The sequence below is a fragment of the Salvelinus namaycush genome, chromosome 1 (assembly GCF_016432855.1).
Source record: "Salvelinus namaycush isolate Seneca chromosome 1, SaNama_1.0, whole genome shotgun sequence".
Taxonomy (NCBI): domain Eukaryota; kingdom Metazoa; phylum Chordata; class Actinopteri; order Salmoniformes; family Salmonidae; genus Salvelinus; species Salvelinus namaycush.
Window position 1 is genome coordinate 35,950,970 of NC_052307.1, and position 72,089 is coordinate 36,023,058.

The 72,089-nt window shown below is 41.9% G+C and overlaps 4 protein-coding genes across 4 annotated transcripts in view; 2 read left to right on the forward strand and 2 right to left on the reverse strand.

Annotated features, from left to right (window-relative positions):
- The window catches only part of htra4 (HtrA serine peptidase 4), a 13,632-nt gene extending 6,358 nt beyond the window's left edge, over window positions 1-7,274 (forward strand). Inside the window, exons 2-10 of the mRNA XM_038998400.1 lie at window positions 198-297; window positions 537-741; window positions 2,077-2,166; window positions 2,325-2,429; window positions 2,733-2,765; window positions 4,601-4,715; window positions 4,921-4,978; window positions 5,264-5,359; window positions 7,109-7,274. Coding sequence (XP_038854328.1) covers window positions 198-297; window positions 537-741; window positions 2,077-2,166; window positions 2,325-2,429; window positions 2,733-2,765; window positions 4,601-4,715; window positions 4,921-4,978; window positions 5,264-5,359; window positions 7,109-7,274 — 968 coding nt within the window. The remainder of the gene's footprint in view (window positions 1-197; window positions 298-536; window positions 742-2,076; window positions 2,167-2,324; window positions 2,430-2,732; window positions 2,766-4,600; window positions 4,716-4,920; window positions 4,979-5,263; window positions 5,360-7,108) is intronic.
- Window positions 7,275-10,514: 3,240 nt separating this feature from the next.
- Window positions 10,515-36,275, reverse strand: tm2d2 (TM2 domain containing 2). Its single transcript, XM_038998414.1, is given in 9 exon segments — window positions 10,515-10,629; window positions 10,631-10,717; window positions 16,704-16,713; window positions 24,066-24,113; window positions 24,116-24,161; window positions 24,373-24,460; window positions 25,375-25,555; window positions 25,558-25,699; window positions 36,135-36,275. Coding segments are annotated over 9 exon segments (858 nt in total).
- Window positions 36,276-37,059: 784 nt separating this feature from the next.
- Window positions 37,060-38,778, reverse strand: tbx3b (T-box transcription factor 3b). The gene is made up of 4 exons (XM_039002937.1): window positions 38,405-38,778; window positions 38,023-38,290; window positions 37,690-37,836; window positions 37,060-37,140 (listed from the first exon to the last, which is right to left on the reverse strand). Exons 1-4 carry the CDS (start codon window positions 38,776-38,778, stop codon window positions 37,060-37,062), a joined length of 870 nt encoding a protein of 289 aa, XP_038858865.1.
- A 23,848-nt stretch (window positions 38,779-62,626) lies between these two features.
- lman2lb (lectin, mannose-binding 2-like b) lies at window positions 62,627-68,329 on the forward strand. The gene is made up of 9 exons (XM_038986421.1): window positions 62,627-62,840; window positions 63,543-63,661; window positions 63,985-64,102; window positions 64,300-64,382; window positions 64,566-64,589; window positions 66,154-66,315; window positions 66,403-66,517; window positions 66,999-67,115; window positions 67,264-68,329. The coding sequence occupies exons 1-9, from the start codon at window positions 62,648-62,650 to the stop codon at window positions 67,404-67,406; spliced, it is 1,074 nt and encodes a 357-aa protein (XP_038842349.1). The 5' UTR covers window positions 62,627-62,647; the 3' UTR covers window positions 67,407-68,329.
- The last annotated feature ends 3,760 nt before the right edge of the window (window positions 68,330-72,089 follow it).

Here is a 72,089-nt window from a genome sequence, read left to right on the forward strand (position 1 = left end):
CTGGAAAAAGTCTGACAGATGTTATGCTTTTTCTATTTAAAAAAAATCCATATACTAGTATCCTAATAAATATGAAAATGTTTACAGCTCATGAACAACATATGAAATGTATGCAAATTCTACCTCCAATATATGCATGAACTTTGTTTCACATGAATAAACCTTCCTTTCTGTCTTTCTGTATTTTGTCCCCTCAGGTTCCCTGGACCCAGGAAGTATCCGCTACAAATTCAACTTCATTGCCGATGTGGTGGATAAGATAGCCCCTGCTGTGGTGCACCTAGAGCTTTTCAAGAGGTAGAAGCAGCAAGTACAGTATTGGAGCCCTTTAATCTTTCTGTTAGTAATGTACTATACAATGCGTTCTGCAGCAACATATTGAAGTAGGCGTCTAACACAGTTGTGATCAATACTTCATTTTCAAGCTCTGCATTTTGTTGACTGGGTGTTTTTCGCAAACCCTTCATTGGAACTGATTCCCTTATATTTTGGTATGATGAAAGCAACCTGATTGGTTGTTGTGTCTTTTCACTCAGGTTGGCATTTTCAAACCAGGAAGTCCCCGTCTCTAGTGGTTCGGGGTTCATCGTGTCAGAGGACGGCTGGATTGTCACCAACGCCCACGTTCTCTCCAACAAGCAGAAAATCAAAGTGGAGATGAAGAACGGTGTCAAATTCGATGCCTCCGTCAAGGACGTGGACACGAAGCTAGACATTGCACTCATCAAAATTGAGTCGGATGTGAGTGCTCTTCCTTTTCCTCCTCCCTAAAATGAGGCTGTTCCAAGGGCCTTCTCTCATTTCACAGGTCCTTAAACAAAATGTTGCTTGGTGTTTTCCACTGGCCTACTGGGTTGTCATCAGTGACTAACATAAAAAAGGCGACAGAGGACCTTTCGCCTGACCAAAATTGGATTCCACTCCTTGACATGGTCAATTTGTCGCCAAATTTTCCTCTAGGGGCTATTGTTTTGGTCTTACAAATTCACAGCTTCAGCCCTTTTTTTTAAGTATTCGCAAGTGGTGCTGTTACTAAAACATTTGTCACCGCAACGACAGGAGCTTGGGTAAACAGCTCCTTTATGTGGCATTATGGGATCCCTGGCCAGAACACAGTCCACTAAAACCCAATCTAGGCCAGGGACAAACCATACAGGCAATACAACTGATCATTTTGACTCAGCTCATCACTACACAATATACTTCAGAAAACTAGAAACTTCCGTGGAGACTACAAACGCAGTAGAAAGGGATTAGATTGAATGAGTTGTGATGGTAGACAGTAAGCGGTCATAGGCTGCAGCAGACCCCAAAAGTTGCCTGCAAGTGAGGCTGTGATGGAACAAGGCTTTACGCCCTAGAGGGGCTGGCAATGGAAACAAACTGTAATCGTCAGATTCCAGCAATATAAATACTTCAACCCACGACAAGAAAAGGCATGCGGATACACGCTTAGGCTGGGTGTGAAGGTTAGAGTGAGAGTGCCTTGTTGGCTTTACTGATGATTCAGTGCTATAGGGTATTCTGTTGATAGGGCCAATGTATTAACAGAGCAGTTGAAAAGCCTCTTTCCCTTTTTTGGGGGGTGATTTGTCTTCCCTTACTGCATATACAGTATCAGGAAGTAGCTTTGATGACTCAATGAACCGGACCAGCAATGTGTCAGTCAGTAAGCCCACAGTTGCCTTTACAACACAGTCCATCTCTACCATGGCAGACCTGGGATTCAAACCCACGCCTTATTGACACAACATACTCCAGAAGCACCTTCAATACTACTGTCCCAGGAAAGCTAACTAGCGTCCTGCTCAGGGGGTGTACTTTACATCAAACTGCCTCAAGCTTCAGAAACAGGTTCCTGCTCTATGGGCCATTCTGGCTCAGACACGGCTTAAAGAAAAGCCCAAACATTTCTGGGTTCCGGGACAGTACTACAGGTCTCAGGAAGGCAGTAGCGATGCTAACCCACTATCTTCACATAATTAAACAGAACACTAGAATGAACATTGATATCCTAGCAACATGAAACAGTGGACTTGTGATTTATATGATCTCTATGTTTGTCTTGTTCTGTAGAGTCCACTGCCGGTGCTTCTGCTGGGCCACTCGTCTGACCTTCGGCCTGGGGAGTTTGTGGTGGCAGTGGGTAGTCCCTTCTCCCTGCAGGTAAAGGGAGGGAACATGCTCAACTGTTATCCTCTTGCGTAAACACATGAAAGGATGATTGGAACCACAAATAGATCACAACAAACATGAAAAAGGCCAGCACTCACTTGGATATTAGTTGGAATTGAAGCTTTGTTTGAATTTTCTTCCCCCTGCAGAACACGGTCACCACAGGCATCATCAGCACGGCCCATAGGAATGGCCTGGAGCTGGGACTCAAAGACTCTGACATGGAGTACATCCAGACGGACGCCATCATCAACGTGAGTCATAGTCTGTGACTCAACTGGCACCCTATTCCCTGTTTAGTGCACTACTTTTGACCAGAGCCCTATAGGCCATGCATGGTCAAAAGTAGTTCACCATATAGGGAATAGGGTGCCATTTAGGATGCAAGCGTGAAACATGGCTGTCAAGCAGCAGTATTTTTTACTGCATGTGCATCTCTTTACATATCATTACATACTGTATGTCTCCATCTTCTCTTCTTGTCTCTGTTTTGGATTAAACATTGCACTGCAATACAATTGTCATTACCTTTTGTTTATTGCTCTGTTCTTTTATAGTATGGCAACTCAGGGGGACCACTTGTGAACTTGGTAAGGGGATTTACTACTTGATATTGTATTTGAGAGGATTGTAATATGTAAATCAGCACATTTGAAATGCAGGCAGGCTATGTATCTTTCCTTTTTTATTTCGGAAAGATTTGCAAGGACATAATTCTGTTTTCTATATATGGCTTACTGCTCAAGGTCCCCATTCTATGTTTTACTATGACATCTGTTGTTTTAAAATCCGCCACAGGAAACATTCTTTATCTGCAGACTCCTGTAATAGTGATGACTTATGTCTGCCTATTGATCTCAAAGCAGGAAAATTCTCCTAGAGTCGCCCTTGACGAAGCTTAAGGCATTTTTTCACCCGCTATATAATTTTTTCCATCTAAGTCCTTGTGGTCTATAAAAGAAGGCTTTTGCACAACATTGCATTGGCGCAGTGCAATTACATAAAACATAATTGTGCACGCGTACACAATTACATAGGATATATCAAAGCAGTGGCCTCGAGCTTAATGTTGTAAAAAGACTGCTTTACTTTCAAATACACCAAAAGGATACACATTTCATTCTGTTCCCTCACTCAGTGAGAATTACCATGCTAAGCATCACACATGGAAACAACAGAACAGCAGAACATTCTTGGAACCACAGGAAAGAACAGAACATTACACAATGTTGACTGACATGTTCAAAGGAACTTTCTTGAATGAAAGTACATATTCCATGAATGTACAGTACCAGTCGAAAGTTTGGACACGACTACTCATTCAAGGGTTTTTCTTTATTTTTACTATTTTCTACATGGTAGAATAGTGAAGACGTCAAAACTATGGAATAACACATATGGAATCTGAAATAAGTTTTAAACAAATCAAAATATATTTTAGATTTTAGATTCTTCAAAGTAGCCAGCCTTTGCCTTGATGACAGCTTTGCACACTCTTGGCATTCTCTCAACCAGCTTCATGAGGAATGCTTTTCCAACAGTCTTGAAGGAGTTCCCACATATGCTGAGCACTTATTGCCTGCTTTTCCTTCACTCTGTGGCTCAACTCATCCCAAACCATCTCAATTGAGGTCGGTAGTGATTGTGGAGGCCAGGTCATCTGATGCAGCACTCCATCACTCTCCTTGGTCAAATAGCCCTTACACAGCCTGGAGGTGTGTTGGGTCATTATCCTGTTGAAAAACAAACGATAGCCCACTAAGTGCAAACCAGATGGGATGGCGTATTGTTGCAGAATGCTGTGGTAGCCATGCTGGTTAAGGATAAGTGTGCCTTAAATTCTAAATAAACCATTGACAGTGTCACAAGCAAAGCACCCCCACACCATCACACCTCCTCCTCCATGCTTCACGGTGGGAACGACACATGGAGATGTAATATGGACTTGGTATTTTACCAAATAGGGCAATCTTCTGTATACCACCCCTACCTTGTCACAACACAACTGATTAGCTCAAACGCATTAAGGAAAAAATTCCACAAATTAACTTTTAACAAGGCACACTTGTTAATTGAAATGCATTCCAGGTGACTACCTCATGAAGCTGGTTGAGATAATGCTAAGAGTGTGCAAAGCTGTCATCAAGGCAAAGGGTGGCTACTTGGAAGAATCTCAAATATAACATATATTTTGATTTGTTTCAAACTTTTGGTTACTACATGATTCCATGTGTTATTTCATAGTTTAGATTTCTTTACTATTATTCTAATGTAGAAAATAGTAAAAATAAAGAAAAACCCTTGAATGAGTAGGTGTGTCCAGACTTTTGACTGGTACTGTATATCAGATGCATATTTTCATATTTTAATGCTACAATTCTGTTTATATTCATAATTTGTTATGTTCAATTTGACTTGTTTCCAGGATGGGGATGTCATTGGCATAAATACTCTGAAGGTCACAGCAGGAATATCCTTTGCAATTCCTGCTGACAGAATACGGCAATTCCTTGCGGATTCCTACGACAGACAAATCAAGGGTTTGTTTGACTAATTCTTCACTACCTATTTCACTAATATACCCCATGATTTACATGATAGCTTTTCTGGTTCAGATTGCTGATGATTTTTATTTGTATTTTATTTAACTAGTCAAGTCAGTTAAGATCAAATTCTTATTTGGCACAATTCTATACAATCATTTGGTATTCTATAACCGTTCTTATTTTACTGCATTGTTATCAGGAAAGACACTGCCAAAAAAGAAATACATGGGTGTCCGGATGCTTCAACTCTCAACTCAGTGAGTAAAGATCTGCTTTTGGTCAGAAGGTATCATTTTTCCATGGCCAGGTCAAAAGTAGTGTACTATATAGGGAATAGGGTGCCATTGTGGACGCAGACCTTGCCATTATTACTGGCAGGTTTACTATGCACCATAAATGCTGATCCCGATTAAACCACAATCTATATTAAGTTTACGGTCAAATTGTTGCCTTTCTCAAAATGTTGCTGGCTAAAATCTTGTGTGTGACCATTTCCAAGTCTTGCCATACTGTGTGTAATATCCTCCGTTTCCTCCTCCCAGTTTGATCCGAGATCTGAGGGAGCGGGAGAGCGGCTTCCCAGATGTGAGCTCAGGAGTGTACGTTTATGAAGTGATCCCAGGAACAGCTGCCTCCAGGTAAGACTGAGTGTGCATCCCAAATTGCACCCTATCCTTATAAAGTGCACTACTTTTTATCAGAGTCCTATGGGCCCTGGTCAAAAGTAGTGCACTACCGTAAAACTTAAATTAATATCCCAGACATTTGCTTCTAATCACTTAACACAACTGCCGCTTATTAGAGACGGGGATCTATTTCCTTAACACACACAGCTTTTGCTCAATAAAATTTTGAAAAGACTACCGCACTGCTTGTTGTGACCAGTATAGACATTATAATAACAAATCCATCGCAGATCAGACTTGCAAAGACTAGGCTGCCGATCATATACCGATTTAACGCTTTAGCACCATTCTCTCACGCACACCTCGTTGCGCCTTGTATCCCCCGTAGTTAAGCCGACCATGTCCAACCCGACTGCTGTCTCATCCATGGCAATGATATTGCTCTCCTTTATCTTATTTTGCACAATCTTTACGGTACTCGCTGAAGTTCACTCGTAAACAATTCATTTGGACGCTGCGTTTATTTGCTGAAATGTGTGCCGATGCCAGACGGGACAGGCGGCTATTTCAGGACACATGCCGAGTCAAGTTTAGACTTCTTCTCATTATTGGCATATGGTGGGAACACCCACAGAAGACCCGATAATGGGACAATACCACCATTACTATGTTATTCACAGATGATAGTTTGGTGTATTTGAGTGGTGTACAGACCTAAATCTGACAATTACCTGTTACATTGCGCTTTTTGAATAGGAACGTTATTAAATTCATATTACCAAAGCAGTTTTAATGGGATATAAGAAGGATACAGTAGCACTACTCACTATTAAAAAGGTTTTGGACACAACCTGAAACAAGTCTGTATGATTTGTGCTGCGCAGTAGGATGCTTGTCTGTTTATCCATTAGGTCTTGGTCAAATGGATTAGCAGACAGTGCTGTGCACAAAGGGGTTTGGAGGCATCAGGATATTTTCAAAGGAACGGAATGACAGGCCTGTGGTTATCAAGGCTATTAGACTAGACTGGTCCAGATCTCTACTACACTCCAGCCAGCAGTCACCCACAGGCAGGTTTCTGATTACGTCTTCTTCCTGGCCATGCCCCAAATGGTACCCTATACCCTTCATAGTGCACTACTTTTGAACAGAGCCCTATTACTTTCAACCACATCCCCTCTTACCCCATGCAAAAAAAAGCTAGAACAGTCAGGAGCTCAAATCCGTCTCAATAGCTCTGTGTGATATGTTGTCGTTGTGGGTAATAGCAGGAAGTAGCCCCCACAGCTATGGAAAACAAACATGCATGCAGCAGCCCTCTCAAACAAAAGCTTCTGAATCTGAATGCCAATCAAAATGGCTAATAGATGTTAGGTCCAATAATAAGCCAGCCTGGCTAACACTACAAAACTATAGGTGAATGGTACTGATTGGCCTATTATCTGTTGGATTTGAAGCCACCGGCATCTCTCTCTCTCTCTTGGATCAAGACACAGCATCTGCAACTTAGTCTAAAGGTCAACGCTTGTTCCTTTAGGGTATAAGATGGGAAGTCAGAGAAAGGTTGAGTTTTGTATAACAGCGAGGGTGTGTGAGCCTGAGTGCCAGTCTTTGTGCTGTCATGCCAACTCCTTGTCGTCACGCCAAACATTGGCTTGACAACGACGGCAATCAACGGAGTTGTCCAGAGCACAAACAGATCTGGGAGCAGGCTAGGTGTGTGTAGTGTTAATTGTTTTCTAATGCATGTTCCCCATGCAGTGCTGGCATGATTAACCATGATGTTATAATCAGCATCAACGGGCAACCCATCCAGACCACAGACGAGGTGAGTGATGCTGTCCAGTCAGGCAGTCCGCTGTCCGTGGTAGTGCGGCGAGCTAACGAAGACGTCATGATAAAGGTTGTCCCTGAGGAAATCGACTGAGTGGCTGCCTGTCTCTCTCCACTCATTGTGTCCCCCGTACACACGGAGGTTTTGACACAACGGTTGTGATACAATGGTGGCGATACAACTGATTTGTGATCCAACAGTTTGTCTGCACCAAAATGTTTACACAACCATTGTGCCATGTTTCCACGACAATTGTCTTATTTTTGTATATAAAAAAACTGTTCTATCACAACAGTTGTGCCAAATGCATTGTACATCAGTTGTTTATGGTGCCTGTATGCTGCAAGTGAATGTGGTTCATGCCATACATGCACGTGTTAGCTCTGACGTACTCCCATAGCGATATACGTAGTTACAATATGCAACATTGTGGTGATGGGAGTCCCTTATGAACTGTGCCGCACCCATTTCTCTGCCAGAACTATAGAATCCAATGTACTTTCGAGACATTCAGCTCTAGTCTGTATAGGCAGTTCTAGAGGTATGGTTTGTGTTTTAAGTCATGATATGTAGAATGTGTTACCTCTGGAAGTGGTAAATGTGACATTTGTGGACACTTAATAAAGTCTTCATAGTGCTTGGCTCTAAAACCTGGTTTTCCTTTCCTCTAAGTACTGGAGTACATGTAACTGCCAAAATAATGGAAACACTTGAGTAAATGAGGGATACAAAGTATATTGAAAGCAGGTGCTTCCACACAGGTGTGGTTCCGTAGTTAATTAAGCAATTAACATCTCATCGTGCTTAGGGTCATGTATAAAAATGATGGGCAGGCCATTATTTTGGCTACCATGACTTTGCCACCAAATGATGGCAATTGCCCCCATCTACAGGGCACGAGTGGTCACTGAAATGGCTTGATGAGCATAAACGATATAAACCATACGCCATGGCCGTCTCAGTCGCCAGATCAACACAATTGAATACTTATGGGAGATTCTGGAGCAGCGCCTGAGACAGCATTTTCCATCAACAAAACACCAAATTATGGAATTTCTCATGGAAGAAGAGTTCTGAACCTTCGATAGAGTTCCAGACACTTGTAAAAATCTAGGCCAAGGTGCATTGAAGCTGTTCTGGCTCAATGCCCTATTAAGACACTATATGTTGGTGTTTCCTTTATTTTGGCAGTTACCTGTATGTCACAGTAGAAATATCTCTGTGCTATGAACAAGCCTAAGTCATCAGGTGTACAGAAACACAATTAATCGAAAAGTGCATGGATGGATGCATGCACAGAACAAAAAGGACCCATCTCATACGTTGTTCATTTTGAACAAATCATAGATTCAAAACAGGATTCAAAGAGAAATATTGAACCACAAACACTTGATGTGCAGGGATGGCAAACACAGTGAGACAGTCTGCATTCTCTCACATTACACCTAGGAAGATACATTTTTGCCAACCTTTTTCCCAAAATGTCACATTTTGGAAGACACCTAGTGCTGGGGACAATAAAAGGCCACTAAAATGTGCAGTTGTCACACAACATAATGCCACAGATGTCTCAAGTTGAGGGAGCATGCAATTAGCATGCTGACTGCAGGAATGTCCACCAGAGCTGTTGCCAGAGAATTATGTTAATTTCTCTACCATAAGCTGCCTCCAACGTCGTTTTAGAGAATTTGGCAGTACGTCCAACCGGCCTCGCAACCGCAGACCACATGTAACCACGCCAGCCCAGGACCTCAACATCCAGCTTCTTCACCTGGGGGATCGTCTGAGTGGGGGTGGGGGTGCTGAGGAGTATTTCTGTCTGTAATAAAGGCCTTTTGTGGCTGGGCCTGGCTCCCCAGTGGGTGGGCCTGGCTGCCAAGTGGGTGGGCCTATGTCCTCCAAGGTTCACCAAAGGCTGCACCCCTGCCCAGTCATATGTAATCCATAGATTAGGACCTAATGAATTTATTTCAATCGACTGATTTCCTCATATGAACTGTAACTCCGTAAGAATCTTTGAAATTGTTGCACGTTGTTATATTTCTGTTAAAGTATAAATAAGGACAAACATTTCAATGCATAACAAAGGAATATAAAACAATCATTGAATTATTGTGGGTAGATATGAACAGCATTACACATAGGGTCCTAATGTGTCTTTAACCTCTGGTTCATGAAGTTGTTTTCAAATGAACACAACAGAACTACATTTGGAATTACATGTATGCAATGTGAACAGTATCTGTAGGTGTGACCCCTGTAGGCTAATGCAACCAGCACTATGGAAGGGTCCAAATGCCAACAGCCAATATTATGTACTTTTAATATACATCAGATGTAAAAAAATATATATATAATAAATAAAAAATGTAAAAGGACTGCGCAGAGAAATGCTCAACACGTAGTAGTAGTATGATGAAAGGGGAACAGCTAAAATGTATTCTTTATAACATCATTGCAAAGCTTCAGTGATCGGCTAGAACATACATATATAAAAAAACATTTTTTTACATTTTCATCACATCAGATGCAAAGTTTGTTAACAGGATGACAGTGTGTGCTGTTTGTGCAGTCATCCTGTTAACAAACTTTGCATCTGCACTGTTCTTCAAGTAAATGTGTTGTGAAATTGTCAGTGGAAGTTGTTAAAAGTAGTCCTTGTGCATATAGATTTATGGTTTGTTTAATTTCGCAATCATTGGTTTTTGTTTTGACATTTTAAAGTGAAGAATCGAAGTCCCCCAAATCATTCTGTTGCCATGGAATTGCCCATGACCATATGATGAAAATTGTTTAAAAAATGTAAATATATATCTCAGATGTGTAGTTTGTGCACGCATACAATCGCATAATGAAACATATAGATTTAAGCTTTCATATAGACAACATAGCAAACCATTTCCTTTGCTTAAACAGTTCAGTGGTCTAACCTTTAGACCCAAGTCTTTCAAAACAAAGCAGAGAAATCTATAGCAGCCTACTGAAGGCAAAAGATATCGAACATGCCAGCCACACAACCATGCCCCTGGTCCACACATCATTTGCTCATACTTCTCGTTTTCACATGGTGAGAGAAAAGACTGAGGAAATTGCGTTAGCGGCCGACACATTGTTAATTATGGTGCGATTAATGGTGATCTGTGGCATGCGCAAACATGAATGTGATAGCATGTCAGGTGACAAGATTCTCTAGGAGAATCGGATAGAAAGGCATCCGACACGTGGTCAAACTGCTCTTAACTGTAACTCACAAATAAGCAATGGTAAATATTCGGCCCGCATCTCTGCAATGTAAACCCACCTTAAAAGGTCTTCAACCCATGCTCGCTGGTCTCAGTAGAAGGTGCACCAGTAGCTGTTGTCACTAGGCATCAGGCCTCCGGTGATGAGGTCCATGAACCACCAGATGCCCAGGCCTCCTAGGGTCAGCAGCTTGCCCACAGCTGTGACTGTGCCCCAGGCAGAACCGGTACACTCAAAAGCACCCCAGGAAGAAGGAATACAGCAGAGTGGTGATGAAATAGTAGCCAGTGTATCTGAAATCACAAGGCAGAGGTGTCAACAACAGGAAGGAATGGCCAGGTGAGCCCATTAAAAGTGATGTAAAAGGTCTCCTATTGGGCGCATTATTATGAACTTCCAATGCCATTCATATATTGGTTTGTAAATAATTATCTCTAGTGGTGAAGCTACACCACATGACCAAAAGTATGTGGGCACCTGCTCGTCAAACATCTCATTCCAAAATCATGTGAATTAATATGGAGTTGGTCCCCCCTTTGCTGCTGTAACAGCCTTCACTGATCTGGGAACGCTTTCCACTAGATGTTGGAACATTGCAGCGGGAACTTGCTTCCATTCAGCCACAAGAGCTTTAGTGATGTTGGGCAATTATGCCTGGCTCGCAGTCGACGTTCCAATTCATCCCGAAGGTGGTCAATGGAGTTGAGGTCAGGGCTCTGTGCAGGCCAGTCAAGTTCTTCCACACCGATCGACAAACCATTTCTGTATGGACCTCGCTTTGTGCACAGGGCTCATGCTGAAACAGCATGACCCCCAAACTGTTGCCACAAAGTTGGAAGCACAGAATCGTCCAGAATGTCATTGTATGCTGTAGCGTTAAGATTTCCCAGATTTACATTACGATTTCCCAGATTTGTCCGTCAGACTGACAGATGGTGTAGCGTGATTCATCACTCCAGAGAACGCGTTTCAACTGGTCCAGAGTCCAATGGCTGCGAGCTTTACACCACTCCAGCTGACGTTTGACATTGTGCATGGCGTTCTTAGGCTTGCTGCTCGGCCATGGAAACCCATTCCATGAAGCTCCCGACGAACAGTTCTTGTGCTGACGTTGCTTCCAGAGGCAGTTTGGAACTCGTTAGTGAGCGTTGCAACCGAAGACAGATGATTTTTACGCGATGCACAATTCAGCGGTTCCGTTCTGTGAGATTGTGTGGCCTACCACTTTGCGGCTGAGACGTTGTTCCTCCTAGATGTTTCCACTTCACAATTACAGTTGACCGGGGCAGCTATAGCAGGGCAGAAATGTGGCAAACTGACTTGTTGGAAAGGTGGCATCCTATGACGGTGCCACATTGAAAGTCACTGAGCTCTTCAGTAAGTCCATTCTACTGCCAATGTTTGTCTATGGAGATTGCATAGCTGTATGCTCGATTTTAAACACCCGTCAGCAACGGGTGTGGTCGGAAATAGCCGAATCCACTAATTTGAAGGGGTGTCCACATACACTATATATACAAAAGTATGTTAGCTTCTGAAACAACTTCCATTTCCAGGCCAATTAATGTACAGATAACTGCCAAAATAAAGGAAACACCAGCATAAAGTATCTTAGTGTGTTGAGCCACCACGAGGGCCAGAACAGTGTCAATGCGCCAAGTGTCTTGAACTCAGAGGGATGTGACACATTTCTTCCACGAGAAATTCTATCATTTGGTATTTTGTTGATGGAAAACGCTTTTCAGACGCCGGTCCAGAATCTCCCATAAGGGGTTAAATTGGGTTGAGATCTGGTGATTGAGAACACCTTGGCATATGGTTTAGATCAGTGGTCACAAACCATTAGATCGACTGGTCGATCTCCAAGGCATTCCTAGTCGATCACCAAACATTTCTGTAAAAAAAAACAAAGCATTGCGTTCCTAGCACCGGGAAGGCAGTGTTCCCATTTTGAACCATTTCATGTGTCTGAAAGTAGAATTTTGCCTACCCGGCAGGCCCAGAGAGCAAATCAAGTGCGCCTATAGGCATACCGCTGGCCAATCAGACAGCTCAGATCACCGTGTCTGCACAGATTTCTCGAGCCATAGACTGCAAAAAGAAACCTCAAAACGCACAGCAAAGTTGATACTGAGATTTCAAAACCATGACTAGAGAGACTCAACGGAATATACAGCAAAGGGCTACTGTTTTTATGAGTACGTTCATGTTTAAAGTTGTTATTCCGCACTGTCAAAACGTACAAAAAACACTTTTATAAGCCATAAAATGTACGTTCTCCGACTTCCACTCACGCTACAACCAGCGCTGCAGCTGCAACGAATAAGCATAGTAAAGTGTTCTGATAAGCTTTCTCTGTTATTATTCGCAGCTTGTGTCTTTTTGAATATGGAGGAATATGTCACTTTCTCTGGTCATAGGATTAACAACATGAATTGGTGCATGAGGTAGAAATAATGCAGTGCGACTTGAGTTTCGCCATCAGCCAGAAGACTGTCTCCCCTTTTCTCAGCAGAGGGAGAGTGGAGGGACGGTGAGTCAGGTGAGAGGCAACCTCACCGCTGCTCTAGGGCTAGGAGATATGGAATTAATTCAAATGTATGGTTTTGCGCGATATTCCAAATGCCTGTATCGCAAGGTTATTGTTTTTCGTTTTTATGAGTGTTTGTTCTCATGTTGTATTTTTTGGTCTCGTCTCCTTCACTCCTCTGTGCTGTGTGGAACTCTCATTTACCACAGTGATGTATAGAATGAAGAGATGCACATCTCGGCCCTAACAATGGGAGTCGTTGTCCCAAAGGCGGGAAGGCAGGCGACAAGCTCAGGTCCAAAATAAGCCCATAGAAACGCATTGGGTTTATTTTGGACAGATTTTAGCGAGAGTGAAACCTCTCGCTTCGCCTTTTCTTCTATGGTTTACACACACCAACCCATCGACCTGTCTCTCACGCCAACCAAGTTGAGAGATCACGTCTTCCTCTCTGACAAGCGGTTTCAACTCATTATTTGCATTTGAGGTTTGGTCCAACAGAATCGGTCATATGGACACCGAAACACATTGAGACATTATTTTACTGTGATAGATAAAAAGGGTATTGTTAGAAAAGTTATGTCTCAACTCCTCAAATTGCATGCAGAGCAGACACTACTAAAACAAGAGTGTCAATGAACATTGATTCTGGGAAATGAATGCTCAGTTTGTCCTTGGGGTACCACATACCGCTAGCAGCATTTTAGCCAAAGACTGTTATACTAGCTGTCTAGTCTTTTACTAATGTGCAATAAGCATAAAACAATTATTTTAGGAATTGGCAACTCATTCTCATTCTGAGAAATAAGGTAGGCCACTGGATTTCAACATCTGAATGAAGTGGACAGGCTAACATGCTTTTCAAACAGAAGGGATGTGTGTTCATAACATTTCAACTGTTCAACCTTGTTAGCTAGCAATTATACAACAGGTGGTTCTAATCCTGAATGCTGATTGGTTAAAACCGCATTCCAGCCAGTATCTATTCCACAAGTTACCACTGGCTAAATCTATGACGTTAAAATGCCTATTTACTCTGTACCATCTGACTGCGCAATCCACTGTCTCATCAGCCCAGCCAGGCAATTTATGAACTTGAGCTCCACTATAAAAAGCATCTAGACATTATCTCACATTTCTTTTAGACTAACATTTAGTTTTCAATAGCAGAGATTTGTATAAACCCTACCGTCTGTCTCTCCAACATTTGCAACATTGTTTCAATATTCAAATTCAATCTCCAGCTGTCCCATAGTAATCAACGTGTCGGGATTCAGGACGAGACAGACAGGAAGCGTTTCTCAGCCAGTCTAAATCATGAATCACCTGGCATTTTTATGGATATATACAAAGAAATGTCAAACAAAACACAGTGCAGCTAGTTTGCAGTCTTTCCAGCTTCCGTTTGAAGTGATATTTTTAGCTGTGTTGTTGTCTAGCTCCTCTGAACAAGTGTCCTGATGAGTCAGCACATTTTCTATGCCAGGGCGAAATCGTGCCTCATTAGCTTATGCATGTATCCAATAAAAATTTCACTAGAAAACAGCTTAAACAAATGCAGCTACTGTTGTTATTCTGGCTGCACTGTTTGACGTGACTAAGTTAGCCATAATTGGCTAGCTAGTAAGCAAGGGATAAGAACGTTTCCAGGCTGTATGGCAATGGAACATTTACAACGAACGACTGGGTTGTGTCTCTGGCAACCGAACCTTCCATTATATCTTGTGGAAGGATGAAATAGTATCAATAAATTCATAAAAACAACATCAATGAAAATAGGTCAATCATTATTTGGGGCGGCAGGTAGCCTAGTGGTTAAAACATTGGGCCAGGAACCGAAAGGTTGCTAGATCGACTCCCCGAGCTGACAATGTAAAAATCTGTCGTTCTGACCCTGAACAAGGCAGTTAACCCACTGTTAGGCGGTAGGCGGTCCTTAACTGACTTGCCTAGTTAAATAAAGGTTCAATTAAATAAAAAAAATTGGTAACACGTTGTATAAAAGTGATAATGCCCTGGAAGCCGGTGTTTGGAGGATATATATTGGCATGGTTTGCTACCCCGTGCCAATATATCCTCCAACACTGACTTCTCGGGCATTATCACTTAAATAGATCCAAGTTGGCTAAACTTTAAATATGAAGATTAACCACCTAATCACTAACTAATACATGGGCTTGAGAGATTGTTGATGAGAACTTTTTTTAACTGCCTGCTACAAGAATTTAGTCATTATTAGTGAATGTGCATTACGCATGGTTCTATTTAAATTTGTAACAAAAAAATATTATTTTCCATACAGACTTGAAAGTCAGATCAATGATTGTTGCAAAAAAATTAAAAGCATGTTAAACTATTTTGATAACATTTAAATATTAGTGAGTCTTATGGTTGTAGAAGGCTTAGATTTAGCCTAAGTATAACTGAATTCATTAGATTATTGCTGACTGTTAAAATGCAGAGTATTTGAACTTTAAATTGTACAGCAAAACTTATTTAGAGAGAAGAGATATCGTGAATCGCCCATCCCTACACTGCTCCCTCCACCTCAGACTGACTATCAGACGCAGGCCATCAGTCCAGTAAACAAAATATGCAGTACCAGTCAAAAGTTTGGACACACCTACTCATTCAAGGGTTTTTCTTTGTTTACTATTTTCTACATTGTAGAATAATAGTGAAGACATCAAAACGATTAAATAACACATATGGAATCATGTAGTAACCTCAAAAGTGTTATATCAAAATATATTTTATATTTGAGATTCTTCAAAGTTTGCCTTGATGGCAGCTTTGCACTCAACCAGCTTAATTTGGAATGCTTTTTCAACCGTCTTGAAGGCGTTCCCACATATGCTGAGCACTCGTTGGCTGCTTTTCCTTCACTCTGCAGTCCAACTCATCCCAAACCATCTCAAGTGGGTTGAGGTCAGTTGATTGTGGAGGCCAAGTCATCTGATGCAGCACTCCACCACTCTCCTTGGTCAAATAGCTCTTACACAGCCTGGAGGTGTGTTGGGTCATTATCCTGTTGAAAAACAAATGATAGTACCACTAAGCGCAAACCAGATGTGATGGCGTATTGCTGCAGAATGCTGTGGTAGCCAAGCTGGTTAAGTGTGCCTTGAATTCTAAATAAATCACAGACAGTGTCACCAGCAATGCTTCACGGTGGGAACCACACATGCAGAGATCATCCGTTCACCTACTCCACGTCTCACAAAGACACAGCGGTTGGAACCAAAAATCTCAAATTTGAACTCATCAGAACAAAGGACAGATTTACACCGGTCTAATGTCCATTGATTGTGTTTCTTGGCCCAAGCAAGTCTCTTCTTATTGGTGTCCTTAATTAGTGGTTTCTTTGCAGCAATTCGACCATGAAGGCCTGATTCACCCAGTCTCCTATGAACAGTTGATGTTGAGATGTGTCTGTTACTTGACCCCTGAAGCATTTAGCAGAGACGCAAACTGGTGAGGGCCCAAAAAGGTGACACCTTTTTTTGTTGCACTGAAACATGCAACAAAAAAAATCCATGCTAGGGGGAAATGCAGGTTAACTAATTAAACAACAAAGAATATGATCTATATGATCAGTCTCAGTGTGGAAAATAAAATACAAAGTGGTTAACGTGAACCACAGCTAAAAAAATGTCAGGAAAGCAATCCAATGTTATTTGTTGCCTAGACTTTACTGCAAATGACTCAAGTCTTGAGCAAAAACGATACACACATAGAACGCTTGTGACACCACACAATCTAAATATTGCACTTGGGGAAAAAACATCTTAAAGTGGAAATAGAATGAAACAAAACAGGCATTCTATTTTTGCTCCATTATAGTGGCCACTATAGTAGACATCGATCAAGCCCACAGGGCTACATGTGTGCAAAAATAACATTCACTAAATAAATAAAAAAGTAATAATCCCCCCTCACTCACACATGTGTTACTGTCAAGTTCAACACAACAAAAGCAATATCTTTGGGCTACACTGCACGTTATTACATTGTACACGTTTTGCCTGTGGACATCTGTTCTACAATGTGCCAGCAGGCACGAGACCCTTTGTTGGCATAATTGATCTAATTCAGACAGACTATACCTGGCATACCCCTTTTTATCCACTGTATTGAAAAAGTGAGAAAGAGGGAAAGTGTGTGGTGTTCCTTTCACCTCTATAGTGCCATCCAGCTTAAGCCAGGCCCAGCTCCAGCTACACTTGATCCCTGAATCCACTTGTTTAACAAGCAACGCCTCATATTCACCTAATTCTCTCATTCTGAAAATTAACCACATACTGTAGAGGGAAAACAAGTATGTTAGCTAGTTAACATTACACACAGATTGCCAGGGTCCAGTAAGCAACTAGCATAACTTGAGAAACGGCAAGGAGTCGTATACCAGTTAATACTATAGCGAATTGGTTAGGTTACTAACATTAGATCATCTGATGTTGTAACGTTGGCTAGCTAGCGGTCTGACTTTATTAGCCAGCTAATTTTCACACCATAAACTCAATTATTTGAGCTAATTTATTTGGCCTGCAATTTCTGAGGCTGGTAACTAATGAATTTATCTTCTGCAGCAGAGGTAACTCTGAGTCTTCCTTCTCTGTGGCGGTCCTCATGAGAGTCAGTTTCATCATAGCGCTTGATGGATTTTGCGACTGCACTTGAAGAAACTTTCAAAGTTATTGAAATTTTCCAGATTAAGACATGAAGGTCAGTCAAAGTAATGGACTGTCATTTCTCTTTGCTTATTTGAACTGTTCTTGCCATAATATGGACTTGGTCTTTTACCAAATAGGGCTATCTTCTGTATACCACCCCTACCTTGTCAGAACACAACTAATTGGCTGAAACGCATTAAGGAGGAAAGAAATTCCACAAATTAACTTAAGGCACACCTGTTAATTGAAAAGCATTCCAGGTGACTACCTCATGAAGCTGGTTGAGAGAATGCCAAGAGTGTTCAAAGTTGTCATCAAGGCAAAGGGTGGCTACTTTGAAGAATCTCAAATATAATTTGATTTGTTAAACACTTTTTGGTTACTACATGATTGTTATGATGTTATTTCATAGTTGTGATGTCTTCACTATTATTCTACAATGTAGAAAATTGTCAAAATAAAGAAAAACCCTTGAATGAGTAAGTGTCTAAACTTTTGACTGGTACTGTATATTATGTTCACTCAGCTGGGCCTCACAAGTAATACAACAGACACTTCCGGCGCCGACAGAGATGGCCACCTCGCTTCGCGTTCTTAGGAAACTAAGTAGTAATTTCGTTTTTTTATGTATTATTTCTTACACTGTTACCCCAGGAAATCTTAAGTCTCATTACACACAGCCGGGAGGAACTATTGGATATAAGAGCAACGTCAACTTACCAACATTACGACCAGGAATACGACCTTCCCAAAGCGGATCCTCTGTTTGATCCACCACCCAGGACAATGGATCGGATCCCAGCAGGCGACCCAAAACAACGGCGCCGCAGAAGGGGCAGACGGAGCGGTCTTCTGGTCAGGCTCCGTAGACGGGCACATCGCCCACCGCTCCCGAGTATACTACCAGCCAATGTACAGTCTCTTGACAACAGGTAGACAAAATCCGAGCAAGGGTTGCCTTCCAGAGAGACATCAGAGATTGTAACATTCTCTGTTTCAAGGAAACATGGCTCACTCGGGATACGTTATCAGTGTCGGTACAGCCACCTGGTTTCTTCACGCATCGCACCGACAGAAACAAGCATCTCTCTGGTAAGAAGAAGGGTGGGGGTGTATGCATTATGATTAACGAGTCGCTGTGTGATTATAACATACAGGAACTCAGGCTCTTTTGTTCACCTGACCTAGAATTCCTTACAATCAAATGCCGACCGCATTATCTACCAAGAGAATTCTCTTTGATTATAATCACAATCGTGTGAGTCACAGTCGTGACTCTATGTAAACTGGAAACCATACATCCTGGGCTGCATTTATTGTAGTTGGAGGATTTTAACAAGGCTAATCTGAAAACAAGGCTCCCTAAATTTTATCAGCATATCGAATGCGCGACCCGGGCTGGGAAAATTCTGGATCATTGTTACTCTAACTTCCGCGACGCATACAAAGCCATCCCTCGCCCTCCTTTCGGCAAATCTGACCACGACTCCATTTTGTTGCTCCCAGCCTATAGACAGAAACTAAAACAGGAAACGCCCATGCTCAGGTCTGTTCAATGCTGGTCCGACCAATCTGATTCCACGCTTCAAGATTGCTTCGATCACGTGAACTGGGATATGTTCCCGATAGCGTCGAACAACAACATTGATGTATACGCTGATTCGAGGAGCGAGTTTATTAGCAAGTGCATAAGTGATGTTGTACCAACAGCAACTATTAAAACCTTCCCCAACCAGAAACCGTGGATTGATGGAGGCATTCGCGCAAAACTGAAAGAGCGAACCACTGCTTTTAATCAGGGCAAGGCGACCGGAAACATGACCGAATACAAACAGTGTAGCTATTCCCTCCACAAGGCAATCAAACAAGCTAAGCATCTGTCACGATCGTCTAAGGTGGAAACAGTGGACCAAAGCGCAGCGTGGTGAGCATACATACTTCTTTATTTTAAGATGTTGCCAACAAAACAATAAACATCAAAACGAAAACGTGAAGCCAACGTAGTGCTCACAAGCAACTATACATGGACAACTACCCACAAATACAGGTGGGAAAAAAGGCTACCTAAGTATGGTTCTCAATCAGATTCAACGATAGACAGCTGCCTCTGATTGAGAACCACACCCGGCCAAACATAAAGAAATACAAATCATAGAAAAAGGAACATAGAATGCCCACCCAAATCACACCCTGACCAAACCAAAATAGAGACATAAAAAGCTCTCTCCGGTCAGGGCGTGACAGCATCAGTATAGAGACAAAGTAGAGTCGCAATTCAATGGCTCAGACACGAGAGGAATGTGGCAGGGTCTACAATCACAGACTACAAAAAGAAAACCAGCCACATCGCGTACCCCGATGTCCTGCTCCTGGAGCAAACTAAACAACTTCTTTGCTCGCTTTGAGGACAATACAGTGCCACCGACACGGCCCGCTACCAAAACCTGCGGACTCTCCTTCACCGCAGCCAACGTGAGTAAAACATTTAAACGTGTTAACCCTCGCAAGGCTGCCGGCCCAGACAGCATCCCTAGCCGCGTCATCAGAGCATGCGCAGACCAGCTGGCTGGTGTGTTTACAGACATATTCAATCAATCCCTATCCCAGTCTGCTGTTCCCACATGCTTCAAGAGGGCCACCATTGTTCCTGTTCCCAAGAAAGCGAAGGTAACTGAGCTAAACGACTATCGCCCCGCAGCACTCACTTCCGTCATCATGAAGTGCTTTGAGAGACTCGTCAAGGATCATATCACCTCCACCCTACCTGACACTCTAGACCCACTCCAATTTGCTTACCGCCCCAATAGGTCCACAGACGACGCAATTGCAATCACACTGCCCTAACCCATCTGGACAAGAGGAATACCTATGTAAGAATGCTGTTCATCGACTACAGCTCAGCATTTAACACCATAGTACCCTCCAAACTCGTCACTATGCTCGAGACCCTGGGTCTCAACCCCGCCCTGTGCAACTGGGTCCTGGACTTTGACGGGCCGCCCCCAGGTGGTGAGGGTAGGAAACAACATCTCCACCCCACTGACCCTCAACACTGGGGCCCCACAAGGGTGCGTTCTCAGCCCTCTCCTGTGCTCCCTGTTCACCCATGACTGCGTGGCCATGCACGCCTCCAACTCAATCATCAAGTTTGCAGACGACACTACAGTGGTAGGCTTGATTACCAACAATGACGAGACGGCCTACAGGGAGGAGGGCCCTCGGAGTGTGGTGTCAGGAAAACAACCTCACACTCAACGTCAACAAAACAAAGGAGATGGTCGTGGACTTCAGGAAACAGCAGAGGGAACACCCCCATATCCACATCGACGGGACAGTAATGGAGAAGGTGTTTTAAGTTCCTCAGCGTACACATCACGGAAAAACTGAAATGGTCCACCCACACAGACAGCGTGGTGAAGAAGGCGCAACAGCGTCTCTTAAACCTTAGGAGGCTGAAGAAATTCAGCTTGTCACCAAAAACACACAAACTTTTACAGATGCACAATCGAGAGCATCCTGTCGGGCTGTATCACCGACTGGTACGGCAACTGCTCTGCCCACAACCGCAAGGCTCTCCAGAGGGTAGTGAGGTCTGCACAACGCATCACCGGGGGCAAATGACCTGCCTTCCAAGACACCTACACCACCCGATGTCACAGGAAGGCCAAAAAGATCATCAAGGACAACAACCACCCGAGCCACTGCCTGTTCACCCCGCTATCATCCAGAAGGTGAGGTCAGTACAGGTGCATCAAAGCTGGGACCGAGGGACTGAAAAACTACTTCTATCAAGGCCATCAGACTGTTAAACAGCCATTACTAACATTGAGTGGCTGCTGCCAACATACTGACTCAAATAATAAAAAATTGGATGTAATAAATGTATCACTAGTCACTTTAAACAATGCCACTTTATATAATGTTTACATACCCTACATTACTCATCTCATATGTATATACTGAACTCTATACCATCTACTGCATCTTGCCTATGCCGTTTGGCCATCGCTCATCCATATATTTATATGTACATATTCTTATTCATTGCTTATACACACACGTGTAAGGTAGTTGTTGTGAAATTGTTAGATTACTTGTTAGATATTACTGCACGGTCGGAACTACAAGCACAAGCATTTCGCTACACTCGCATTAACATCTGCTAACCATGTGTATGTGACCAACATTTGACTTGAAATGATCTATTAACAGTGGGATCCTATACCTAAAAAAAAAAATTCTATACAATTTCTAAATGGTCTAAGAACAAAATTGGCCGGACAATTCAAGCATAGACAATATGCAGAGATAATTTATTGGGCTTATACCCTACTGCACAAACCTCATTGCTACATAACTGTTTTTAATTGGTTCATGTTGCATAGGCTTACATAAAAAATGTACAAATCTGAGCAGTAGATCGGCTTGCATTTTGACTTAAATTGATCTTGACTCAGAAAAGGTTGGTGACCATTGGTTTGGATAATTTTCATGCTCATCAAACCATTCAGTGACCACATCGTCTCCTTCTAATAAGGGACTAATTCAGACCTGGGACACCAGGTGAGTGCAATTAACTACCAGGTAGACACAAAAAAACATACAGTTGAAGTCAGAAGTTTACATACACTTAGGTTGGAGTCATTAAAACTTGTTTTTCAACAACTCCACAAATTACTTGTTAACAAACTATAGTTTTAGCAAGTCGGTTAGGACATCTACTTTGTGCATGACAAGTAATTTTTCCAACAATTGTTTACAGATTATTTCCCTTAAAATTCACTGCATCACAATACCAGTGGGTCAGAAGTTTACATACACTAAGTTGACTGTGCCTTTAAACAGCTTGGAAAATTCAAGAAAATTGTGTCATGGCTTTAGAAGCTTCTGATAGGATAATTAGGATAATTGACATCATTTGAGTCAATTGGAGGTGTACCTGTGGATGTATTTCAAGGCCTACCTTCAAACTCAGTACCTCTTTGCTTGACATCATGGGGAAATCAACAACAAAAAAATCAGCCAAGACCTCAGAAAAAAATGTGTAGTCTGGTTCATCCTTGGAAGCAATTTCCAAACGCCTGAAGGTACCACGTTCATCTGTTCAAACAATGGTACGCAAGTATAAACACCATGGGACCACGCAGCCATCAACCCACTCGGGAAGGAGACGCGTTCTGCCTCCTAGAGATGAACCTACTTTGGTGCAAAAAGTGCAAATCAATCCCAGAACAACAGCAAAGGACCTTGTGAAGATGCTGGAGGAAACAGGTCCAAAAGTATCTATATCCACAGTAAAATTAGTCCTATATTGACATAACCTGAAAGGCTGCTCAGCAAGGAAGAAGCCACTGCTCCAAAACTGCCATAAAAAAGCCAGACTACGGTTGCAACTGCACATGGGGACAAAGATCGTACTTTTTGGAGAAATGTCCTCTGGTCTGATGAAACAAAAATAGAACTGTTGGCCATAATGACCATCGTTATGTTTGGAGGAAAAATGGGGATGCTTGCAAGCCGAAGAACACCATCCCAACCGTAAAGCACAGGGGTGGCAGCATCATGTTGTGGGGGTGCTTTGCTGCAAAAGGGACATGTGCACTTCACAAAATAGATGGCATCATGAGGCAGGAAACTTGTGTGGATATATTGAAGCAACATCAAGACATCAGTCAGGAAGTTAAAGCTTGGTTGTAAATGGGTCTTCCAAATGGACAATGATCCCAAGCATACTTCCAAAGTTGTGGCAAAATGGCTTAAGGACAACAAAGTCAAGGTATTGGAGTGGCCCTGACCTAAATCCTATAGAACATTTGTGGGCAGAACTGAAAAAGTATGTGCGCGCAAGGAGGCCTACAAACCTGACTGTTACACCAGCTCTGTCAGGAAGAATGGGCCAAAATTCAACCAACTTATTGTGAGAAGCTTGTGGAAGGCTACCTGAAACGTTTGACCCAAGTTAAACAATTTAAAGGCAATGCTACCAAACACTAATTGAGTGTACGTAAACTTCTGACCCACTGGGAATGTAATGAAAGAAATACAAGCTGAAATAAATCATTATCTCTACTATTATTCTGACATTTCACACTCTTAAAATAAAGTGATCCTAACTGGCCTAAGACAGGGAATTTTTACTAGGATTAAATATCAGGAATTGTGAAAAACTGAGTTTAAATGTATTTGGCTAAGGTGTATGTAAACTTCCGACTTCAACTGTAAGTGTTTCGGCCCTCATGAACCAGAATTGAACAGCTCTGATATATAGCATTGACCTCCAAGCAGGTATTTCAAATCTGTTGAATGATGAAGTCAGGCAGGTGTCTCAGTACCGTAAACTGGGAATGACTATCATCATGTAACAACAAACAATGACTGATGAGCTTGTCAGAAACTGCAGTCAAGTACAGCAGCAAGATTCTCCCTTACTTGATGCACACTCATTCCCTCTCAGGAACTCCCTGTGTCCAGCACACTCAATGTCGTACAGATGACTGGTGTGTGATTCACATCTTTGTGTACCTGCCCTCCAAACTAAACAAAGGTGGTGATTTAGTTGAATAACAGATGAAATCACACAAAGTTCACACACAGAAATTGACGGAATACCAAAAATCTAAACAATGTTCAACCGTACCAGTTTGCCCATCTGTTTTTGACTGACTAGTCAATGTACTAGCAGAATAGAAAGCCACACACAGATTTAGTGAGAGCGAGAGGGCCTATCCACTACGGTTTGACATACCTTCCAACAACCATGTCCCATCTCCAGAATGGCAGTGGAGTTCTGTGCATGGTCCACTGGATCTTGACAGTGTATGAACTCCTCGGGTCTTCACATACCGACAGAAAAGGGAAAAATAAAATGTGTATTCTGTCTATTTTTGTGTAAGCACATTAGAAAACGGGCTGGGCAAACAGGGCGCTATCATCAGCAAACTGCTAACCCACACAACTAGATACACGTGGACGGTTGGACCTACTGCCAAATTCTCTAAAACTACTTTGGAGATTGCTTATGGTAGAAAAATTAACATTCAATTCTCTGGCAACAACTCTCGTGGATGTCGGTTATGGCGCCGAACTGCAGTCAGGTCAAGACCCTGGTGAGGACTACGAGCACGCAGATGACCTTCCCTGAGACACTTTCTTACAGTTTGTGCAGAACTTCTTCGGTTGTGCAAACCCACAGTTTCATCAGCTGTCTGGGTGACTGGTCTCAGACGATCCCGCAGATGAAGAAGCCGGATGTGGAGGTACTAGGCTGGCATGGTTACACATGGTCTGCGGTTGTGAGGCCGGACGTACTGCCAAATTCTCTAAAACGACATTGGAGGCAGCTTATGGTAGAGAAATGAATATTCAATTCTCTGGCAACAGCTCTGGTGGACATTCCTGCAGTCAGCATGCCAATTGCACACTCCCTCTAGCATTGTGTTATGTAACAAAATGGCACATTTTAGAGGGTCCTTTTATTGTCCCCAACACAAGGTGCATATGTGTAATGATCATACCATTCAATCAGCTTCTTGATATGCCACACCTGTCAGGAGGATGGATTATCTTGATAAAAGGAAAAATTCTCACTATCACAGATGTAAACAAATATGTGCACAACAATTGAGAGAAACAAACTTCTTGTGCATATGGAACATTTCTGGGATCTTTTATTTCAGCTCATGACACATGGGACCAACACTTTACGTGTTACGTTTATATTTGTTTAGTGTAGAAATACAATACTTACAGATAACTGCAGAAGACAACTGGCGACGGGGGCCTATATCCATATAGTTCAGTATAACTCACGCATTCACCTGGTATGATATGATACGACGTGACGTTATCCTGTGGCTGCTCATTGAATGCAGCTGTTGCTCTCTATCCGGATGTGTCTGATGAATTCTGGGAGTGTATTCCTTCCAAAAATGCAAAAGCAACACTGTTAGTAGCAAGATAACTTGACCGCAAAGAATGTAGCTGACCAAAATCCTAGCCACCTTCTCAACCTTGGTTGAACTGCGGCTATTACTAGCTATAGCTTGCTTGTTGACGCCATTGGATTGGACAAACTTCAGCAAGTAATGCCAATGGCTAACTAACAGTTAGTTAGCCATTGGCTGTTAATACTAACAGTTAGCTAGCTGTGACGTTAGAACTAGCTAAGAACTGATCATATTTTATTGCTATCTACCAGTATCCTGACAGATAGTTTGGCTAATATAGCTAGATTACATTGATTAATGTTTCACACCATCTTATTTCATAGTTTATTCGAAGATGAGTTATGTTATTTTATCCAGCTGGGAAGAAACTGGATGTGACGTCAACGAAAGCGCTGATTATTCATATTTTTCTGTGGATTTTATATCGCAGTTGGGAACCAACTTTAAGGTGCATTACCGCCACCAATTGGACTGGAGTGTGGACCAGAGACAGTGGAGGTCTACATCCTACCCAATAATCTCGTCTCCCTAAGGAAACGACATACATAATGAAATACTACATCCGCTGAAGATTTCCCCAGCCGTTTCACTTAATCCTGACTCTTCAACCCCATTACTCCTCAAATCTAATAACAATCGCTCCCTTTCTCTCACATATTTCTGGCACTGAAATAGAACATGTTTCACTGTCTCCATCTCCTCCTGACAATGATCACACCTCCCAGTCGGATGTTTCCCCACCAATTTCAATGTTATATTTAGCCTTGTGTGTTCCAGTCTCAGCCTTGTGACTACACTTTCCTCTCTTCTCTCTCGGCCTGAGGACCTCCTTGCCCCCACCTTTTCCTGAATTTTGTACAGGTGTCATCCCTTTCTCTCCCTGTTCCACAACTCTTGCCACTTATTTTTAACCACTGTTCTTATTAACCCCTTGGCTTCTGCTTTACTGATTGACAATTCCATCTCAACATTAGGATGTTTAAGAGCCTGCTTGGCGATAATATCCACTTCCTCATTCCCCTCTACTCCCACGTGAGCTGGTACCCAGAGGAACATAACAAATACCCCATCTGTTTCACTCTATACAAGCACTGCAAAACATACAATACCTCCTGTCTGCCCTGAGACACATGAATTTAATTTACCCAATATGTCATGGCTAGCTGTTGTCTCAACTTTAACGGCATCCCTCCCAACTCTACCTGCATTGTTCCACAACAGGGCTTTGGCCTGGATTACATCTAGCTTTTTTTAAAGATGTCTGAGCTGCTGATCCATATGCTATACTTCCATAATCCATTGATTACCTTAACAGGACTATATGTCTATATAAACTCAGCAAAAAATAAATGTCCTCCCACTGTCAACTGTGTTTTTTTTCAGCAAACTTAACATGTTTAAAATATTTGTATGAACATAAGATTCAACAACAGACATAAACTGAACAAGTTCCACAGACATATGACGAACAGTAATTGAATAATGTGTCCCTGAACAAAGGGGGGTTCAAAATCAAAAGTAACAGTCAGTATCTGGTGTGGCCACCAGCTGCATTAAGTACTGCAGTGTATGATTTGCCAGTTCTTGCAGAACTGAAGAAAATATGCACTTTCTGAAAATGATATATATAAACTCAGCAAAAAAAGAAACATACCTTTTTCAGGACCTTGTCTTTCAAACATAATTTGTAAAAATCCAAATAACTTCACAGATCTTCATTGTAAAGTGTTTAAACACTGTTTCCCATGCTTGTTCAATGAACCATAAACAATTAATGAACATGCACCTGTGGAATGGTCATTAAGACACGAACAGCTTACACACGGTAGGCAATTAAAGCCACAGTTATGAAAACTTAGGACACTAAATAGGCCTTTCTACAGACTCTGAAAAACACCCAAAAAAAGATGCCCAGGGTCCCTGCTCATTTGCGTGAACGTGCCTTAGGCATGCTGCAAGGAGGCATGAGGACTGCAGATGTGACCAGGGCAATAAATTGCAATGTCCGTACTGTGAGACGCCTAAGACAGCGCTACAGGGAGACAAGATGAACAGCTGATCGTCCTTGCAGTGGCAGACCACGTGTAACAACACCTGCACAAGATCGGTACATCCGAACATCACACCTGCGGGAAAGGTACAGGATGGCAACAACAACTGCCTGAGTTACACCAGGAACGCACAATCCCTCCATCAGTGCTCAGACTGTCTGCAATAGGCTGAGAGAGGCTGGACTGAGGGCTTGTAGGCCTGTTGTAAGGCAGGTCCTCACCAGACATCACCGGCAACCACGTCGCCTATGGGCACAAACCCACCGTCACTGGACCAGACAGGACTGGCAAAAAGTGCTCTTCACTGACGAGTCGTGGTTTAGACTCACCAGGGGTGATGGTCGGAATCGCATATTTCGTCGAAAGGAATGAGCGTTACAGCAAGGCCTGTACTCTGGAGCGGGATCAATTTGGAGATGGAGGGTCCGTCATGGTCTAGGGTGGTGTGTCACAGCATCATCGGACTGAGCTTGTTGTCACTGCAGGCAATCTCAACACTGTGCGTTACAGGGAAGACATCCTCCTCCCTCATGTGGTACCCTTCCTGCAGGCTCATCTTGACATGACCCTCCAGCATGACAATGCCACCAGCCATACTGCTCGTTCTGTGCGTGATTTCCTGCAAGACAGGAATGTCAGTGTTCTGCCATGGCCAGCGGAGAGCCCGGATCTTAATCCAATTGAGCACATCTGGGACCTGTTGTATCAGAGGGGGAGGGCTAGAGCAATTCTCCTCAGAAATGTCTGGGAACTTGCAGGTGCCTCGGTGGAAGAGTGGGGTAACATATCACAGCAAGAACTGGCAAATCTGGTGCAGTCCATGAGGAGGAGATGCACTGCAGTACTTAATGCAGCTGGTGGCCACACCAGATACGGACTGTTACTGTTGATTTTGACCCCCCCTTTGTTCAGGGACACATTATTCCATTTCTGATAGTCACATGTCTGTAGAACTTGTTCAGGTTATGTCTCAGTTGTTGAATCTTATGTTCATACAAATATTTACACATGTTAAGTTTGCTGGAAATGAACGCAGTTAACAGTGAGAGGACGTTTCTTTTTTTGCTGAGTTTAGATACTTTTGTACCTGTTTCCTCCAGCATCCTCACAAGGTCCGTTGCTGTTGTTCTGGGATTGATTTGCACTTTTCGCACCAAAGTAAGTTCATCTCTGGGAGACAGAACGCGTCTCCTTCCTGAGCCGTATGACGGCTGCGTGGTCCCATGGTGTTTATACTTGCGTACTGTTGTTTGTACAGATGAACGTGATACCTTCAGGTGTTTGGAAATTGCTCCCAAGGATGAACCAGACTTGTGGAGGTCTACAAATTTCTTTTCTGAGGTCTTGGCTGATTTCTTTTGATTTTCCCATGATGTCAAGCAAAGAGGCACTGAGTTTGAAGGTAGGTCTTGAAATAGATCCACAGATCCACCTCCAATTGACTCAAATGATGTCAATTAGCCTGTCAGAAGCTTCTAAGGCCATGAGATCATTTTCTGTAATTTCCAAGCTGTTTAAAGGCACAGTCAACTTAGTGTATGGTAACTTCTGACCCACTGGAATTGTGATACAGTGAATTATAAGTGAAATAATCTGTAAACAATTGTTGGAAAAATTACTTGTGTCATGCACAAAGTAGATGTCCTAACCGACTTGCCAAAACTATAGTTTGTTAACCAGAAATTTGTGGAGTGGTTGAAAAACGAGTTTTAATGACTCCAACCTAAGTGTATGTAAACGTCCGACTTCAACTGTATCTATTGCAGAACAGCAATGATCAAATACTTGTCACGATCGTCAATGGGAGAGAGAGAGGACCAAGGCGCAGCGTGTTGAAAATACATCTTCTCTTTAATTGGAAGAAGGACAACGAAACAAAACAACAAACAGACGAACGTGAAGCTATCAAAAGACTAAGTGCAAACATGCAACATAGACACAGACAATTACCCACAAAACCCTAGTGCCTATGGCTGCCTTAAATATGGCTCCCAATCAGAGACAATTAATTACATCTGTCTCTGATTGAGAACCATTCAGACAACCATAGACACAGCTAGACTTCTATACTAAACATAAACCCAACTACTCTAATAAACCCCCTAAACCTTACAACCACCCTAGACACTACAAAAAACACATACATTCACCATGTCACACCCTGACCTAACTAAAATAATAATGAAAACAAAGATAACTAAGGCCAGGGTGTGACAATACTGTACATTTTACAGAACTTCTGATCTTTGTTCTTTCCTTTGTAACTGAGTTGCAGATCTTAGACCCCTTTTTTACGAACTTTAAATATATATGTCAGACACATTTCAGTTGAAGGCATTCAGTTGTACAACTGACTAGGTATCCCCCTTTCCCTTTCATCGGTGAATGCAAAATTCACTGTTCAGTGTTTTGTTCACAGAATATAACACTTGGTTTTCATCAGAAGATAAATGTGTGCAATTGCGTTCACTGTATTGTCATTTCAATGAGGGTGTCATTCTGACTGTTGTAAATCACACCTCTCAATATACTGCACTAACATGCCTAGGACATTTCATCCAAATTTCAACAGTACATGGGATCATAACACACAATCAATACAGGCACATATCATGGCATCATAAATGACACATCTAATTTGCAAAATGCATTAACTTTCAAAACTTTAAATAATGACACAAAATCAACTACCTCCCATCAAAACCTACACATTGTTATCTAATGAAAAGTTATTTCAATCAAGCGTTACACAATGACCCAATAAATACTAACAACAACTATCAATATACCCTAAAATAACCCTCTTGCATATGTCTGTGCCATTTGTTGATACTATAATTATAGTACGCACCATAAAAGGCAAGCAAACATATCATAGCATGGGCTGTATTCTTTTTTCATAAAATCATTTTACCAAAGATGACCAATGCAGAAAGACTGTCACTCAAGAGCATGAATATCCAAAAACAAAAGGCTTTACAGTATTTTACATTTTTCTATTTTAATTGAGAGTGATCTTCCTCTATGGGCCCCTCTACCTCTCCTTTGTCCTTTCCCTCTGCATCTTGGTCCATTCGTGCAAACAGTAACTCAGAGGTGACCTCTTTGATTCATGAATAAGGACTCGTTGTCGATTGAACAATTGTGCAAAAAAGTTTTGCACACATGCAGAAGAGGCTCATATTCATGGGAGTGACCAAATGTTTTAATTTTGTTTGACATGAATTACTCAACTGACTTTTCCATCTTTTGTAGAGAGTTGTGTTTACTGTTTTGCAAAAATGTGCTTAGCATTTGCATTATGTGTGAAAGCAATGAGAAATGACTGACAGTGTTGCAAAAAATAATAATGTAGTGCTCATTACGTTATGAGGGAGATCAAGGGGACCCCAGTTTCATTAAACATGTCTTAGCAATCCCGCTCCCCCCGTAGCCCCAAGATGAATGGTTTGGCCACGCTCCACTGCTTTGATTGATGCAACTAGAAATCACAAGTGTCTATGCTATACTGAACAAAAAATATGAACGCAACATACAACAATTTCAAAGATTTTGAGTTACAGTTCATAGAAGGAAATTAGTCAACTGAAATAAATTCATTAGGCCCTAATCTATGGATTTCAAATGACTGTGTAGGGGCGCAGCCATGATGGGGCTTGGGAGAGCATAGGCCCACCCACTGGGGAGCCAGGCCCAGCCAATCAGAATTAGTTTTCCCCACAAAAGGGCTTTATTAAAGACAGAAATACTTCTCAGCACCCCCAACTTTTTGCGCATATGGAACATTTCTGGGATCTTTTATTTCAGAAAAGTTTGTGGTCATACGCACATCCTTTGATTTCAGCTCATGAAACATGGGACCAACATATAATGAAAAGGCACCTATGAAAGAAAATTCCACAATTTTATCTATTTTGGGCTGTTAATGTGTATTGGTGTTTCGCTTTGTGTCCGATGCACTAGGGTGTTGTTACATATAATATGCAGCACGCATGAACAAAGTTATTGTAGCCTATCTATTCACTTCCCCTAGCTGTGAGAACCATGGCGTGAGCACGGGCTGACTTGGCATTGCTGTAGCGCAGCCAAATGTGCTTATTTTTATGAAACATTTTTATCAAGAATAATATTTGTTTTGATGTATATGAAATTGTTTGGTGAAATATGCATAAAAGTAGAGAAATTGCACATAATTCTGTAACTTTGGATAGTTGTACTTCCAATTTTGATCATCATGATTTAGTGAATGCAAAGAACATGTATTGATCTACTGGTATTTTTAAAAGACAGTCTAACTTTTATTTTTGTGTGCTTGGACTCAAGGGAAACTATGGTTGCATGAATCTTTTTGCAGGCATTCGGGTTCCTTTTATGAATGTTTTTGCAATTTGTACAGTATAATATTGTTTTGATGATCTAACTATGTTTTGAGAAGGTAACTTCATTTTGAAAAAGCATTTACTGTGGACACTGTTAAAAAAAAATGCTTTTATATGATTGAGAAAAGGGGTTTAATGAAACATCAAGGTTATTGATATATTGGTTTGTAAATACTGCTCTCTAGTGGTGAAGCTATGTTAGCTCCCAAAACAACTTCCATTTCCATTCAAGTCTTGAGGGATATCCTACAAAGCAAGCTAGATCTACTCGGGGTTTTCTAAAACTAACCAGCTTCAGTAAGCTTCTTATTCCAGTTCAGGCTTCATTTATACTAAGACAGTGGATATTGCTTGCCCCCCCTAGTCGGGGTCTCAACTTACTGTTGAGAGTTCAAATATTAGAATACACATGGAGCAAGTTCGAAATTTGGTTGTGCATCAGCAGTTTTTCTCACTGACAGTCACTCAATTAGTCATGTCAGCTAACAATGTTTCAATTGGTAAATTAGTCTAGCCATTTATCTAAACTTGTAGGAATCATGGCCGAATACTGACCGGGCACGCAGGGCAGGGGGCTCCCATTAATTTTGTTAAGAGTCAGACACACCGAGAAATCTGAATGCCGATAGGTACTTAGCACCTCTGCCCAGAGTGTCTGCAGTTAACTTTTGGCTGTTCACATGGAAGTTTTACCTCCGATTTTCTTTGTTTAAATACTCCAGGCCACAAGATGACAGTAGCTTGTTTGGCTTGTGCCTGTTGTAGCTAATGTAAGCTAACTAGCAAGCTGTGCTAATGTTGTTGCTAGCTAACTAGAATTTGTCGTAAGCCTTTGTTGATACTAACCAGATGGCCACAACTAGATAACTAGCAACATTATAATTAAATCACAATGAGGGCACGACAAAGCCTATTCCCACCCAGGAGACTGAAAAGATTTGGCATGGGTCCTCAAAAAGTTATACAGCTGCAACATCGAGAGCATCCTGAATGGATGCATCACTGCCTGGTACGGCAACTGCTCGACCTCCGACCGCAAGGCACTACAGATGGTAGTGCGTATGGCCCAGTACATCACTGGGGCCAAGCTTCCTGCCATCCAGGACCTCTATATCAGGCGGTGTCAGAAGAAGGCCTTAAAAATTGTCAGAGACTCCAGCCACCCTAGTCGTAGACTGTTCTCTGCTTCCGCACGGCAAGCAGTACTGGAGCGCCAAGTCTAGGTCCAAACGTCTTCTTAACAGCTTCTACCCCAAGCCATAAGACTCCTGAACAGCTAATCAAATGGCTGCCCCCCCATCTGTGCATAGTTACTTTAGCTCTACCTACATGTACATATTACCTCAATTACCTCGACTAACCTGTGCCCCCACTAACCTGTGCCCCCATTGACTCTGTATCGGTACCCCCTGTATATAGCCTCGCTACTGTTATTTTACTGCTGCTCTTTAACAATTTTTTTTTATTTTACTTCACTTATTTTCTTAAAATTGCATTGTTGGTTAAGGGCTTGTACTTAAGCATTTCACTATAAGGTCTACTACACCTGTTGAATTCGATGTTTCAGAATTGTTTCAATGAAGAGTTCGGCGTTCGACTAGCCATGTCCACCGTTATAGTATGGATGAAGCCTGGGCTGAAATGTGAAGCCAATTGAAGCTGGTTAGCTTTAGAAAACCCTGAGTAGATCTAGCTTGCTTTGTGGGATACCAAGCCGGTCTTCCAAGATGGTTAACAAAAACATGAAGTGCCTGCAGCACTACTGGACCAGGGTTGCCTAGCCCTGCTATATAGTATTGACCTCCAACCAGGTATTTCAAATCTTTTAAATAATAGCGATATGACAAAAATCAATGACGCATGAGTTGTACACACATAATCTACTTGTTACGTTAATTTGACACAAACTGTATCCCTTTTAGCCACGCCCTTGTGGAGATCTGAAAGGGTTTGATTGGTTTAAACAATGTATGGGAAAACTTTCACTTATCAGAGGGCAGGTGAAGCTCGCACCTGTCAAATTATTTGTTATTTAGTAATACTGCACGTGCTGGTAGGCTATATATCTCCATAAATCTAAACATTAAATGCTAGTAATAACTGTGCCATTCATATTTTCGAAGATTTTATGACATTTTAATAAAACGATTTCGAAATAAAAACTATGATGATGCTGAATGTATTTGATAAACAATATTTTTATTCAAGCATGATCGTTGAATATGAAGACTGTGTACTGTAGGCCCATACCAGAACAACATCTAAGGGGCTAAAAAAGGAAGCATATATTTGTTAAGTACATAGGCTTATGCAATAAAGAACAATAACTTATGTTTATAATATAAACCTTTTGGAATCATTTGTTCATATAGATCATCATATGAAACTTACGGGATAATTTACAAATATATATATATATATTTGCAAAGTAGTAGTTATAAGCGCTATGGTAGTAAACGATTACCGTAATAGTAATTTTTATATACTTATATACTTTTAGGCTGCAAATGTTAAAAACGCACACAGTAGGGAGGTAGGAAATTAATTTAGAACTTTTTTCGTTTTAAATCAACTGAAACTTTTCAAACATAAAATGCACAGACATGAGCATCCATTCAAGAACCTCCTCAACCATTAAAACAGAATACTTTTATTTCGTTTAACATTATTTTGTTGAGTTTATAACACGCATTCAAGAGCAGTTATTCAAATGAACAAACATGTTATAACAAAGAGCTTTGTAGGCATATAATGGGTTGTAATATATGATAGGCATCCCAAAAAATATTGTGACAATTTATTTTGATCTACAAACGCATGCACATAATTACAGCAAATAAAAATAGCTACATGTTTTATATTTTTATTTTATTTGACGTTTATTTATCTAGGTAAGTCAGTTAAGAACAAATTCGTATTTACAATGACGCCTACCAAAAGGCAAAAGGCCTCCTGCGGAGAACGGGGCTGGGATTAAAGATTTAAAAAAGTTTTTTTTTTTAATTGGACAAAACACACATCACGACATGAAATAGTTATGTTGACACTATTGTCTTACTGAAACTGCAAATGATATTGATTAACTGACCGAAGCCACGCCATTGACTTTTCAATGTTTAACAAGTCAGCAAAAACATTCCTCCATAAAAAAAATGAATGGTTATATAAAACGAATTTTCAAAATGTCCTTAACTATTTTGTCAAGAACACGAAATAAATCATATTTGAACTACACACGTGCTTTGGTTGTAAAATACAGTGGTTTATAGCGGTTCATTGCATGGCTGGGCTGGGCTGAGTGATATATAAAAACATTGGGGATTTATTGCAAATAAACTTCAGTGCCATCAGTGAACAAATTACAGTATCATCAACACACAAGCGCAACCATAATTCACAGACTCAAACAATGTTATCTATTATGCATACATTCTGCATTAGAAATGTTAAAATGCCGTTTGGTATGATAGCAAACACCTCAATCTTCATTCATCAGGCTATGAAAAAAAATAGCTCAATTTGAATCAGTTTGTTAGATTTATGACCTAGGAATATGAGTCTCTGTCTTGATAGGAGTCTATACCTCTGACCAACTCTTGTATACATTGAAGCTGATCCATGCAATCCTTGTTGGATAAGCGTTTTGCCGCTGACGCACCAGAACCCTGTAGCGAGGAATCGCTGTTTACCTCTGACATAGGCCTACAGTCCAATGGAGCAGCAATCGGACTATTTGCAATAGTGTGACAATTCACGTCTCTATCAGTCATAAGGTGAATAGATGTCGGGGGCGTCGAACAGTTGTCTGGTAGGCCTACGCTATTGGGAATGGAGTATGGTCTGAACCGGGTAGGAGGGCGCACTGGGCGGCGATGCACTGGGGTTGATGCTGTGGTGGAGAGAGCAGCCGTTGCGGCCAAATAGGAGTAGGGATAGGGGAAAATAGCACCAAAAGGAGAAACCGTGAGGCCCTATATGGGAAACAAAGAAAGAGCGGTTAGGGCTGCAAAGTTTGCTGTTATTTTCATGACTTATTTTCACGACTTAAATTAGCCTAATTAATTTACGACGTCATAAGCTTAAAATTCGCCTATTGAGTAGTGTTGCTGAATTAATAGATGATAGGCATACCTGCGATGCCATAGCATGCTGCTGAAAGTTCAAGGGTAATCCTGACGTTCCTGACACTCTTTGTACAGAAGATACTGGGATACCAGCCGTGCCCATGGTGCACACTCCGTCAGATGACACAGCCATCAGCATGTGCCCCATTGCTGTTGCTGCTACACTGGATAAAGTTTCTCCCTGCATGTTGACTTGGGCATTGTGTAGGAGACGGTGAGCGACACCCAAGGGGTTGAGAATATATCTTGTCCAATCCGGTGGATAAGAATAGCAGTGTGAAACATTGTTGCGTCCTAGGCCTGTGATGTGAGCGCGTTGGTCCGTTTCCACGGTTAAAGGCTGGAAGTGTTCTGTTGCCCTCGGATCCTCTGCTCCAAAGCAACGTGTCATACCACCAGTTATGGAGTTTATATGGTCCTGTTTTGGATCCTCTGAGTCTGTTTCGGTCCTAAGTGAGTCAGTTGAAGCCCTGTCCGCTTTGTCGTGGAATGTGGTAACATTTGACTCAGGTTTCAGTTCCTCTGTGGTGGTTGAGATTTTTCGCAAGTCTTGTCCAACATTATTCCAATGTTTGCTTTCTTGACCGCTTTCGTTGTCACTTTGGCAGCCCTCTAACATGATTGGTTAAATACAATGTTGTTTGTAAACTGAGAACAAGTTGAAGCTAAACATTTTACCATTACAATATATTATGGTACGAAAGATACAAAAGTTTTAAATTCGTTATCATACAAACTCACCGGTTGATTTTGCATTTCCTGCGCTTTTCAGTGGAGCCTCATCCAAAGAGTCACCAGAGGTTTCACTGAACTTTTGTATATTTATCCCCAATTGTTTCCTAATAAAAAAAGGAACATTTTAGTAGGCCTATTGACAATTAAGAGTTTCTAAAAGTATTTAGTATTTAGATTTACATTTGTCGTTTTTTGTCTCACTTTTTTTCTCTTCTGCCATTGCCAGTGTCACGGAATCCTTTGGCGAAAGGATTGTTATCAATTTTCATTTGTGTGATCTGAAAATAGAAATTACTGTTAAGGACTGTAATGTTTCTAAACATTAGACCAGTAACTACATTTGAACACTATTAATCATAGTCTCATAGGCTATAGGCTAGTGATAAGTCAGGAGTTGGCCTATAAAATCCTTCAAACGTTTCCAACAAAATCTTTGTCCCCAAGAACTTTGTAAAGGGTTCATAAGCAGTTAATAAACGTTGTGTAAATAAATTGCATATTAAAACAAAATATTTGAAAACACAAACATCAACATTTAATTACTTGCCGAATATTGAGCCTTGGGCATAATATGCAATAGAGTATAGCTCGGCCTATATGTCAGTAATTAGTTTAGACCTGGATTGAAGTCTATATAACTGCAATAATTGTTCATCACCATCTATAAACTCTTTACAAACCCTTGTGTGTGTATATATATATATATATATATATATATATATATATATATATATATATATAAACAATTTATATTTTCCAGAGTGTTATCAATACGAAAAATACATTGATATTCTGAAATTTGCTTTATGAAATTATGAAGGGCCTACCTTTTCGTTTTGATATGCAGTTACAGCAATGAATTCTGTCTCAGAAAAGACATAGGTCATGAACGTGCTATAAGGTAGTTTGAGGATGTCATTGGCCCTCACAACGTGAAACCTGGGCTGGTATTTGTGCATTGAGTTAAGAATCGTCTGTAATTGGAGACAACATACATTTTAAATAATACATTAGGCCTAGTCATCAACTCGAACTTTACGCAGTTTAAGAAAAACGAGTCTTTCAGTTATATTTCAATATAACAATACATTAGATGAGTTAAACTTCACTGTAAATAGACTACATTATTAACACAAAACGCTAGTATTTTTGGAACTTACAAACCCATGCTTGTCCGAGATGTTGTTTGTCAATTTTAGTTTGTGAAAATTGACCACTTTTGACATCCATTGCTCGCCAGAAGCGGGACTGTCTGGGTGTATGTACATCCTCTTTGGCATCTCAGGATCTGCCTTTCCTGACACCATCCAACGGGAGTTGTGAAACTTGTACCTGAAGTCGTCGGCCGCCACAATGTCCATGAGCAAAATATATTTTGCCCTTTGGTTCAAGCCAGTACATCTTGCTTTGAACGGTGGAAACATGCGCCTGGAGAAAAGGTAACACACATCGATTCTAAATCACAGACGTATAGAATATAGGCTGAAAAAAAACGAATAACTTTATAGGCTATGGTTATTGGTGATATTTTATAACATTTACCTTCCTGATTTTGTTATGACCATTTCAGTGCCGAATTTGTGGAATTGTGTCCAAAGGTGCCTTGCATCCAAGTGAACTTTTGGATCATCCTCCGTGGCTACCGTCTCCAGCGTTTTAGGAGGACTGAGCTTGGCAGACTGGGTTGCATTAAGCGGTTCCAGCGAGGCTTTGCGGAGGATCGTTTCAGCATTGACCGGATCCAGCATGGGATGCCTTTGCGCAACAGGCAAGTGAAGAGACCCGTGGGAAGTTAATGCAATGGCAGGAAAAAACGGAGGTTGTCGGGCCAGCATTGCGTCGAGGGTGAAATCCGAAGCAGTGTTTGGTAAAAACGGTTGGAGTGCCATATCCCCTGGTACAAGTGGATCTCTCATTCAAAAGTGAATCCTCTTCATGTCAAGGTAGGACAACCGATGTCTTCAATTATTTCTTAAATGCACACGTTTTGATATTTGGAATAGGCTATATTCAGTCTAACTGTCACATTTTCTCAAGTGTATTTCAAGCTGGTATTTCGTTGCCATTTCATCGTAATTACAATGTCGCTTACCCTTTTCAGAAGACAAAAGTAGGCCTACCCATATGCCACCTATTTCAATTTTCGATTAGGCTAGTTTGTGTTAAATCCGAACAAATGTGACCGGTCGCATTCGATAAGTGCATCTCCATCTCATTCCAAGGAATTATCTTCTATTCTTAGCATTATATTAGGCTATTAGGAGAAGAACAAACCCAGAATAGAGGCAATAGCCTATCCCATCAAAGACCCAGCGTGCACTTAGCTCGTGTTCTTCCTTCCCGAACTGTGCGAATATGTTACGAAGTCCGAGCCGGAGTTGATTGGCTCTTTGACACTTTGGACCTTGTATATTCCATTATGGGTGTGGTTTCACGGATCAGGTGGGTAGAGCGGTTCAGTAAGCAGTATTGTAACGTGGGGTGTTGGCTTCATATACAATTTGTTCTCTGCCACTTCACTGGTGATCAAAAGACAACTTTGCAAGAAACGTCGAGCCATATAGTTTGAGTGTTCGTGAGCAATGAAGGAAGGATTAGAGCGCACCATTGCAACTAGGAGCTGTCCACGTGCGTCTGATGCTGAAATCCACTTCTCATCAATAATTTGGCTGGGTAGACTTAATATTGTCCTATTTATATTGCCTTGCTGACATTTAAAAAGAACATAGGCTACACCCGAGAAAGTCAGTGATTGAAGAGATGCAGTGTGGTATGCAAACATACTGTAGTAGACAGTAGCCTATGTTTCACTTCACAATGAATGAGCATAAAATAGTGGACTTACACATTTTTCATAAATAAGTGTGGTTATCCAAACAACCAGCTAAAAGGCTGGAGAATGTCTAGTTATTAAAAGTGTAAGGTCTTTAGGCGAATCCATTAACTATAAGCACAACTTACTTTTTGAATTATTGGAATCATAAAGATATTTCAAGTTTAGGGCATATTTGACAACTATTATCCACTATAGGCTCATTTTAAATAAATAGGATTGACAATTAAAGTAAATGCCTCTGGCTATAATTCAAATCCAGTCTTGTCATCAAATAGGCTATGTTTATTAGTCTCTCAAATCATAAACATGTTCAGACAGTGATCATTTCAACAAATATGTCTGACCCCCAGACAACAATTTCAAAGTCAATCACTCTGTCTACCTCCTCTGTTGTCACTCTATCTGAAGTGTTTCAATAGTCCATCTTCAGTCCATATTACAATGTCAAATGTTTTATTTTATAGACCAATACCACCTTCAACTGCTGCATCATCAAGGAAATACCATTGGCCATCCTAAACGCTGGTATGCCTATTAAAACACATTCACTTGCTTCAGTCTTCCCACACCATTCCTGGACCCACACTGTGACAGCCTTGTGACATGAGAACAGTGCTGCATGGGTACAGTCTACAGTCAGGGCCTTTACTCTGCACAGCTACTATATATATATAGTATATAGACACCTAATATACAAACGTATTTGGACACCCCTTCAAATTAGGGGATTCAGCTATTTCAGCCACACCCATTGCTGACAGGTGTATAAAAGTAAGCACACAGCCATGCAATCTCCATAGACAAACACTGGTAATAGAATGGCCTTACTGAAGAGCTCGTGACTTTCAACCTGGCACAGTCATAGGATGCCCTGCTAGAGCTGCCCCGGTCAACTGTAAGTGCTATTATTGTGAAGTGGAAACATCTAGGAGCAACAACGGCTCAGCCGCGAAGTGGTAGGCCACACAAGCTCACAGAATTGGACCGCTGAGTGCTGTAGCGCAGAGTGCGTAAAAATCGCCTTAGTTGTAACACTCATTACCAAGCTCCAAACTACCTCTGGAAGCAACGTCAGCCCAATAACTGTTCGTCGAGAGCTTCATAAAATGTGTTTTCATGGCCGTGCAGCCACAAACAAGCCTAAGATCACCATACCCAATGCCAAGCGTCGGCTAGAGTGGTGTAAAGCTCACCGCCATTGGACTATGGAGCAGTGGAAACGCGTTCTTTGGAATGATGAATCACGCTTCACCATTTGGCAGTCTGACGGACGAATCTGGGTTTGGCGGATACCAGGAGAACGCTACCTGCCCGAATGCATAGTGCCAACTGTAAAGTTTGCTGGACGAGGAATAATGGTCTTGGTTCGGACTAGGCCCTTTAGTTCCAATGAAGGGAAATCTTAATGCTACAGCATACAATGACATTCTAGACAATTCTGTGCTTTCAACTTTGCGTCAGCAATTTGGTGAAGGCCCTTTCCTGTTTCAGAATGGCAATGCCTCCATGCACAAAGTGAGGTCCATACAGAAATGGTTTGTCGAGATCGTTGTGGAAAAACTTGACTGGCCTGCACAGAGCCCTGACCTCAACCCCATCAAACACCTGAATTGGAACGCCTACTGCGAGCCAGGCCTAATCGTCCAACATCAGTTCCCGACCTCACTAATGCTCTTGAGGCTGAATGAAAGCAAGTCCCCGCAGAAATGTTCCAACATCTAGTGGAAAGCCTTCTCAGAAGAGTGGAGGCTGTTTTAGCAGCAAAGGGGGACCAACTCCATATTAATGCCCATGATTTTGGAATGAGATGTTTGACGAGCAGGTGTCCACATACTTTTGGTCATGTAGTGTAGAAGGTCTGCCAGCGATTGTCCAGGATGGATTAGTCTCTGGATTTAGTTACAGAGCTTTTTTATTGCTCAATGGTCCATGGCAGGCTAGGAACGTACTAGTGAAACCTCTTACTGAGTGAGAGCGGCAGGTTCGGGACAACAAAGTCTCAGACAGGCGTTCAACCTCCAGTGTCATTGCTTTCACCAAAGCTGGCGATGTTAATTTCCTTTCTGCGATTGTTGAGAACCGGATCTGTGTGAATTGTTACAAGGCATCACTACTACTATGCTATAGGTTGCTTTCGTCTTCTAATACAATTCAAGCAAGGCAGTCACTGTATACAGTACAGTGTTGCAGAGCTGTCCCAGTGACCAAAAACAAGGGATCGCCATGACAACCCTCCCTGTGAAATTAGATGATACCTCAACATGGAACCTTTGTGTATAGGTTTCCCTATGTGTCTCTGATCAAATCCTGAACTAAATATACGTCGTATTCTGGGTTTACACAAGATACACAGCAGCGAATGGGACTGACGATGACCCAATCTTTTTTTGTCAGGAGAGGAAGGGGAAAACCCTGCCTGTCCATCAGCCAACTTCAAAAAGGCCCACTGAGTAATCTGAAACAAGCCAGAGAATGAGAGCAAACAACATGCCTGGCTGTTATTTGTGGGCTTGGCCACAAGCTACGTGTGAAACCTGTCACAAGGGACTAACCTCAGATTTCTCTATTGGGTCACTGCCCAGTGACATCCTCTTCCTGCAAAACTTTTACATTATGCCCCTGTTAGGACATGAAGGACATAAGGGGTCTGGACTCTGGGACAACACTTGCTGAGGGACCTTGGGGGAGCTTGCCATCAGTAGATTTCAGTCTTGTTGCAGTCACCTAACGCTAACTGTCAACAAAGACAGCACTGGTATCACCCTATAGTGTAAACAGTGTACACACTACACATGTTGTACACCCCTGGGTTAAGCCGTGCCAATCAACTTTTCGTCGCCAGGGTTCAATGTACCACCCTCCACTGTAGGTTCCCTGACCTCTTGGGCACTGAGAGCTTGAATAACATCCTTATCTCAGTCCAAATAACAGGAAGTAAAGGTGTTATGTTGACAGGCATTGTCCCTTAAATTTTATGCACCAAAGTTACTTTAAATTCAGCTTGTGTCTTAGTCATAAGGTAGAGTGAGATGGCCAGAGGAATGTGTTGGTTACTAGGTGACAAACCACAGCACACTAAATGTCGGAGAAAATAGTAACACAGTCTATGCGCGCACTGAAGGTCTATAGATTCATAATTGCATTCTATACAATGCAAATCAATCATTTTGCCATATTATTTGCCTAGGAATATATTTTCTAGGCAAATATAAACAACTCTGATCCATGTCTCTCTGCAGCACTCATATAGCCATGTCTTCTAACCTAGCCATGGAATCCCAGCTCACAGCTAGGGCCAGGGTCATTGGAAGCTCTCCAACCCGCCATGGCCATGCTGTCTGCCTAACACCTCTGATGTTTCGGCAGTTGAACACTGATGAATGGTCTAATGGTAGCAGGTCAGTGTGACTGAACACATTTGGACTTTGCAGGTACAGGGAATGTAGTTAGAGGAGCAGAGGTGCTAAAGGAGAAATCCTGAGTTACGTCTCAAATAGCACACTATTCCCTATATACCCCACTCCTTTGACCAGAGCCCTATGGGCAGTGGTTAAAAGTAATGCATTGTGTAGTGAATAGGGTGCCATTCGGGACGACGCCCTGGAGTAGATTGGGCATCAAACACACAGCAGCAGCCAAGTGGCAGGGTGATGGAGCAGACTATGAAAACTAATGTGAAGGTAGTGGTTATATAAGGGTCTGATGATCACCTTACTGGTCAGCAGAATATCTGGCCTGGGAATGGGGGAAAATAGGGGACAATCCACACCATCGAGATATTTCAGTATGTTCTAATACTATCTCTATGATCCAGACAATGTCCTTTTTACCTCACACAAGGGACTGTCTTTCCTCTTTATCATTCTAAAGTCATCACCTCATCTTCCCTTCCGTCACGGAGAACAGATACCAGGATTATCTGTTTTTGACAGAATCAACATCAAAAGCTATAAAGCTGTTCTCACTAAATTATACGGTAACTAAATAAAGTGAAACATGATGTTTCAACAAAGTGCTAGAAAGGGAACTTTTGGCATGGCTGCCTGTCACCATTCCCTGTGGTCCACTGGCACAGATAGACTGGGGCGGTGTCCCAAAATGGCACCCTATCCCCTATGTAGTGCACTAGGGCCCATATGGGTTCTGGTCAAAAGTAGTGCACTCTATATGGAATGGGGTGCCATTTGTGATGCCGCCTGGGACGTTAGACTACACTAGAGGCAGCTGGTGATCAGCATGATTAATGTGACATCTGAGTGGCGTGACGGGAGAGTGGAGCATGGTGGCTCTACAGGAACACAGCTCTCACACTGCTGTGTGCACTATGTGTCACAAATGGCACCCTATTCTAACGGGTCATTTTTCACTGTTTCTCTGGGATCAATAGGTCCTATAAACATCAAGGCCAACCCCTATAGGGCTTGAGTCCCCCTTCTGGTTATTTGTTCATGTTAATTCATTTGAGGGTGTAGTTTGAAATTCTGAGCTGATTTAGGATCCTGTTGGTTCCCCTGATACACTGGTGGAAATTATTTTACAAATGAGGTTAATATTTTATCATAGTTCTGGGACTCAATGAGCCTCCTATTAGACTCCTATTAGACTGTCCTGAGCCATCTTGGGACATCTGAGTTTCTGTCTCGCTGTCCTGCCTTTCGAGATGGATAGCTGTCCTCCTAGGACTGGGAACATTGTAAAAGTAACACACTCAACAACACATCAGATATACTGTATTGGCATTTCTGTGCAGCGAAAAGCTACTCTTCAAGATTAGCAAAGGACTGCCAGACTCTGTGAGTAAAAGTCCTGCAGTTCCAGCACCCTTACAGAATTGAACATGAATCCAGATAATGAAGGTAGAGAAAGGTCAATTAGGAAAAAGAAAAGAATGAATAGGCTACATTATACATCTAGCTTCCTTTGTTCTGATCCCTTTGAACATGTTCCACAGCCCTTTTGTAAAGGATAGCTCTGACACAGGTCTGTATCTGAGAATTTATGGCGGTATCTATTGTGATCGATGATGCCACTGACAGAGGTGCTTAGACAGTACACAGAAGGCGAAATCGTCTGAAGTAACCGCTTTCATTTATTTAAGACTCAAGCTTTTTTTCTCTCAACTTACAGCATTAGCTAAGTTATTAACAGTTTGAAATACCTTCATCAAATCAGAGTTTGATGTTTTTCCCTAGTGTGAATTAGCTAAGTCGATATGGTGTTGTTTTTAGCTGGAGCTGTTTCCATGAAGAGTATGCTAACCATGGTGTGGTCCTGTTCTGTCTGGGAGAGTATGGGAAGGGCATCTCCAAACACCTGGTCACTCAACTCAACCCCCCCCCACACACACACACACACACACACACACACACACACACACACACACACACACACACACACACACACACACACACACACACACACACACACACACATCAATACTTGGATGAAGAGACTATTTCACAGGTACAGCTCTTTTTAACTGCAAACCCTCAATCTGTCAGCCACCTCTCAATAAGCTAATAGTTCTAATGTGTGAAAATTGATTTCTCGGGAGCTGCTACCTCCTCCTTGCTCAACCCTTTTTCATTCACTTTCCTCTTTCACTCGGCTTGAAAAGGATTTATAGCCTTGTTGTTGTTGATAAGCGGAAATGCATTTTACCCAATAATAAAACCTTTGGTTTGTGTAAAGTTTGGGGTCCTTGGAAAGTGTATTTGCTGAATAGTGTTTTTCATTCAACAGGCCTTGGCACATACATTTGAGGTGGAAATAAAGATATACTGTACAGCCTTTGAGTTTAGTAGACAGTGCTACTCTCAGCACGAAAGCCTCATAATTTTTGCTGAAGCGTTGAGCTTAGTGCTGCTTTAGTGATCAGCCCAAATGTCTTAACAGTACTGATCCCTGTCAGCCATATCCTGACTAAACATCTGTTGTGCTGTTTAGCAAAAAAATAAGATTTAGTTGGATAGTAACCTCCCGGTAAATGGAAACCTCTTAGTATACTTGATTAATAACAAAAGAGCAGCAGCTGTGGCAAGATGTAAGTGGTTGCTGTTGACAACCCCTGAGGATTTAACCCAAAACTCAGCTGGTAATTTGCTGCCTTACTCTTTAGGTCAACTATACAATGAGGCGTAGTCGGTTTATTGATGTCCCTCTTCCTTCCTGTGTGTGGGGGAAGTGGATTATTTATTTTTTTAATCATTAAACAGACATAGGTGAATTTGTTAGAGGGGCTTCGTTAAAAAATATAGAATACACAATCCTCAAAGGCTGCCCTCAGCATTTGTCCTCTCAACCTCCTCTTGGCGGGATTGGCCACTCGAAAAGAAAATATGCCCAAATCTCTCAATTAGGCCAGATATTTTAATTATGAGTAGGTAGATAGGCGGAATACATACTGTATGTTTTTTCTTGTTTCGTGTTTGCACTACGTCTGAATGAAAGAGGCCTCCTCTCTCCCCCTACTTAATCCCCTTTCCCTAACATTCTCAGAGCTTGACATTCTCTTGCGATTTCTACATCATTTTGATCCTTCTCTGAAACAGACGACCCTCGAGTTAATGCTTTTCACCTTTCCCTCGTGTCTATTGTTGAAAGAGGCACACAGGGTTTCTCTCTCTCTCTCTCTCTCTCTCTCTCTCTCTCTCTCTCTCTCTCTCTCTCTCTCTCTCTCTCTCTCTCTCTCTCTCTCTCTCTCTCTCTCTCTCTCTCTCTCTCTCTCTCTCTCTCTCTCTCTCTCTCTCTCTCTCTCTCTCTCTCTCTCTCTCTCTCTCTCTCTCTCTCTCTCTCTCTCTCTCTCTCTGTGTGTGTGTGTGTGTGTGTGTGTGTGTGTGTGTGTGTGTGTGTGTGTGCCCTATAACCATACTCCTTTCCTGGCAATGGCTCTGCTTTTTAATAACAAGCATCTAGAATTTGGCAATAGAAGTCAACGACTTAGACCAACACTTCTACAAGGACTGCTGCTCTCAGGATGCACCCACAGATGTTGAGTTTTGAGTTTGAGTTTTTCTCAATTGCTAAAACACTAAAACCCATTGGCTGAACAAAGTTCTCAGTTGCCTGGACTCATTTAGCTAATTATGCAGTCTGTTGTCAATACCTTAAACCATTTCACATGGTAAAACACAATTTGCAGATCTCACTTAGACTTTTCAGCAAAACTCTAAACACATTTTCATTCTCAAAACACATTCTGCACTCTAATGCACATGTCATCCATACTGGTAAACACAAGTGGCAACAATCAAATACAAATAGAGAACACATGTCATTGATTGAACACAACCACTCTAAATTGATTTAACCTGTTTCAAATGATGCGACACAACCAATATAAGCCAGTTCAGAGAGCAAACAGGTTGTTGAAGGTGGGAAGGAGAAAGTCTGAGAATGGATAGAAGAAACAATGTGAGAGGACGAGGACGAGTGCGTATGCGAGTGCGTATGCGAGGTGGGCGACGAGGAGGAAGAGGAGGAGGGCAAGAAAGAGGAAGAGGAGGACGAAGAGGAAGAGGAAGACAAAGAGTGGAAATATCTGATGAAATTCGAGCAACAGTTATAGACCATGTTCTTGTCCATGGACTGACAATGAGGGAAGCAGGACTTAGACTGCAACCCAATTTGAGCCGATTTTCTGTGTCCGCCATAGTAAGGACATTCAGAGAAGAGAACAGGTACAGTATACTACTGTATTTTTGTAATTGCAAATTTACTGTACTACACTATATGCAGCTGTTTCAATAGACATTTGTAAAGTTAATCACTTTATGTATTGTACTGCATGAATATGTTTTGTAACTGCACAACTACTTTTTTGTAGAATTGCAAGGCTGCCACATGCAGGTGGAAGGACAGCTATATTCACTCGGGAGCAAGAGGCCGTTATAGTTGGCATGGTCCTTCAAGATAATGCAATACGACTCAGAGAAATCCAGGAACGAGTGATACAAGACAACACACACTTCCAGGGAATCGACAGTGTGAGCATTTCCACAATTGACCGTGTCCTCCATCGTAACAGGATGCGAATGAAACAAGTATACAGAGTACCTTTTGAGCGCAACTCACCAAGGGTGAAAGAACTGTGAGCTCAGTATGTGCAAGTAAGTGTACATTCAGCAACATTTACTGTAATCCAGATTGTCTACAGTACTAACACATACTATGTGAATGACATTACTCTTCAGTACATACAATGTATGTGAATCAGAAGCCTAATTGTACTCTTCAATATAGCACTGTCTCTGTACGACTTACAAAATCCTACATACAGTATATTGTAGTTCTACACAGTCAATATTTGACTTGGAATCCTTGGACAGACCCCATGAGTTCATCTTTGTCGATGAAGCAGGCTTCAATCTAACAAAGAGGAGAAGGAGAGGCCGAAACATGATTGGACAGCGGGCCATTGTTGAAGTCCCTGGTCAACGAGGTGGCAATGTCACAATCTGTGCTGCTATCAGCAACCATGGTGTTCTACATCACCATGTTACACTCGGGCCATATAACACCCAGCACCTTCTAAGATTTATTGCCAATCTAAGAGATATTTTATTTGAGCAGCAGGTTCAAGAGCAGCAGGGTCAAGAGCTAAATGAGAATCCCATTCCCACCTACAGTATGTGATAGTGTGGAACAATGTCAGTTTCCACCGAGCTGCTCAGGTAAGGGAATGGTTTAACATCAATGGGCAGTTTATGAACTTGTACTTCCCATACTCGCCTTTCCTGAATCCGATTGAGGAGTTTTTCTCCTCTTGGAGATGGAAAGTGTATGATAGACAACCCTACACCAGAGTAAATCTGCTGCAAGCCATGGATTTAGCCTGTGGTGATATAGGTGAGGAATCATGTCAGGGCTGGATACGGCACACAAGAGGCTTCTTCCCCCGTTGCCTCAGGAGGAACAATATTGCTTGTGATGTCGACGAAGTGCTCTGGCCTGACCCAGCCCAAAGACAAGAAGATGCACATTGATCACATGTTTACTCCTTTGATTTTTGTCCCTTTTGTATACTGTAGTACAGTGCATTGTAGGCTGTATACTGTACAATGGACAAATTGTATGGCCCTGAACATTGTGCTTTCCATTTATTAACAGTACTGACTGCTCAATAGATTTTGACTGGTTGCAGGTTCATATCAACAAAGAACAAGAATTACAGTATCACAGAGACAAATGACAAGTTTGTGAGATGCAGGGTACAGTACTGTAAAAATATGGGTACAAGGAGGAGGAAGAACAAAAAACAAAATTGCAAAGAGCAAAGCAGAGTAGTTATTTCTGATCAATTTTGACCTACTATGATAGAACATGTTTTCGTTCATCAAAAGACAATGACGGAAAAATATTAATATTTTTTTAGATTAAAAATGTACTTCTCCCTGAGAATTGTATGTTTTGAACAATGTGTTTTCTATTTTTCGGTGTAATTGTTTACTGACTGCTTGAGAGTGTATATCATTTTGATCACTTTGTTTATGATTTGAGAGCAGTGTTTGATTTTGAACACAGGTAAAGCTGTAAGAACAATGTTCCACTAAACAAGTCAGGTGCTCTATTATGCCAACAGACTGTAGGGGGATATTGCTTTTTGTATTTTACCTTTGCACTTCTACTAATCGGAGGATCATTGCCCATGCTTCACTTGAGAGCTGAATGTTCATAAGTGTTTACCCAGCAAATATGACCCCATTGGCCCCACGTGGGTATTCGTGGGCAAGGTGGGCCCACACCAATCCCATATCCGCCCAACACAGGCTAGCCCACAACAAGCCCAACACAGTTTTGCCCACACCAAGCCCAACACAGGTTAGCCCACACCAAGCCTAACACAGGCTAACCCACACTAACCCCAGGCTAGCCCAAACCAAGCCCAACTAGAGAATTTTATCAACCAGGAAATGGCTGACTGATTTCTGCATATTGCACCATTAAGCTACACAAAGAATCAAAGTCTTATTTTCAGACACACACTCTCAGACTCTTCTCAGACTCACACTGCCCTACAGGGTAATGAAAACCCTATGAGTTCCAGGACACTGACTCTCCACTCAAAAGCAGTCATTCAAAATGTCAACCAGCTTGTCAGATTCTTTACACCAAAGACACAACCGTTAGCAGCCTTGCACCCCTGCAATATGTGTGTGAGTGACAGCAGCTGAAATAAAATAAACAGATCATATTCCTCTTTCTCTTATCATGTGTCTTATACCCAGACATTATATAGGCTGACTTGTTACGCAAGACTTAAAGGGGCAATCTGTGGTTGTTACATCAATTTTTGTACTTTAAATATTGATACCCATTGACTTTTGAATATTATAACTTAGAAATGCCACAAGCTTAGTTTAACTGTCTTAATCCATCAAAACCTAAAATATAAGCTTGTTTTACTTCAATGTTTGTAAACAATAAAATGATAAACAACCACTGTATATGGAAAATATGGATCAATATCTATCTATATGACTTTGAAAGTGTTTACATTTCTCCAGCCCCATCCCTCAGTTGTTTACCAAATCAGTGGTGGGTGACAGCTTTGCTATTGTTTTAACTGCAGATTGCCCCTTTAACTAGTGGTTCTGTACTTATATACTGAGTATACAAGCATTAGGAACAACTTCAACAACTGGCACCTACTACCATACCTCGTTCAAAGGAACTGAAATATTTTGTCTTGCCCATTCACCCTCTGAATGGCACACATACACAATCAATGTCTCAATTTTCTTAAAGCTCACAAATCCTTCTTTAACCTGTATCCTCCCCTTCATCTACGTTGATTTAAGTGGATTTAACAAGTGTCATCAATAAGGAATCCTAGCTTTTACCTGGATTCACCTGGTCAGACTGTGTCATGGAAAGAGCAGGTGTTCTTAATGTTTTGTATACTCAGTACTAACATAGAATATCAAATAGGCTTCTCAATATAAGGCTATTAGCAAGCACACCGAGATAAGTGTTATACCTAAAGATGTTTTAGTCAACATCTCAAACCCAATGCATATTTAGTGGTAATTTCATATATTGCTAAATTAAATTGTGTTGCATTTGCAATAAGGCTGGATTCCTTCTCCGCCTTCACAAGGATATCTAAAGCTTTGGGAAAATGCAAGGAATGTCTAGCATCTCCATGTGAATGTACTGGACCATCCCACTGGCCTCCTTAACACCCCATCCCAGAGCAGGTTATCTTCTGTCCATGCCCCTTAGATCAGAATGATCACTTTGTTATGTGCTGTTTAAATGACCCTACAGAAAAACAGTCCTGTGTGCCCTTCACACCAACACACACACATACAATTGCTGCAAAATGAAAGTGCTCCAATCTCATGCCCCGCACACAATGAGTCAATACAGTGCCCACACACGATCCAGAGTGCCACACCAGTTTTAAACCAAGGATAACAATTTTTTTCTGTATCATTATCCTTCAATGCAGAGTTTGGCAATGAAATGCTGAAATTCAAGTTACCTTGGTCTTGCTTTGATTCCAGAGAGTGCCTTACAAATTCAATGGCATAGATGTATAAGAAGAATGTATACCCAATGTATATTTTCCCATCCATCACCACTTTAGAATAATGTAGGCTTAAACAGTTATGTAATCTACTGAATGCTATTTTCATGGTTTAGCTTGGATGCTTTGTTTATATGAAGGGCATTTCATTTGAATTGATTTCTGGAGAAAAAAACCTGGAAAAATTCTCCACACACTTTAAAAAAAATGGTCATTCTTTTTTAATCACATTTTTTCACACTGTCTCAGGCACCTCTCCAGAATATCCCGTATGTGTTCAATTGTGTTGACATCTGGTGACTGAGACGGCCATGGCATATGGTTAACATCGTTTTCAAGCTCATCAAATCATTCAGTGACCACTCGTGCCCTGTGGATGGGGGCATTGTCATCCTATGGGGGCATAGCCATTGTAGGTAAAATAATGGCTTGCCCAGCATTTCTATACATTACCCTAAGCATGATGGGATGTCAATTGCTTAATTAACGCAGGAACCACACCTGTGTGGAAGCACAGGCTTTCAATATACTTTGTATCCCTCATTTACTCAAGTGTTTCCATTATTTTGGCAGTTACCTGTAAATTGTTAGCAGTAAACGCCATGCAGACCAATGAATACACTATGACTGATTTAGTGTTTACCAATAGTGTTTATGAGGTCACTGTGGCTGTGAAATATTGACTTAAGTGCTTGGATAAGACATCCCTAATAGAGGATAGTTAGGAAATGAGCTCTTCAATTTAAAACAAATGTGCTTTCCTTATCGTCAGCACAAACAGCTACAAGGAAGAAGAAGCCCATGAAAGACCATCCGACACTATAAGCTCGTTCCAAATGGCAACCTATTCCCATATAGAGCACTACTTTTGACCAGAGCGGGACCTGGTCAAAAGCAATGCATTATATAGGGAAAAGGGTTCCATTTGAGATGCACCCTATCTGTCTTCCTGTTGATGGGCCTGACAATATTCTCTCAGGCCCTTTGATTTGAATAGTGTGAATATTTATGTCCAAAGGTGTTTGGCTGTTCTTAATGTGTGCTGTCTGCAGGAAGATAGAGATGACAGTTATTGCCAGGATAAGTGGCTATGGATTATAGGAAGCTTGTCCTGACAGAGGAAGCATTAAGGGCTCTTCATTATCTCATCATTCTCAGGTACAGAATCAATGTCAAGAAGAGGCCCAACGAATACTGTCCGAATTAACCAAGTCCTGGTTAACACCATGGCAAATATGTTCTATCTATCTGATTAAACAAACAGTTAACATAGAACATATCTTTAAAAAATGTCACATATTTACATGGTGATTATTATAAATAGTATCATATATCTGGTCATTCAAATTGTTGTGTAAATAAATGCATGACTTTTACAAGAAAGAGAGTTTCCCATGCCATGTCCATAGAATTCATCACATACAATGTAAAATAGACCCCCCCCCCCCCCCCCCCCCCCCCGCACCACTTAGTTTGTTAATTAATTTCCTGCAATTCTGCACATTTTGCAATGGGAAGAAGAGAAGATTTTGCTGTTTTAAAGCAACTTTGCTGCAATTCGACACATTTTGCCGTAGGGTGCAGGCAAATTTAGCACATTTTTAATATTATAACTAATGATCAATGGACCCCATGCCAGTCGGTAATTCTTACTACAAGTTTAGATAGCTGGCCGCTAGACTAATTTACCAATCTAAAAAATGTATACATTTTATTTTTTTATGGGGCGGGCCACCAGTAGCCCCTTTGGTAAAATATGTAAAATATATGGATGGGACAGACAGATAGGAACACATTTTCAAAAATTATTCTGCTTGCCAAAATTCCACATTCTGTGCATTCATTTTCTGCGGGTTGAAAGGAAAAGGCATAGAGCCATAGACCATATATCTATTGGAAATGCAATGCACCTAGAATGAGCATATAGAGACAGTAACATGAGGGCTAGTGGTTTGCATGGACCTGTGCTGTTTCCCCATGTCTCCACTCTCCAGGGTGGTCCATCATCACTGTTGTAACGGGTCAATGACGTTTCAGGGGACCACCGTGAGTCACTTACATTCATGGCCGTAACTACATATGAGGAAACTCTCCCGAACGACGGTTCCCAAGCTTGGGGTCGGGTCCCCATGTGGGGTCCACAGAGAAAATCTGTACTAATCTTATCAAACAAGTTATGAACATCTGAACATGGCATATCTTTCCTATAGGCCTACATTAAAATGCAATCAATAGGCAAATAAAAATGTAATACGTTTTAATTTATATCGGTGGTTGTTCATCTTATCCATTACCTACATTTTTTTACCACTGATATTAGTACAGAGTCAGTAATATTCTAATAATGAGTATGTATGTGATAATACGATCGTCTGTGTGCTCCATTGATGTCTGTTTGTGCGGTCGCTTGATTAGTAATTACTAGGAATACAAATGTGAACGCTATGTAATTTGAGGAAAGAGATATCTATGTATAGAGTTGATGATTTTATATACATTTCATCATTACAACTGACTGAACAGTCGCTGATGCTACATGTCAGTGTGAATCATTACTCATATTTCCCCCCTTTCAGGAGTATAACATTACAATTGCCTACACATGATTTACTCAATGGTGTTGTCTGAACATATCTGAGTAGTGTATGTCATTTTTAGCTTGTCTATACTCACAGGTCGATTTGTTTGGTAGCCTATATATTGAGGATTTTTGAGGTATGCTGTAGCAGACACAGTGGTGACTGGGGATTCTGAAAAAAGGGAAAAGACAAGAGCTTGATCTTATAAAAAGAATACCTTCCTTTCTCATAGACAGCAGCACATGTTGATATCACCCCCAGCTCCTTCCATGGCCATGGGAACAGGTGCAAACTGGTTCACACAGATCAATATAAATGGAGTATGACTGGGACTCAGTGGGACTGGAGCCTCAAGACATTATAATATCTCCTAACATTGCCAATATGGATTAAGTGGTAGACCAACACAGCAGGAGAAGACAGTAAATAACATGGTCTGGAGCGCTGAAATCCCTCTACACTCACAAAGCTGAGTATAGGATACACACAATACAGTATATCAGTGGTTTATAACACTAAGACCTATACATAATGTATTTCCCTGGAACGAGGATTATGGAAAACACAAATGGTGGTGTGTGGGTGTCAGACAGTGGATGTGACAGACTGACTGACTGGCTGACTGGGGTGTTTCAGGTTTCAGCTGTAAGCTGACATTCTGCAGCTTTTCCAATGTAAGCAATATCTTCTCTAGGGACATAAGGGAAATACTGATGACTTAAAGTCAGTTGCTGGATCCTAAACATATGATCTGTGGAAGTCTTAACACCTCCGTATCGGCTCTCTCATTTCCGGCTCTCCCGACTCCCGGCCTCTATTTGTTTCTCAACGGCCGACTTCTCTCTGGGGAGCAATAACGTTTTGCACAGTAAACTGCATTAGTGTAATTCCTCCTAAGATAGTGCCAGAAAACGTCTGGCTTCAATCAGCTGTCAATAGTGGACTTCATTAATCGCACACACTATCACCCTTTGTGAGACGAGATACAGTAGGGATGAGTCGACATAAACAGGATCAGGAAGTGCTGACTCACAGGGGTTGACCTGCTTTTGGGACACTTTACTTATACAGTACTTTCTCGACTCTCGTTCCAAATAAATCCAGCACTTCTTTTTAACATGAATGGTCAAATGTAAGTACATTTGTAAAAATGCATCTTTATCACTTCTATTTTACTTTGGTATACCTAATAGTGTTTTCCGTTAATCAAATGCGTTGAAACTGCATGTGAGGACGTGACAGCAAAGAGATCAGACATCAGAGCTCTGAGGAGCCTGTGATAAACTTCTATGTCACACTCACCAGTGCAGACTACCGGCTGTGCTGGGACATGGACATGAGTGACTGTCTTCTTGTTGTAATGTTAAAACCTGATGCCCTGATTGACATCCCTAACAATAGATGAGGGAGAAGATAGTAAGGAATGCATTCATAAAATAGTTCTATGAAATTCTCAGAGATGGGCATCCGAGAATGGTAGGCTACTTTACATGCAACCAAACAATTCATATCAAGTATTGCAATGCTGACTGAGCTGTAGTCTTCATTATAAACTGGGTGGTTCGAGCCCTGAATGCTGATTGGCTGACAGCCATGGTATATCAGACTGTATACCATGGGTAGGAAAAACATTTATTTTTACTACTCTAATTACATTGGTAACCAGTTTATAATAGCAATAAGGCACTTCTGGGGTTTGTGATATATGACCAATATAACACGGCTAAGGGCTGTGTCCAGGCACTAAGACCTCCTTGGGCCGTATTGCTTAAATATACACTGAGTGTACCAAATATTCATATTTTTCCATGACATTGACTGACCCGGTGAATCCAGGTGAAAGCTATGATCTCTTATTGATGTCACTTGTTAAATATACTTTAATCAGTGTAGATGAAGGGGAGAGACAGCTTAAAGAAGTAATTTTAAGCTTTAAACAACTGAGAGATGGATTGTGTATGTGTACTATTCAGAAGGTGAATGGGCAAGACAAAAGGTTTAAGTGCCTTTGAACGGGTTATGGTAATACGTGCCAGGCACACCGGTTTGTGCTCACCGGTTTGTGTCAAGAACTGCAGCGCTGCTGGGGTTTTCACGCTCAACAGTTTCCCATCTGTGTCAAGAATGGTCCACCACCAAAAGGACATCCAGCCAACTTGACACAGCTGTGGCAAGCATTGGAGTCAACATGGGCCAGCATCCCTGTGGAACGACACCTTGTAGACTCCATGCCCAGACAAATTGAGGCTGTTCTGAGGGCAAAAGGGGTGGGTGCAACTCAATATTAGGAAGGTGTTCTTAACATTTTGTACACTGTGTATTTGGTTCAATCACTTCACTTGATCGAATGTTCGAATTGCGCCCTCTACAGTAGGCTTTCGGGATTCACTGGTTTTACTGGTCATTTGATTTAACCAATGTTTGAAGGGCTTAAACCCGAACCATCCAATGGGAATTGTGGGCGGGCTTATTTTGAAGTAGGGGGAGCAATATTAGCATCACTACAGCAACATTAAGAATTCCGGTTTTCCGATTTTGCCTTCAAAATTAAGTCTGTGTTAAAACGCTGTATGTATGATACAAAATTCATAATTTTTGCAGCTTTGCACATCGCATAATGTTAAAATTACGTTACAAAATTTAAACTAAAGAGAATTACTACTTTATATAAGATAAATAATATTATAAAGTGGGGCACAATGAGAAATGTTTGGCGCTTAAGTAAATTAATGTAAAGAAGATGTTCTACAGACCCTACTGATCTAGAACTGGAGTCTATATATGGTGTTATTTCTTGGGGGCCTGAGTTGTAAATACTCTGCAACACTTTCTATTAAAATGGATTTAATTGTTACTTTTTTGTCAACAATCTACACAAAATGCTCTAATGTTAAATATATCTTGATTAGATAAGTATTCAACTCCCTGAGTCAATACATGTTAGAATAAGATGTGATTGCAGCTGTGAGTCTTTATGGGTAAGTCTCTAAGAGCTTTCCACAACTGGATTGTGCAACATTTGCCTATTATTCTTTTCAAAATTCTTCAAGCTCTTTCAAATAGGTTGTTGATCATTGCTAGACAACCATTTTCAGGTCTTGCCATAGATTTTCAAGCAGATTTAAGTCAAAACTTTAACTCGGCCACTCAGGAACATTCACTGTGTTTTTGGTAAGCAACTCCAGTGTAGATTTGACCTTGTGTTTTGGATTATTGTCCTGCTGAAAGGTGAATTCATGTAACGTTCGTCGTCTGGAGGAGAAGAAGAGGACCAAGATGCAGCGCGATATGTGTCCATAATGTTTTAATAATAAAACTGAACACTGAAACAAAACAATAAACCGACAAACGAACAGTCCCGAAAGGTGAAACACAAAAACACTAAACAGGAAATATACAAAAATAACAAACGAACAACGAACGTGAAGCTATACAAGAAATGTGCTGACACAAGCAACTAACATAGACAATCACCCACAACCCACAATGACAAAACAGGCTACCTAAATATGGTTCCCAATCAGAGACAACGACTAACACCTGCCTCTGATTGAGAACCATATCAGGCCAAACACAGAAACAGACAAACTAGACATACAACATAGAATGCCCACTCAGATCACACCCTGACCAAACAAAACATATAAACATACAAAGCAAACTATGGTCAGGGCGTGACAGTACCGCCCCCCCCCCCAAGGTGCGGACTCCGGCCGCAAAACCTGAACCTAGAAGGGAGGGTCTGGGTGGGCATCTGTCCGCGGTGGCGGCTCTGGCGCTGGACGTGGACCCCACTCCACCATAGTCTTAGTCCACTTTATTAGCGTCCTTGGAGCGGCGACCCTCGCCGCCGACCTAGGACTGGCAACCCTACTAAAGGGCCCCACTGGACTGAGGGGCAGCTCCGGACTGAGGGGCAGCTCCGGACTGAGGGGCAGCTCCGGACTGAGGGGCAGCTCCGGACTGAAGGGCAGCTCCGGACTGAAGGGCAGCTCAGGACTGATGTGCAGCTCCGGACTGAGGTGCAGCTCCGGACTGAAGGGCAGCTCCGGACTGAAGGGCAGCTCCGGACTGAAGGGCAGCTCCGGACTGAAGAGCAGCTCCAGACTGAAGGGCAGCTCCGGACTGAAGGGCAGCTCTGGCAGCTCCTGGCTGACGGACGGCTCTAGCAGCTCCTGGCTGACGGACGGCTCTGGCGGCTCCTGGCTGACGGATGGCTCTGGCGGCTCCTGGCTGAGGGACGGCTCTGGCGGCTCCTGGCTGACGGATGGCTCTGGCGGCTCCTGACTGACGGACGGCTCTAGCGGCTCCTGACTGACGGGCGGCTCTGACGGCTCTGGACAGACGGGCGGCTCAGAAGGCGCTGGACAGACGGGCGGCTCAGATGGCGCTGGACAGACGGGCGGCTCAGACGGCGCTGCCACAGGACCCACCAGACTGGGGAGACCTACAGGAGGCCTGGTGTTTGGAGCCGGAACTGGTGTTACCGGGCTGGGAACACGCACCTCAGGGCGAGTGCGGGCAGCAGGAACAGGGCATACTGGACCCGGGAGGCGCACAGTAGGCCTGGTGCGTGGTGCCGGAACTGGTGGTACCGGGCTGGGAACACGCACCTCAGGGCGAGTGCGGGGTGCTGGAACTGGAGGCCTGGTACGTGGTGCCGGCACCGGAGGACTGGTGCGAGGGGCTGCCACAGGAGAGCTGGTACGTGGGGCTGCCACAGGAGGGCTGGTGCGTGGAGAAGGCACCGGATAGACCGGACCGTGGAGGACGCACTACAGGTCTCGAGCACCGAGCCTGCCCTACCCTACCTAGCTGAATGCTCACTGTAGCCATGCCAGTGCGGCGAGGTGGAATAGGCCGCACTGGGCTATGCACACGTACAGGAGGCACCATGCGTAGGGCTGGTGCCATGTACCCCGGCCCGAGGTGACGCACTGGAGACCAGATGCGTAGAGCCGGCTTCATGGCACCTGGCTCGATGCCCACTAGCCCGGCCGATACGAGGCGTTGCTATGTACCGCACCGGGCTATGCACACGTACTGGAGACACCGTGCGCTCTTCCGCATAACACGGTGTCTGCCCGTACGCTCGCTCTCCACGGTAAGCACGGGGAGTTGGCTCAGGTCTCCTACCTAAGGCGTATTCACATTGCCTTCTCACAAGACTGCTATAGAGAACATTCACACATAAACACCAAAACTGCTACTGTTTTCTAAAAGGCAGATGCTGCGGATCCGACTTTTCTGGACACCACATCTCGGAGGTGCAGGTAAGCATACCCATGACAACCTTTTAAAATACCTACCACTTCTTTCCGAATGAATCCTCTCCAATTCGTCACGAGTCAACGTAAACACACTATTGTTTGGAGTGGCAAGCCTGAATCCTAATTGCCTCATCTGACAAAACACACTTCAGTGTATCCTCGTTTATTTCGCTGTCAACCCTCTCCATTTACATGTTGCTCATCTGATTCAGTTTTCATAGCGCTTACGATTTCCTCATCTGATAAACCTCTACCACAACTTTCTGTCTCTATGTGGTAGTATTCATTCCCAATACCTTGGGTGTCTGAGATTTGATTGGGTTGCACCACTGACACTCCATCATATGAACTCTTGGCTACATCAAGATGAAGCTCAGGAGCATGTTCTTTATCCTCAAAGGTCTGTACATTTTGCATATTAAGTTAGCAGTCTGAGGGTCTTCTCTGAGCAGTTGACATTCCCTCATTTAAACTCTCCACAGGCAATAGATTTTGTAACTGAGCCTGAGTTGCATTCTCTGTTTGTACCATTTTGTTTCATTTCACCTTGTTGTCACTAGCAATAGAATGTATAAATGTGTCACAGTCCACTTTAAGACTAAATCAAATCAAATGATATTTGTCACATGCTTCGTAGTCAACAGGTGAAATACAGTGAAATGCTTACTTACGGGCCCTTCCCAACAATGCAAAGAGAAAGAAAATAGAGAAATAATAGAAAAGTAAAACAATGGCTGTAATTTGCAATAGCTGTACTTGAACTCAACATTATTCTGAGTTGCATAGAAAAGTAGCAGATTCTACATCCTTTTGACTATCTAGAGATACGCGAACACAATCAGCGATACCAATTTGTACAGATATCACATGCTAGCATTGCTCGTTTACTGTTATTTGGTGATTTACAGAAACAAATTCCTCACCATCTTTACGTTTCACTGCATTTCGCTTCCCCACTGGTGTAAAGTACTTAAGATTAAATTCCTTTAAAGTACTATTGACTTTTTTTTGGGTGGGGGGGTATCTGTACTTTACTTTACTATTTATATTTTTGGCTACTTTTACTTCACTACATTCCTAAAGAGAATAATGTGCTTAGCAGGACAGGAAAATGGTGCAATTCACGCACTTATCATGAGAACATCCCTGGTCATCCCTACTGCCTCTGATTTGGTGGACTCACTGAAAACACAGGCTTAGTCTGTACATTATGTCTGTGTTGGAGTGTGCCCCTGGCTATCCATAAATAAAAATAAAAAAACAACGTTGCCGTCTGGTTTGCCTAATATAAGGAATTTTCAATTATTTTTATTTTAGCAATGACATTTACTTTGATGATTAAGTACATTTTAAACCAAATACTTTTAGACTTTTACTCAAGTAGATTTTTACTGGGTGACTTTCACTTTTACTTGAGTCATTTTCTGTTAAGGTATCTTTACTTTTACTCAAGTATGACTATTGGTTACTTTTTTCCACCACTGCAATTAGTGTACTATCTTTGACTGTGTGGCACTGACTTAAGTTTGTGCTGTCATCCTCATCTCCTATCCCGATTCTTTTCTTGAGCGGATGGTTGGGGGCCGGACCATAATTACAAATCATTTGTATGCTATTAAATTGACCGCAAGAAGCCTAAAAATATATAATGTTTGACTAAAACATAATAATTTCAAACCTTGCTTACACACTGCCCTATCCCATCTGGACAAGAGGAATACCTATGTAAGAATGCTGTTCATTGTCTACAGCTCAGCATTCAACACCATAGTACCCTCCAAGCTTATCATTAAGCTTGAGGCCCTGGGTCTCAACCCCGTCCTGTGCAATTGGGTCCTGGACTTTCTGGCGGGCCGCCCCTACGGGGCGAAGGAAGGAAACAACATCTCCACTTCACTGATTCTCAACACTGGGGCCCCACAAGGGTGAGTGCTCAGCCCCCTCCTGTACGCCCTGTTCACCCATGATTGTGTGGCCATGCATGCCTCCAACTCGATCATCATGTTTGCAGACGACACAACAGTAGTAGGTTTGATCACCAACAACCAACGAGACAGCCTGTAGGGAGGAGGTGAGGGCACTCGGAGTGTGGTGTCAGGAAAACAACCTCTCACTCAAGGTCAACAAAACAAAGGAGATGATCGTGGACTTCAGGAAACAGCAGAGGGAGCACCTCCCTATCCACATCGACAGGACAGCAGTGGAGAAGGTGCAAAGTTTTAAGTTTCTCGGCATAACCATCACGGACAAACTGAAATGGTCCACCCACACAGACAGTGTGGTGAAGAAGGCGCAACAGCGCCTCTTCAACCACAGGAGGCTGAAGAAATGTGGCTTGTCACCTAAAACCCTCACCAACTTTTACATATGCACAATTGAGAGCATCCTATCGGGCTGTATAACCGCCTGGTATGGCAACTGCACCGCCTACCACTGCAGGGCTCTCCAGAGAGTGGTGCGGTCTGCACAACGCATCACCGGGGGCAAACTACCTGCCCTCCAGGACACCTACAGCACCCGATGTCACAGGAAGGCCAAAAAAGATCATCAAGGACAACATCAAGGACAACAACCACCCGAGCCACTGCGTCTACCACCGCTACCATCCAGAAGGCGAGGTCAGTACAGGTGCATCAAAGCTGGGACCGAGAGACTGAAAAATAGCTTATATCTCAAGGCCATCAGACTGTTAAACAGCCATTACTAACACACAGAGGCTGCTGCCTACATACAGACTTGAAATAATTGGCCACTCTAACAAATGGATCACTAGTCACTTTATTAATGCCACTTTAATAATGATGTTTACATATCTTGCATTACTCATCCCATATGTATATACTGTATTTTATACCATCTATTGCATCTTGCCTATGCCGCTCAGTCATTGCTCATCCATATACTTATATGTACATATTCTTATTCCATCCCTTTACTTAGATTTGTGTGTATTAGGTAGTTGTTGTGGAATTGTTAGATTACTTGTTGATATTGCTGCACTGTCAGAACTAGAAGCACAAGCATTTCACTACACTCGCAATAACATCTGCTAACCATATGTATGTGACCAATAAAATGTGATTTTATCACGTATCTCTCTATTATGTTTGGGAATACTTGGGAACAGATTTCTTAAATTAAAATCACTTAGAGTGGATTTCCTGGTGGGTTTTTTTACAGTATTTTATGTCCAACAATCAAAATAGTTTTTTGTTGTTGTTTTCTTTGCTCAGAAGACTTGAGGGCCAAATAAAACCAAAAAGCGTCCAGTTGAGGAACCCTGCCCTACTGAGTACTCCCCACCCACTTTTACATCTTCCCAAATAATAGTTTTTTACTCTTGTTATTTGCATTTGGGGCATTTATTGACTTTGAAACATGTTTTAAACCCCACATTAAATGCAAATGTCACTTAAATATGAACAAATATGAATCATTGTTGATGTTAAGACAATTCTTTTTCACACGTCATGAATAAATACAGGTTAATGACACTTTTCTATTATTACGAAATTCCGTGACCCGGAAGCACTTTTTTTTAGTGTTGGTGACGGGATACTGTTCTCCACCATGAACAAGTCTAATCGGTTTCGGATGAGCAGTTTTAAAATATTTGATTTAATGTTTAATCAGCGGAACATTCATGAATTAACATGTCGGTTTGCTGTTGTCCTTATTTTAACCTGCCAGTGTCTGGCAGACGATGGATACGAGATGGATGACTTTTTAAAAAGGGAGTACTCGCTTACCAAACCATACCAAGGTAGGCTATCCAAACGCTTTGCTGGCGTTGGGTTTCACAATCAGTAACTATTATTTTTCTTTCGAGACAATGTTCACAAACATTTACATTTGTAGTGTACAAAAACACTATTGAGGTATTCCGCAAATAAGTATAGTATTATTGTCTGTACGATATGGGTATTGGCAGGATAGTGGTAACTCAAGTAGCTAACAGTACAGGGTTTCCCAATCTCGGTCTTGGGGACGCCAAGGGGTGCACATTTTGTTTGTTGCCATGCTAATTCAAATAATCAGCTCATCATTAAGCTTTTATTATTTGAATCAGCTATGTAGTGTTAGGGCAAAACCCACAAGTGACACCACGTCATGCAATTGCATTTGATTACACATTGATTCCCAAAAGGAAGCCGGTAGATTATTGACAGTAAAATAATAGGGTGTAGTTACGTAAATGTGGTTGACATTTTTTGAGTGTTGTTTAATCCAAAGTGGATCACCACATTAAACAACCATTTAGTACTGACTTTATTGGTAGATACGTACTTTACAAATTGGTCCCTAGTCTAAAAGGTCTTGACAAAAATCCATATTTGTTCTCAAAGGTGAGCAAAAGTAATTTTCACATTGTTGTGATCCAATGGTGAGAACACCGGACAAATATGTCCATTTTTTTAAACTGCCTATATCAAGTTATATTGATTGATTGATTGTGTTTGTGTAGGGTTGGGCTCCTCCAGTTCCTCTTATTGGGACCTGATGGGCAATGCCATGATCACCACTGAGCATGTGCGACTGACCCCCGACTTGCAGAGCAGACAAGGAGCAGTGTGGAGCCGCGTTGTGAGTTCAGCTCTTTCCATCCCCGACGTAAACACCAGCACACTGCTGCTTATCCTTGAACAACCTGAAACCCCTACATCTCTGCACTTGAAGAAAATACATCGTAGTCTATCTATAGGCCTAGCAGACGTGCCACAACGTATGGCAAACGCATCACCTCATTTGTAGTGACTATACCATCAATTAGGCCTATGCTTCCTGACTACATGTACAACTCTACAGCACATAGCATTTCAATATACTACGACAGCTAACATGCCTTGCCACAACCGTCTTTTCCTCATTCCCTGTACTGTCTGTGTCTGTATGCGCTCCGACTGCAGCCCTGTTTCCTGCGCGACTGGGAGCTGCAAGTGCACTTTAAGATCCACGGCCACGGGAAGAAGAACCTGAATGGAGATGGAATGGCTCTGTGGTATACCAAAGAACGCATGCAGACCGGTACTGAGCTTGCACTGTCTAACACACAAACCAGGGTTACGTCCCAAAGTGCACCCTATCCCCTATATAGTGCACATAAGGTACCATTTGGGACACACGCCCAAGGTTAAAAGATGGTCTCAAGTGTTGTGGTAATATTACAATGATCTCAGCATGGTCTTCCTAAAGTGTTGACTGCCAGGGTTTATCACCTGCAGGTCCTGTGTTTGGAAACATGAACCTCTTCACTGGCCTTGGAGTGTTTGTGGACACCTACCCCAATGAAAATAAGAACCATGAGGTATTAAACTAACCCCCCATACGCTCACTCATACACACATACTCAGGTGGACACCCCCAAAACGTATTAGTGATGGGGGTTTGTCTATTCCCAAACACTTATTATGTATAATTGGTTTGGGTGTGCAATGTTGTGTGTTTACGCTGCGTCCTGTGTTTCCTTGCATCCCTCTTGGGCACACAGAAGAAGTACAATCCATCGACTCAGGTAGCTACAGTAACCTATCAGCCAATCCCAGTCATCCTCTGGCTGAATTGAACAGTGCATGCTCATTTATTTCTGTCCTCAACACTCCACCTATCTCATCATTGTTGACTAACCCGCATCATACATATCGCATGTCTCATCCCTTTTGTGTCATGCAATATGTGATGTATGGATGTACAGACTAGTGTCAGAAGCTGTTCCTGTTTACCTAAGACATTTGGATCTTGCAATGCTTAATGCATTTAGTCACTGGTTGTCTCTCAAATGGCAACATATTTTCTAAATGGGGGTCATTTCAAAAAGCCATGACACCCACCATCTCCGATTGTTCAGAAATAATTTCTGTAGTTAGAAATAGATAAGATTAGCATTCCTACAACAATTTTGGGGAAATATAATTAGCTCTTAATTAAGATAATTGATTGCACCCAAATTTGAGATTTTTTTTATTTAATAGGATTCATATAATATTCAATAGATATGGTACCTAACATTTGATTTGGACAACTTTTTTTCTAACAATGAGTAAGACATGAGGAATCCAACGAAATTGTAAAAATCCCCCCCCCCCCCCCCCCCCACGACAATCCCACCCCAACATTGAGTATACAGTATCAGTTATTTTTGTGTGATAAATAGTTTGGAGCTGCAACTCTGAGCATTGTTTCTTCATACTATGTAAAGTATTCCCAGCACAAAAAAAAAATATTCTCCCGGTCAAGGATATTAGTCATTGAATACATCCTGAAATTAACAGGTTCTGGCCACTAGATGGTGCTGTTTCTGCTTAATAATATTAGAATCCCTCAATGTTAAAGGGATAGTTTACCCAAATTACAGTAATCCTTTGGCTTCAGCGTTTCATTTTGTATGAATTTGTAAACATTTCTAAAAACATAATTCCACTTTGACATTATGGGGTATAGTGTGTGCATACACACATTACCCCATAATGTCAAAGTGGAATTGTGTTTTTAGAAATGTTTCCACACAATCTACTATATACATGTTGTTTGGGTCTGATTGGCGTGGGGGGGGGGGGGGGGGGGGTCCATGGATGGCCTCCTCACTCATTGTGAGAAAAAAAAGTTTGGTCCAAGTCAGATGTTAGGTACTATATTTATTGAATATTATATGAATCCTATGAATTAAAATGGCCAGTTTGGGTGCAATCAATTCTTAATTTCTCAGAGACCAATTTAATCAACAAAATGTTTCAGGAATGTTAATATTATTTGTTTCTAACTGGAACAATCAGAGATGGTGCTTGTCAATCCTCTTGCTTGTGCTTTTTGAGGTGGAATGACTCATAGTGAACTTCTTTTGACCAAAGTACTACATAGTAAATAGGGTGCCATTTCAGATGCAACCAGTGTGTTTTAAAGGGATAGTTAGCATTGGCTCACGAAACAACCCCTTAACTTCCTTCATACATAAAAATGGTATCCATGAGTTCATCTGACTCTGGGTAAGTGATCTCGCAGTATCCAGTCCCTCGCAGTATCCCTCTGGTCACTGATTGACATTATCAGCTGGCTTATCACAACTACCTCCGTCTCTGCAGAGGGTCTTTCCATACGTATCTGGGATGGTGGGGAACGGGACTCTGGCTTATGAGCACGATCGGGATGGCCAGTCCACAGAGCTTGGCGGGTGCACAGCCTTGGTGCGCAACATCCCCCATGACACCTTCCTCCTCATCAGATACACCAAAAACCGACTGACGGTGAGAGAAACACACAAAGCACCATGTTCAATAAAGCGTTCACTAACATTACATATTTATTGACCTATGTTTGACCTGACCCTACAGATACAGATAGACGTTGATGGTAAACAGAAGTGGCAGGACTGTCTGGACCTTCCAGGGGTACGTCTGCCTCGGGGCTACTTCTTTGGAGCCTCCTCTGTTACTGGAGACCTGTCAGGTACTGGGCCTCTCTATGAACATCTCAGAACAACACTGTTTTTGTGGTTCACTATTTGCATTCTTCTCACTGGTTTTTGAAGTCCGTTCATAGCAATCAGATCTGTCATTTCTGAATGGAGAATGGTGGAGAGCCTGTGTAGCGCTGGAGACCTGGGTTTGATCCCCGCGTCCACTCTTCCTACTGTGCTTCCACTTTCCTGTTTCCCTCTGTTTCCAGCTGTCTGAATAAAGTGTGTAATGTTAAATAATGTTGGATTGTATTGATTTAGGTGCGGCAGATAGCCTAGCGGTTAAGGTCATTGGGCCAGTAACCGAAAGGTTGCTGGTTCTAATCCCTGAGCCAACTAGGTGAAAAATCTGTCAACGTGCCCTTTAGCAAGGCAATTAACCCTAATTGCTCCTGTAAGTCACTCTGGCTAAGAGTGTCTGCTAAATGACTAAAATGTCAAATTTATTTCTTCCGTCCTCTCGTTTCCTAGACAACCATGATCTCATCTCTATGAAGCTGTACCAGCTGACTGTGGAGCGTACTCAGGAGGAAGAGGAGGAGGAAGAGCTCACCCCCAGTGTTGATAACTTTGAAAACTTGAACAAAGGTAAGATAATGCAAGCCAACAGTTTCACGTCTTGCACGCATTATTTGATTTTGTTTCAGAAAAGGTGTGATTTGTTTTGTCTGTCCAGTTTCAATTGAACTGTAGCATGAGGTCATTTTCTTTCGTCAATGTTTGTCTCTCATTACAGTGGAGGTGCAAGAAGAGGGGATGAGTGGAGTCCAGCTCTTCTTCACCATAGTCTTCTCTGTCATTGGTATCTTTGTACTGGGGGTGGTGGCAGTGGTCATGTATGGGCGCTGGAAGGAGAACAGCCGCAAACGCTTCTACTGAGAGGGAGAGCTGGGTAGTCTAAGGCTCCATCCCAAATGGAACCCTATTCTCTTTATAGTGCACTACTTTTGACCAGGGCCTATAGGGGTCTAGTCAAAAGTTGTGTTCTCGGGAGGGAATAGGGTGCCATTTGGGACATAGTCTGAGGGATACTCTGTGAAGGAGCACGAATGAGGATATAGATTTTTAAACATACAACAAACATGCTGTCTGCCATACATAGCTTTACTACATAACAATCCCCTTACCTCATTAATACTTAAACTGCGACAAATGAACCGTTCTCGGACCATCTCGGCCAAAATAAATCAAATGTGACCCCTTTTTTTTATTACATTTTTTTTATACTGTGAGATGAAACTTTTTTGCCTTTTGTTTCACCTTAGTGTTGAACGTAAACCCCGAAGCTAGCTAATGTAGGGAAGGAGACAATGACCTGTGAATTGCTGACACTGTCATCAGCAGACTGCACTCGCTTATATGCAGTGTGCATGATGGCAACCAGCCTATCTGTCATGTTCGGCCGTTGAGACTTCCGAATTGTTTGCACTGACATGAAATGCCCGTGAGAAGACTTATATTGAGCTGCCATAATAACTAAGTAATGAGAGAGAGAATTGTTCTCAACTAAAGTACCTAGCTAGGGCCAGTTTAAGACCAGGGCCTTCAAGATAGTAATGAATCAAATAATATTGACGGGGGAACAGATCCTAGATCAGCGGTCCTACTCTGAGATGTTTTCTTGAATATGGGCCCAGGTATCGCAATGTACATGCTCATCCTCTAGTTTTATGTTTTGGTTCATGAGCTAACTTTTGGCTCTTGGTGCTGTATTGCTGTGCTGTAACTACCATTTACCTACAGTTGACGTTGGAAGTTGACATACACTTAGGTTGAAGTTATTAAAACTAATTTTTCAACCACTCCACAAATTTCTTGTTGACAAACTAGTTTTGGCAAGTCGGTTAGGACATCTACTTTGTGCATGACACAAGTCATTTTTCGAACAATTGTTTACAGACAGATTATTTCACTTATAATTCACTGTATCACAATTCCAGTGGGTCAGAAGTTTACATACACTAAGTTGACTGTGCTTTTAAACAGCTTGGAAAATTCCAGAAAATGATGTCATGGCTTTAGAAGCTTCTGATAGGCTAATTGACATCATTTGAGTCAATTGGAGGTGTACCTGTGGATGTATTTCAAGGCCTAACTTCAAACTCAGTGCCTCTTTGCTTGACATCATGGGAAAATCAAAAGAAATCAGCCAAGACCTCAGAAAAAAAGTCTGGTTCATCCTTGGGAGCAATTTCCAAATGCCTGAAGCTACCACGTTCATCTGTACAAACAATAGTACGCAAGTATAAACACCATGGGACCACGCAGCCATCATACCGCTCAGGAAGGAGCGGTGGCTGTCTCCTAGAGATAAATGTACTTTGGTGCAAAAAGTACAAATCAATCCCAGAACAACAGCAATGGACCTTGTTACGATGCTGCAGGAAACAGGTACATAAGTATGTATATCCACAGTAAAACGAGTCCTATATCGACATAACCTGAAAGGCCGCTCAGCAAGGAAGAAGTCACTGCTCGAAAACCGCCATAAAAAAGCCAGACTACGATTTTCAACTGCACATGGAGAAATGTCCTCTGGTCTGATAAAACAAAAATATAACTTTGGCCATAATGACCATAATTTTGTTTGGAGGAAAAGGGGGAGGCATGCAAGCCGAAGCACACCATCGCAACCGGGAAGCATGGGGGTGCTTTGCTGCAGGAGGGACTGGTGCACGTCACAAAATAGATGGCATCATGAGGATGGAAAATGATGTGGATATATTGAAGCAACATCTCAAGACATCAGTCAGGAAGTTAAAGCTTGGTCGCAAATGGGTCTTCCAAATGGACAATGACCCCAAGCATACTTCCAAAGTTATGGCTTAAGGACAGCAAAGTCGAGGTATTGGAGTGGCCATCACAAAGCCCTGACCTCAATCCCATAGAAAATTTGTTGGTAGAAAAAGCTTGTGCGAGCAAGGAGGCCTACAAACCTGACTCGGTTACACCAGCTGTCAGGAGGAATGGGCCAAAATTCACCCAATTTATTGTGGGAAGCTTGTGGAAGGCTACCCGAAACGTTTGACCTAAGTTAAACAATTTTAAAGGCAATGCTACCAAACACTAATTGAGTGTATATAAACTCACTGGGAATGTGATGAAAGAAATAAAAGCTTAAATAAATCATTCTCTCTACTATTATTCTGACATTTCACATTCTTAAAATAAAGTGGTGATCCTAACTGACCTAAGACAGGGAATTTTTACAAGGATTAAATGTCAGGAGTTTTGGAAAACGGAGTTGAAATGTATTTGGCTAAGGTGTATGTAAACTTTCGACTTCAACTGTATCGTACTTTACAGATCATTGGATTGTTTTCTCTGAAACGCTCTACCCTCTTTTGTAAGTTGTTAAACTGTTGTCCACCAGCCATCATCTCAAGCACAGATATCAAAACCGATCATCTCACCTGTGGCATATAGATATATCTAAAAAATATAAATGCAACTATTTTACTGAGGTACAGTTCATATAAGAAATCAGTCAATTGAAATATAATCATTAGGCCCAAATCTATGGATTTCACATGACTGCGCAGGACCAGCCAATCAGAATGTGGTTTTTTTTCCCCAAAAAAGGGCTTTATTACAGACAGAAATACTCCTCAGTTTCATCAACTGTCCGGGTGGCTGGTCTCAAACGATCCTGCAGGTGAAGAAGGTGGAGGTCCTGGGCTGGTGTGATTACACGTGGTCTGTGGTTGTGAGTCCGGTTGGACATACTGTCAAATTCTCTAAAATGACGAGGCGGCTTATGGTAGAGAATTGAACATTAAATTCTTTGGTAACAGCTCTGGTGGACGTTCCTGCGGTCAGCATGCCAAATTCATGCTCCCTCAACTTGAGACATCTGCCATTGTGATGTGTGACACAACTGCACATTTTAGAGTGGCCTTTTTATTGTCCTCAGCACAAGGTGCTATGTAATGACGTGCCACAACTGTCAGGTGGATGAATTATCTTGGAAAAGGAGAAATGCTCACTAAGAGGGATGTAAACAGATTTGTGCACAAAATTTAAGAGAAGCTTTTTGTGCATATGGAACATTTCTGGGATCTTTTATTTCAGCTCATGAAACAACACTTTACATGTTGCGTTTTATATTTTTGTTCAGTATATTTATTCTAATTAATAATGTCAACCTATATTTACCTTTATGATTGATCAAATGTCTGTTGTTCACCTGTGAAGTTTGTTGGTTCTTTTCTATGATGACAATGTTTTTTAAACCATATTATTGTTATGAAAAACTGTACATTGTCCATCCACGGTGTCATTGAGCCTCGTGGCTAAACTGTAATTCAAAAATAAGTTAAAGTATCCTAACGGTTGGTTTGTAATCAGTTACATTACCAATCCTCTCCAGGCACTTATTTTCTGGTGCCTTACCTGGGTCGTATTCATTAATGCAAACCGTAGTAAAACTGTTTTGCAATGGAAACCGCTTAGAGCATTTGGGTAAACGGTTAACATTGCAAAAAGTTTTGCTACGATGTGCACAAATGAATGTCAGTCTCTAAAAGGTTAAAGGTCGTACGTGAGAGTCCAGGGCCGGCCCTGGGCATAAGCGACATAGGTGGTCGCCTGCTGTTGAACGCAATATCGAAATTTGGTTGTACATCAGTAGTTTTACTCGTGTCATTCACTTAATTAGCCCATGGCAGCATACATTTTTGGGGGGTAAATTAATCTGTCCAGCTATCTATGTCTGAATTACTGACCGGGAACAAAGTGCACGTGCCCAGGGGCCTCATTTAACAGCCATGCGTACATTTCTTACTAAATTCTGGCATTTGTGGAAATCTAGAATTTGCATGCGCAACAAATTGTTGGGGTTTATCACACTGTCGCAGGCAACATACTGTGCACGTTGTTTTGATAAATCAGAGCCATACTATGTTTGTTTGCGCGCTACAAACCCGCCTGGAAAACGTCCTCCTGGAACAAGATTTTCTAAAAGAAAGCACAATGGCAAATTTGATCACATTTCTGTAGAGGTGTGGGCATAATGTTTTAATATTTTTCAGAAAATAAGGCATGCCGCCTATAGCAAGTGCCAAACACTGGATATACTGTCCTTTTGCATAAAATAAGCATATTAGACATATTAGACTTCATGGTGATATGTGATCTCCTTATTAACTGCATATGTTTTATCATTAGGCCTACTTTTTAATGTTTTTATTAGCCTACCATTGTTATAATTCCTGTGCATCAAATACCTCAATTTTCCCCAAAATAGCCATATTTGCTTGCAATACAGTTGATCAACCACTAGTTATGTGCGTGGTTTGAGATTTGTGTGAATATAGGCACACTGTCCTGTCATGTTCAAAATGGATAAATACCAACCTTTGCGGGAAAACTGAAGTATGCAGGTTTGGAGGCTTTTTTTGTTGTTGTGTGCGCACACCTTGATAAATCAAGCCCCAGGGTCCCTGACCTCCAGGGAGCACCCATTTGATTTTGTTAGTCACTCAAATATCATATTTATGGAAAAATGTGTGGGATTTCAGGAAATTCCTTTTAAAATGTCAAAAATGTCTCTCCGCCTCATGG

Bases quoted from the DNA above. Each gene is read 5' to 3' on its own strand.
- lman2lb (XM_038986421.1), top strand. From the start codon at position 62,648: ATGAACAAGTCTAATCGGTTTCGGATGAGCAGTTTTAAAATATTTGAT. The intron at 66,316-66,402 runs GTGAGAGAAACA...CTGACCCTACAG, and splicing joins ACACCAAAAACCGACTGACG to ATACAGATAGACGTTGATGG. The intron at 67,116-67,263 runs GTAAGATAATGC...CTCTCATTACAG, and splicing joins CTTTGAAAACTTGAACAAAG to TGGAGGTGCAAGAAGAGGGG.
- tbx3b (XM_039002937.1), bottom strand. From the start codon at position 38,778: ATGAGAGATCCACTTGTACCAGGGGATATGGCACTCCAACCGTTTTTA. The intron at 37,837-38,022 runs GTAAGTTCCAAA...CTCCAATTACAG, and splicing joins TCTCGGACAAGCATGGGTTT to ACGATTCTTAACTCAATGCA. The intron at 37,141-37,689 runs GTAGGCCCTTCA...TTCTATTTTCAG, and splicing joins CTGCATATCAAAACGAAAAG to ATCACACAAATGAAAATTGA.